We start from the raw sequence: 72,089 nt of genomic DNA on the forward strand, positions 1-72,089 counted from the left end.
TATATTTAAGCATATACAACATTTGTTTTCAAAGTTGATGGGCCACAAGACCTAGCAGGGATTGTCACGCTATTCAAAAAACACAACAACAAATCCTTTGTGTAGAAGGATGATCTCAAATTGATCAGTTCAACAGACTGTAAACAACAGATAATCCAATCAACAATCCTAAATATTCTGACATTAAGAAGACAGCCCACATTCACTAGCTCAAAGGACGTTTTGGTTTGTATCTTTTTCTCAATATTCAAATCATGACTCTTACAATTAAAGGGGCAGTTTACCCAAAAATGAAAATTCTATCATCATTTATTCACCCTAATATTGTTCCAAACCTTCAAACCACAATGTAAGCCTTAGTCACCATTCACATTCATTGTATGGTGGAGAAAAAACAAAAACAATGAAAAAAACATGATAAACAAGTTCTGATAGAATTTTCATTTTTGGATGAGCTATGCCTTTAAATGCATTTCCTGTTCCTTCCCATGTTTTCAGCTAGTGAGGAACCATTAAATAAATACAGACTTAGGTTGGTATCATGTACCTGGATGAGAGTCATAAAGAGCAAATAAACTTTGAGAAATGAATATCCTTTACACACATCCTGTTTGGGTCCAACCACACCTACAAAACAGAGTGGCCCTCGAGAGCTGTTCTCAGAGCTGTTTGGCACTTTCTCTGGTTCAGTTATAGTTTTATGCCATTTTTACGAAGTTATGCTATCTGTGTGTGATCAAATGTAAGAAAGCTTGTCACATTCTACATAGAATAGCTCAGCAGTGAAAAAACAATTGAACTTGATCAAGAGCACATAATTAACACATCTTAACCACAGACTTGTCTCATGTAACTAATAACTATAATTAATAACTAATTTGGAGCCCCACCCTCTCTGAGGACAGGTATATGTGTACATATGGGCTTGACAGATAGCAGAGAGCTGGTGATTACTTTAATCGAGGTTGGGAAACTACTTGGATTCTAATCAAATTGCCTATTTGGGGCACAACATACTGGGAAGGTAATACAAATATTGTTAAGTGTTTATAAGCTGTAAAATTACCAGAAGAGATATTTAAAGGGATAGTTCACTCAAAACTGAAAATTCTGTCATCATTTACTTATCCTTAAGTTGTTTCAAACCTGTTTGACTTTCTTTATTCTGTGGAACACAAAAGGAGATGTTACGCAGAATGTAAGTCTTAGTCACCATTCACTTTCATGGAAAATGATATAAAGGAAGTGAATGGTGACTGAAGCTAACGCTCTGCTTAACATCTTTTTTTTTTAATTTTTGGTGAACTGTCCTCTTAACATTTAATCATTAGTCTGCCATGATTGGGGTCCAACCTACAACCTTTACAGCAACAAACCTATGGGGGACTTCACCCTGCAAAAAATTGTAATGTATTGGGTTGAATCTGTAATTTAACTATTTGGTTGATTTCAACTCTTGTAATAGACTTGGGAACAATTATTTTGAGGGGTCTAAAGTACATAAAGTGTAGATGTCACTCATAGTTGTCACTTGTGATAGATTTGTTTTGTGTGTGTGTGTGTGTGTGTGTGTGTGTGTGTGTGTGTTTTGCATGAGAGGGTGATGTTTTTGAAAGTGAAAAAATAGATTTTAGGGTAAAAATCGCTGGAAGGGCCTTGATCTATTGTTCGAGTGCTGTACACTCAAAAAATATTTTATCAAATAGTTTTGCTAAAAAATGTTAGAACAAAATCCCATCAAATTCAATGTGTATATTAAAATAAAAATTAATTAATAAAACATAAATATTGATTTTCATATTTTATTTTGTTAAAGAGTACTCAATTAAATTTGAATTTGAAATCTTAAAATAGTTTTGTGTGTGTGTGTGTGTGTATACACCAAAAGAAGAGCCTTGGATTACCATTTTTCTATATTCATTGACAGTTTTTTAACATATTTCCAATTTCAATGAAGCTTTTCAGTTGCTGACCTGAAGTCAAGATGGGAAATGAGCAGTCAACTCAGAGGAAACGGCAAAAGGTGCAATTTTGAAAGATTCCAAAAAGTTATATTGTTTGAGTTACTACGTGGATGAGGAATTTTATTAGCATTGCTGGCTTGAGTCTGGTTTGATTTCTTTCTTTGCCAAAGGCAATCATGTGATAGCGTTATGTTTATGGAGACATCAAAGAAAATATTAACACATCTACCATGCCAAATTGTCTCCAATAACAATGTTAAAACATAACATGAAACTAACCAAAATCATTTACCAGGCAAATGCTGTTGAGAAAAAGGTCCAAAATGGAGAAATGAATGGACATGCAGTCCCACCTCCAGACTTACCTGAACCTGGTATGTACATGATATGCTATGCATTTACTCTATTATGTTGTTTACTTGCATACAAGTATTATTTGTTTGCATCATATTCTTAAAATAAGGAAACCACAGGGAAAACATCAGGCTAAACTCTCTTACTGGAATGCACATTGTTTGGATTAAGTGAGCAAGTAAACCCACAATCGAGAACATGACTCAAAGCTCTATATAAACTTTGGGTATTGTAGCTGGGCACATGGCGGATAAAGTGGTGTTTCATTTGTGTATACACTACCAGTCAAAACTATGGACACACTTGATTGAATACGTTTTTCATGATCTTTAAAACGTTCTGATCTAAAGGCTTATACTTATGTGCTTGGATTTAGTTGACCATAAATATGGCCAAATATTTATATATATGTATATATAATGTTTATATCTTACTTACATGTGCAGCATGAAGCACATTGTTTTTCACTTACACAGTCTAATATACTGTATGTGACATGTTTTAAATTGCTACAAAAAAAAAAAAAAAAATGTAAGTTTTCATATATGTAGCATATTTTTCAAAATGCATTCTGAGATGCTATTCTGCTCACTACAAATGTACAGAGGGGTTATCTGAGTTCCCATAGCCTTTCTGTCAGCTCGAACCATTCTGGGCCTCGTTTCCCAAAAGCATCGTGAGATCGCAGAATCCTTCTTATGATTCATCTTAGTTTTGCGGCCGTTTTCCAAAAGCATTGTAACTTAAGTTGTACTTGAAAATGCTCGTAGACTTACGAGAGCTCTGGAGTACTCGTACAGCACTAAGAGCATCGTAAGCACATAAACCTATGCAGACACCTGCAGGGCAAATGCAAAATTACACCTGATACAATTTAAATACCTATAGCTACACTTTATGCTAAAACTTTAATATCAGGCTACCTATGTTTTATTTTATTTTTATTTTAACAGACAATTCTAATAATAATAATCATAATAATAATGAAATACAGAAAATAGATATAAATGGATGAATAGATTAATTAGTAAGCAAATGAAGTTATTTGTTTGCCAGTTGGACTAGTTGGTAACAGCAAAGTTGTGGCATGATTGATGCAGACAACTGTATAAATTAAAATCAGAGAGAGAATAAAAAAGTCAATAACTGCATGAAAATCGTCAGTATATTTTGGCTAATCATCCTTGTCTCCTCTTCATATCTGACACCCAAAGGTGCTCTCGCCAGCACTACAAGTTGTGTAGCACTGCACATGCAGCGTTGCTGTCACCGTTATCAATTTTGGGAATAACAAAGCAGACATCCGCTTTATTGGTGAATGTCCCTAAAGTGTATCTTCTAAATGTCTCCTTATTTTGTGCTGCGTAATAACACAAAATATTACACATACACGCCTGGTTATGGAAGCAGATTGTGTAAAAGAAATAGATCGTTCTGCACACAATTATTGTATTTATTATTATTAATAATAATAAATTTATAATAATTAATTATTGTATTTAATTATATGTAAATATGTAGTTAATTAGGTCAAATATTTAAGAAAATATGTTTAAACAAATATTAGCAGGTAAATTACAAATGATTGTAAAGTTACGCACAAATATAATAAAGTTACAATAACGAGCAGTACTATACATTCACGTGTCAGCACTGTTGCCCAGACAGTGACTCTCTTATGTAGCACTTAAAGCGCATCCTTGCACGTTCATGTTAAGTGCAGTTTTGAGAAATGCACATAAAAAATAATGAACGTTCGTAAAATCGCTCGTAGAAAATGTTCTTAACTGCTAAGATAGATCGTTATTGGGAAACCAGGCCCTGGCCATTCTCCATTGACCTCTTTTATCAACAAGGCGTGTCTGTCTGCAGAACTGCCGCTCACTGGATGTTTTTTTTGTTTTTGGAATAATAATGCCACAGTCAAAATCACTGAGATCGCATTTTTTTCCCCATTCTGATGGTTGATGTGAACATTAACTGAAGCTGCTGGCCCATATCTGCATGATTTTATGCATAGAACTGCTGCCACACAATTGGTTGATTAGATAATCGCATGAATAAGTAGGTGTACAGTTAATTAATTGCTCGGTGAGTGTATATACAAATATGTGACATTTCTTTCAGTGATAACCATACATGAACATACATACTGTCTATGTATTTTACATGTATTTCCATAAATCATATTTCCATATGAGATCTCTTTACATAGATAATTTGTTGTATTTTCTTTTGTCCAGTGGCTAGCAAAGAAGTAGTGCAAAAAAAGTGTGAAATTCCACCAGTGACTGACATAAAAGACCCAAAACCATCACCAAGTAAAGAGGAGGTCGACAGCAATAAAGCCAGTGGACCTGCACATGTGGTAAAGACCCCTGAAAAGGAAACAGCAGCCGCAACTGGTGCACAACCCAAAAAAGAGGCACCAAAGTCCACTGAAAAAGAGGTGACCAACATCTTTGGTAAAATGTTAAAAAAGAAGAGTGAACTGGTGAAACCTGCTGCTGCACAGAGCAGTGATGCAGTTGATGGACAGGTCACAGTGGGGGATTTGAAAATTGACCTGCAGCCTGTGAGTAGAAGTTGCTAAGCTTATAAATGATTTAACAATTTTGTTACAATTCTTTCCCTTTTTACCTTTCAGAAAAAGCATCCTTCGGATTTGCTTTCAGTGCCCTCACACCATATCATAACCAGGGGTGTTGCGACAAGCGAAAAACGATCAATTATATCTCTTCCATGTTAATTTGAGACATGTCCACACTAATACGTTTTCATTTGAAAACTCAGTTTTCACTTTCCTAAGACCACGTCCACGCTACTCCTTTTTCAGTTGGCTAATGTCATTATTTTTTCTAAGTATGCGATAGTCGAGAATGGTTTCGAAATGCTTCATTTTCAGTGGAGGAAAACACCTTTCTAGTGTGAATGATAGGAGCAAACTCAGTTCATATTCAAATGAAAATGTACAGTAGATGTAGCAAAATGATGCATTCATGTCATGTCCGAGTTACCGTAATTACGAGATTCTGACTTGTCTTCAAGTTGTATTCAAGTTGTAAACTCTGAAGTCCATGAAAGCACAGACTTGACGTTATGACATCACGTATGTATCTGTTTTAGAGTATTGAATGTTGCCACAGAAAAAAATTATTTCTTAGTCCGAGGACATGAACAGTTCAAGTAAAATCTACGAGTTTTAATCTCGTAATGACAGTAATTCTGACATGATGTCAAAGCACCATAATGCCCCCATAATGCCATAATGCCATCGTTTTTCAAAGTATGCGGTAATAAAGAGGGTTTTCAAAAGTCTCAGTTTTTGGTGTTGGAAAAAGGCATTCTAGTGTGTATGAGAGGTGTAAATCTAGCCAAATCGATTCATTTTCAAACAAAAACATATTAGTGTGGACATGACCTGAGTTTGTTAATCAGTGTTGTGCTGGGTAGCCCCGCCTACTGTGAAGTCATTGGTCCAAAATCCTGATCCACATGGCTGTATATTAAATATAAAATATGTTTTGATTGGCTGTGATTTTGTATTGTTGTGCAGTCTTTTCGTTTTCAGTATAGAGAGAAAAAAAGCTTGACGTTTGAAACTTGGCATGTAACGCCTAGTTAGGAAACAGTGTCCGACTTTTTTCCCCATATTATGTTTGTAGCATACAGTATCTGGAAGCACATTCACCACAAAAACAATGCTTTAGTGTGTTAAACATTGCATGTATTAAATCGTGTTGCTATCAAATTTTGCTTTAGCTGGTTATTTTTGTCAGCCCGTTCAAATGCAAGACACCTGAAATGTTCTCCCAATCATCTTCGAGGTAACAACACATCCTTGGAATTCATATATAACCTGAGCCTACATTAATACAGTACAAGATGAGATTCTTGAGAAAGTTTTAGAGAAGTTCACATTGCAATCGACTAAATCCATCCAAGATGAATTCATATCCAAAGAGTATACAGATTCAAGCTTGTTGACCAAAAACATCTCTCTGGAGTCATGAAGCACTGATGCTGAAGCTGTAACCTGCTTTAAGGTCCTCTCAGTTGGGTACAGTAAACAGGAACCAGTAGCTTTTGCTGAAGAGCCACCGGCAATATTTGAGGAATCTGCTATTGTATCTGAAGAGCCAGTGATTGGAACTAAAGAACCTGAGATGCATGTAGAACATCAAAAGGCTGAAGAAGAGGAATCAGCAGTTGATACTAAGGTGCCCGTATCATTTGAATATGAAGAAGCCAAGGCTACCGATGCTGAACAAACCTTGATAGAAGATAAGGAACTGATCAAATGTTTTGAAATTATAATAGCAGACACAGAGGATCTACTGACAACAGAGAATCAGCTCTGAATCAGCTCCATTGATTTCAATGTGGCGGAGTCTCTTACCAGTGAAGCTTTTTCTGAACAATTTATGAAAGTAACTGATGAAATAGATTACAGTGTTACTGTACTTGTCATACTATCTTCAGATTCAGCAGTTGATATTGTAGAGGTCTTGTCTCATGTTGAAGAACCAGTCCTTGGAAATGAGGAGCCACTGCTAGTCGCTGATTAAATTGCACAGTTGATGAGGAAATCTTGCAGATTACTGAGGACCAAATTTTAGGTGTTGAAGCATCAGAAACTGGGATGGAAGAACTTGGCATGGTCACTCAAGTGCAATTAAATATTCCTGAAGAAACAATAGGGCAAATAAATGAAGCAAAGGAATCAGCACTGATTTTTGAAGAGCAAATTATTCCTGTTGCTGTCAGATCCATCTCACTTGCTAATGGAACAGCAGCTGTAGATGAAGAAAGTTGGGTGATTATCGAGGAACCAGCTCCACCACAGAACATCTCTATCCACGCTGATGTCAGGCATCCCAGGTGTATAGAAGAACCTAAGCCTTCACAGACAGAAAATGATTTAGCAGAACCTGAAAAATGACTTTCTCAGCTGACATCTGTGTGCACTACGGTTTTAGAAGATGCTTCATACAAGTGTAGATATCTGTGCTGTTGAAAGTACCATACATATCACAACTAAGGTTTGCCTGACTGATAAGAGTTCACATGTGCAAATAAGGTCAGTGACAACAGCGATGTTGTTACAGAGGAGGAGAATGATTTCACCCATAAGATGCATGCATTCAAACATGCATGCATTCGAAACGCCACTGCATGGACAAACTCATGGCATGTGTGATGTAATCTACTCAGAATTACTTAATACACTTGCTCCTTTCTTTAAAGAGTTGCATTATTGGATACTGATCATTGTTCAATAACGCAAAATTAAAAGAAAAATTCTAACTGTATTTACTCTTATTTATACTCTATACTCCTATAAATAACATATAGATTCTTTACTGTCTTTACTTTTATAGACACTCTATACTCTTTTTGACTACAAATAGATTATTAAAGGTATTTTGTCTTATAGACTTGTACTCCTATAGGCTACAAAAACATTCTTTACTCTCTACACCCTTATAGACTCTATACTCCTATAGAATACATATATATTATTTTATGTCTTTCCTCTTATAGACCCTGTACTCCTATAGACTACATATATATTATTTACTGTCTTTACTCATATAGACACTCTATCCTCCTATAGATTTTTTTTCTTTAATCTGATAGACTCTCTATACTCGTATAGACTACATGAAGATTATTTACATTCTATACTCTTTAAGACTACATATGGATTCTTTTTTGTTTACACTCTTTTAGAGACTTATTGTCTTTTCTCTATAGACTCTCAGTATAAATGTAGATATAGTCTAAATATAGATTCTTAAAGCTCTTTACTCTTATAGATACCCTGTAGTCTTATAGACTACATACATATTCTTTATTGTCTTTACTCTCATAGACACTCTATACTCTTACAGATTACACATAGATACTTTACTGTCTTTACTTTTATAGACACTATACTCTTATAAACTGCATATAGATTATTTACTGTCTTACTCTTAATTATGCTCTATAGTCATATATATATTAATTATTTACTGCTCTACAGTCCTATAGAGTACATATAAATTCTTTACTGTCTTTAGTATATGAGCACCAGACTCTTTTCAGTGACAGTGATGTTTACCAACTGTGTAATAGTTTGTGAGAAAGTGCTTAATTGTTTATGCTTGTAGAATTTCTTTGTCTATGTAACTGTCTTTCAGACAAAATAATTACTCTGTAACAGAAGTATTTGTATAGTGTGTTACCATTTGCATGAAACTAACAGCTTTTTTAAGAGCTACATACTCTATTCATATCGGTGTATATGTGAAGGAGATATTTGGCCTTGTTCACCCAAAAAGGAAAATTCTGTCATCATTGATCAAACTCATCCCTTTAATTTCTCTAAACCCTATTGCCCAAATAGAAAAAGATAGCAAAATATAACAAACAAACCACATGTGGTACATTTTACAATATAAATATAACACATTTTTTTAGCAAAAGCACGCACAGACTTTAAGTCCAGCACATTGCTGAATATCAATGAGTGAGAGGGGTACATAGGCGTTAATAAAAGAATGATTGTTGCTGCTGGTCTGAGTAGGCAGAGGCATGGATGGAATTGTGCCCGTATGTCAATGCAGCTATTGCACATCAGCTGTAGTGTTGATACACTAATTCTCTGGATTTGTCTATAGAAAACAGTGGACATTAAGACAAGCACAGAGCCTGAGCCTGAGCCTGAGCCAGAGGATAAAGCTCTCGAATCCATTCTTGTGGAAGTTGCCGAAGAAATTTTTCCATCAGAGGACGTTAAAGAAGCAGAAAAAACAGTTATGAACTTTTTCAAAACACTTGTAAGTACAATTTGCCATTATTTTAATTTGCCATTAAAAGCCTTGCATGATTTGGAGGCATAAGTGTAAACTTATTTTCTTTCAGGCAACATTTACACTTTACAGTGCTATTCATTTCATCAGTTTATGTTGAACAACATGAAATGAAAATCAAGTATGAAGAAAATAGTACTTGTAAAATTAGTGTTACAGCAACATGAAATGTAGTGTGCAGTAATTATTGAAAATAACCTAGAGAGAATAACAGGGAGTATTTTTTGTATATTTGACTAAAATATAAACAGTTAAAATTGCTGCACCAGCAAGTAATATTTGTTACACTGGTATCTGCTCAACTATCCTTGGCACACTGCTAAATCAAGTCTTTGGACATGTCAGAATGTGGCAGCCTTTTGTTTGCTGCATAATGTGAGCTTACAAGGGAGGACTGTGCATTTGGAGTTGTGATGTGCTCTGATAAAGCACGGGTAGGCCTACGCCATCTCCAGAGGACAATGACTGACTCAATACGAGAAACATGTTCAGAGCGGTCCCTACTAGGAAGCCCTTTGTGTGCCTGTGGCAAAGCGAGTCAGTCAAAACCGCATCTCATTTTGACAGACAGGCATTATCTCCATCTTGATATCTTCACCTCCATGCAGAAGAATAGGTCTAGCTCTCTAACATGGAGTACCTGAAGGAGCAATATACTCTTAAACATGCCACTCTGATGCTTTTTCACAGTCACTCTAATGTTTCCGTGTCTCCAATCTCTTTTCTGCATGTAAAGGTCACTCCGACCAAAACAAGCAAAGAAGCCAAAGCTACTCCTGATGCTTCAAAAGACCAGGTAATATCACCTAGCTCACAAAACTAACACTCATTAAACTATTCATATGATATGATACAATTTTATTATTATATTATATTATATTATATTATATTATATTATATTATATTATATTATATTTTGTTCAATCTGGCAATATACCATGAAATCTCACTTTCTGCTTAAGAGTTTTATTAATACAAAAGACTGTTATGCATACTCTTTAAAGAGATGAAAAATTTAAAATAAGACCCTAAATTATGTTAATCAGGCCCAATTTTTCATTAGGCTTCAGGTCTGCTGCATTCAATGACATACTGTATATATATATATATATATATATATATTTATCTATTTGGACATTTTGTTTACCAGTATTTATTTATTTATATTTTTTATTTATTTATTGTCCTAATCGTTTGTTTTTTATTTGGATATTTTGTTTGTCTGTATTTATTTATTTATTTGGATCACAGCTTATATTTCTGTTCTATCTGACTAAAAATCTTAACTTTTAAAGATGACATTCATCTTTCTTGTCTTGATGTTTGGGCAGAATTTAGGTTTCTTTCCATTTTATTTTTTATTTTTTATTTTTTTATTTTTTCAAGTTATGGCCCCTGGGCCCATCTGAACCTTTTATAAAAAATGCTCTGTCATCAAAGCTCTTATACTAAAGATCTCCAGGCAAAAAAGTCTGAACAGTCAATCCTGGCATTGACTGTCGTAATTATTTTTTTGTATGTTTGTTTGTTTGTTTTGTCTCTTTGATTGTGCAGTCACAGAAGGAGACACCTCCAGCACCATCAACAAATGTGAGCACTTCCTTTCATTTTAGACATTTTATTCCTCTCTTAACTCTTGGATGGACTCATGGGTCAGTTTGACCCGTTTGAATTTTTAACACTTTTAACTTCATGACATCCTCCACAGAGGTGATCTGAACCTGGCAATGTAATTTTTTATTTTTATACATTTTTATTTATAAACAAATCTGTAAAAAAAAACTACTTTACTTGATCATTAAGACCATCCAAACAGGGACATGCCCAGGGGGGTGTCTACAGTGGCCCAAGCCACTGTCCCTTTGCACTCCTGGGCTGAGGTGCCCCTCTTGAGAAAGTAATTTTATTTGCATATATTCATTTTTATTTTTTTTTCTGATGCTTTTTATCCACAGCATCAAAAGGATTTTTCTATGATGAATAGTACAACACTGTCTGTGTGATTTTTTAATTTTTTGTTAATTTTATTTGTTGGTTTATGTAAACATGCATTATATGGCCGTCTTCGGCTGAGTGACAGTGGGACTTTGTGCTTGATACTTGGGCGGGTTCAAATGCATTAAAAATGTGCACTAGTTCATAAGGTAAATAAAAGTAAATACTTTATTTTTATTGTTATTTAAACTTAAATGTAGGCTGCCCTTTTTCTAAGTTTTAGCCACTGCCCCTCCAAATGTCTGTGCACGGCCCTGCATCCAAGGGTTAATATTTAACCCGTTTTGTTCTGTTACCTTTATCCTAATCAGCTAGGGCACCATAGACTAACATTATATAATATATAATATAAGAAATATGGTTTAAATTTTGCGATGTGCAATAAAGGGCAGACGGACAGACAGATAGATAGATAGATACTGTAGGTAGATTAAAATGGATACCGTCAGCTATTTTGTGCTTGAAATTAAACATACACTGTTTTATAAGGTACAGGAAGCACCCAAGGCACCTACTCCACCTCCCCCAGCACCACCTAAGATGGAAAGCAAAGTGGTGAAGAAAGAGGAAACGCCTGCAGCAGCTTCAACAAAAGCAGCAGACAGCTCGACCAAGGCCAAACCCAAAGACAGTGCTTTCAGCAAACTCTTTCGTCCAAAGGTAAACACACACCTGCTGCCAGACTGATAGGAGTACCTGCAGGTTACTACAAACCACATAAACTGGCCCCCCAAAGTATTTGGACACTTAAGCTACACTTAAAAAGTAAAACATTTCTTTGTATTATATAACAAAATATCAAACCAAGTATTTGCCATTTATTTCTGGCATGCCTCCTTTTTAGCATTTACCAGAAAATGACATACTTTTTAATTGCCTGTAATTCTTGAACACTTGAGACTACAGACCTAATTTTGGTCTCTTTTTAAAGAAGAGACATAGGAGATTATTGTGCAAGTGAAAACAGTTATTTAAGTTAATTAAAAAAAAGTTATAGAAGTTTAAGTTTATTGCAATGAAAATGCAGTGCACTAAACTTTTATTTCCTTAATAAAAAATATACTAAAAAATATATGTGGCAACCAAAAAAATGATGGAAAACTAAAGCCATATGTCAAACCAAGTGTGTCTCATATCTGAAGTAAATAAGTTATAAAATGGCATATATATCAGATATTGACTAGGCGCAGTACCAAAAGTGGCCACAAGATGACATCAAAGCTCCATTGTTGCAAGAGTGACATACTCAAGTTAAATGCCCATAATTCCTGAATGCATGGAACTATATACATCATTTTGGACTCTTTTTAAAGAAGATACTTGGGAGATTATTGTGCAAATGAAACCATCAAAGCTCTATTGTTGCAAGAATGTACAAGAAGTTCTGAAAATGTCTGAAAACTAATTTCAGAAACACCACTCAAACCACATATGTGGACACACTATTTTACTGCAAAATATTGTATAAGATTCATTACAGATTATAGGTATTATAATTACTTTTGTAATGCATGGTTACAATGTAAGTGTTGTTTGCAGTGGAAGCCAGTAACTATTCACATTTCTAACAAACATATAATATTATTTCTGCCATAAAATTATAATAGTTTGTTTTTACCACTAAATAGAATCAGAAATGATCCAATGAGCCCATTCATTGACATGGATGAGCACCTGTGCTTGTAGATTTAGCCTATAGCTGCTCTCAGTCTCAGCACCAAATATGCGCTCCAGACGGTTTAGCATTTGTTCCTCATCCAAACGGCGTGGAACTTATTCCGAAGCACTCAGATCTATCCAAATGATAGTGTTTTTGCATAGGTCCATTGAAAGAAGCAACAAAAGGTCATATTTTGTCTCCGATCGGTCATCAGAAACAGCAGAAAGCGCAGAGCCATAATGGTGGCCTTTGGTTCTCTCTCCAAACGAACACTAAGGTGATGACACTGTTTTGGAATGAACAAGGCCAAGCCCTGTAACCACAGAAATGTCATACCAATGGCTACATGACTTGTCAATCAAATCTTGACTAGCGATCCATTGGCTGGATCCTTTCACTGAAACAGCCAATGCGCATTTTGGAGAGGCCATGGAGCTTTTGATCTGGTTGATTGACAGCTCAAGACTCGTGGGTGGGCTCAAACAACTTGGAATTTTCACCAGAACAGCAGAGAATTCGATGCTGATTGATAAAATAAGCTTTAAAATCCATATTTTATTGATAGCAGACATTATATTTTACGTGGCAAAGCAAAGGATGATCAGTCATTTTTTTCCTCAATTTTCGCTGTTTTTGATAAAATGGCAGAGTCTGTTTACAATAGTGGGCACTTACCATGGATGGTATGATGGAATTGTCTGCCATCATCCGATCAGATCAAAACCAGAAGAAATAAAAGATAAGTAATACCGATCCCATGTCACATGTTTTAAAATCCACTCTTTTAGTATTTTAATGCATCACTGTAATGACGTAATTCAGATCGCAACACAGTGGGCATATTTCTAATATATTTCGAACTTGTAACTTTCAAACAATATAAGGTTTGTCAAAACTGAAGTTGGATTTGAAGGTAATATAGTACAATAAACATAACAAAATGCATAAAAGTAGGAAACGTCCCAAATATGGGACGGTGCCAGTTAAGCGTATGTTCACCCAAAAATGAAAATTTTCTCATCATTTACTCACCCTCATGCCATCTCAGATGTGTATGACTTGCTTTCTTCTGCTGAACACAAACAATTATTCTTAAAAGAATATTACATACTAAATATTATTGTAGGTCCTCACAATGAAGGTGAATGATGAAAAAACAAAATTAAGTTCCAAAAAGTACATAAAGGCAGCATAAAAGTAATCCATAAGACTCCAGTGTTTTAATCCATACCATCACAAGTGATATGATAGGTGTGGGTGAGAATCAGATCAATATAAAAAGTTCTTTTTTTACCATAAATTCTCCTTCCTGCCCAGTAGGTTGCGATATGCATGAAGAATGCAAATTGCTAAAAACAAAAGAAGAAGAATGTGAAAGTGAAAATGGAGATTTACAGACAAAAAGGAATTAAATATTGATCCGTTTCTCACCCACACATATCATATCAGTTCTGAAGATATAGATTTTACCACTGGAGACATATAGATTACTTTTAAGCTGCCTTTATGTGCTTTTTGGAGCTGAAAAGTTTTGGTCACCATTCACTTGCATTGTATGGACCTACAGAGATGTAGAGATAAAGAAATATTCTTCTAAAAATCTTTGTTTGTGTTCTGCAGAAGAAAAAAATCATATATATCTGTGATGGCATGAGGGTGAGTAAATGATGAGAGAACTTTCATTTTTGGGTGAACTATTCCTTTAAGGCATTTATTTTAAAGAAATATAGCACTAATAATCTTTTCAAGCAAACCCCCCCCCCCAAAAAAAGAAAAAAAACAAACAAACATTTATTTGGTTTAGAATTATAAATGAACCTAAATACAGTATATTTTTGTGAAGAACTATACCTGTGGTTACTCTGCTTGGACACATGTGTGAACTTGAAGGTCACTGACTTCATACATCCCCTAAAAATCAGCATTGCCCAGTTGGTTAAATGTAATTGCAAAAATGGCTCAGAAAATTCCTGAGAAAAGGTCTAGCATCATTTGTTTGCAGGTGCCCCTTAGTGTGATATTTTGTAATCTAATGTAATTAAATTCATTCATTTTTAAGTTTCCAAAAGTGTCCAAATATTCTTTTTGGCCTTTGTAAATAAAGCTGTTTCTACTGTAATAGTTTTTCAATAACATACTTCTCAAGAACTTTGATTCTCATTATATGCGTCTGTGGCACACCATAACAGTGTAATGTGAATTTAAGGTATTGCTAGGCAAGGCTGTGTCAAAAGTTCAGGTGGCAAAAACCAGTGGAGCCAGAACTAAGACATCAAATGTGGTAAATGAAAGCAAAGGTTATTTCTAAATTAACAGAACTCATCCCATTATTGTTTCTTATAACTCAAGACATGCAAATTAATTTAATCTAAAGCTACTGTTATTTTGCCCTTAGTATTAGAGAGCTGATTGTATTGAATATTATAGTATTAAAAAAGCACACTAGAAACTGTGTTTGGGAGGTTTTTACATGCATACAATCAGCAAGAAATAATGAATAAGAACTGAATGTCTGCTATGGTGACATCATGTTTACAGCAGCCATTACCTCATATCACAACAGTCGGCCAACTAAACCATGTGCTTTGGGTTCCAGTGCTCTCCATTCAACCACTTCATAACTTACATCAGAGTTATTCAGTGACTACAGGCTTTGTGTAAGCAGTGACTCAGTACTTGTCGTTTTTAAACTGAAAGAACGAGTGCGAAGTTCCGTAGTTTATTGCAGAATTAATGCCCAATATTTGCTTACCTGCAGCCTGTTGTGATGGAAGAGAAAAAGCCTGTTGAGGTACAGCAGGTAAATACATTCAGCTGATCGACTGTCTCTTCGTGGGCTGCACGCTGGTGGGACTGTTTTCCTAAAGAACATCATGCATTTACTACTTCCATCTTGTACTTGGCACTTTCCATGTATAGGATACAAATCAGTGTTTTACATAATCTCTAATCTGTCGAATTGATTTCCAATCCATTGCCAAAACAAAATCAAATGTTATTTTTATTAATGAAAAAAAAAAATTATAATAATATTTGGTCCCAAACAAGTTAGCCCCTACTCATGGAAAGTGCCACTTCATGCACATGCACAGTTTTAAGGGCCCCTAGAACATTTGTCTCTCCATTCATAAATTAAATGTAATCTGTTTCAAGCTCTCTGCTGATTATTCTTTCACATGCTTCCTTGCTGTTCTTCCACTATCTTCTTAAAGTCTCACTCAGTTCTTTTTTATTTTCTGTTATAACAACAGCATTTTTCTTATCTTTCTCAAACACAGCAGGTAGACACATCTAAGACCAGCACCCTTGAGGCTGCTGCCAAACCCGAAGAACCTCCAGCGCCCAAACCAGAAGAGAAGAAACAAGAGAAAAAGTCGACTTTTGGAATGTTCAAACCTAAGGTAAACAGATGTCAGATTAATAACCATCATATTTTTGCTTTAGAGAACTGCATGCAATAACAGGTTTGTGTGAATTTGAGGTACTGCTAGGCCAAATGAGCACTAGGATCCAGGCAGCTGCGTCCAGCGTGGCTGCCAGAGTCTCCCTCATTGCTGCTGGATCGGTAAATGGCAATATACAATGGCCATTTTCGCATTAACCAAACTGATTGATTTTTGTTGCACTGCTGAGCCATGCATCTGACATACTTATTTGTGTTGTCAAATATCTGCTCCCTGACACTGCAGTTTTTATTGATTTTAAAAGGCTTCATATTAGTGACACAGTTCTTAATCAAGTTAATATTTGACCTACACTACCATTCAAAATTTTGGACACACATACTTATTTTTTTATTATTAGGCCTACTATTTTCCACATTTAAGAATAATAGTAAAGTCTTCAAAACAATGGAACAAATAATGTAAGAATTATGTAGTATCCAAAAAATGCTAAACAAATCAAAATGATCATATACTTGAGCTTCTTCAATTATATTAAGTCAAAAACATAATAATCAAATTTAAACATATATTATAAACAATAAAATTAAACATATAATAATCAAATTAAGTGTATTAAATTAAATATAATATATTAATTAAATATATGAATAATCAAATGTACAGTATATATATTTAAATAAAAAAATTTAGTATGTTATTTCATAAATATGAACAATTTATATATGTCTACAAAACAATTTTAAAGCATTTGAGCATAAGCCTTTAGATCAGTTTTAGAAGTTTTAAATCATGAGAAACATAAATTATTTCAAGAATGTGCAAACTTTTTACTGGTAGTGTATGTACTGTATGGCTCTTTTTTATTAACAGGAAAATAAATGTAATTCTTGCTAAATTCCTGTACTGCCATATGTTCGATTATTTTTATTTATTTTTTAATCACAATGCATTTATCCAAAGTGACTTCTAAAATATTTATGATTTCTTAAGTATATTAATAATTATATATATATATATATATATATATATATATATATATATATATATTATTATTATTATTATATTATATATATAATACAATAAATATTTTAACATGTATTATTTAGTAATTATCTAATATTTTATTATATATTTAAATATAATTATAATTATTCTGTTCTAATAAATTATATTATTTATATAGACAGATATGTCCTCTAAATATAGATATATTTTGTGAAATTTTGGTGATTTCATTAATATTTCTTAATATATACAGTATATACTGTATACACACTGTATGTGTATCATTGTATAATTAGATATTATTATATATTTAAATGTTATTTTATGATTCTGTTTTGATATATTATAATATTTAGGTATATAATAATATATAAAATATTAGGTTGTATTATTTTGATTTTATTGAAAATAAAAATACAGTTAAAAAATCACCCTTAATTTATATTAACTCAAGGCTGCAGAGCCCAAGAAGGAGACTCCAGCTGCACCCACCATGGCAGACGTTGCTCCTGCCGTGAAGACCAAAGAGGAGCCAAAAACCACCGCCCCGACACCGCCGCCAGCCACGGACAACAAATCAGTGGCAAGTACAGATAACGCCTCGCCCAGCATCCCTCCCAAACTAGAGAAGAGGAACTCCCTGCAGCTGTTCTTCAAAAACATGGTTAAGTAGAAATCCAGAGATTAGACAAGAATTCACAGAGGACAAATTTGTGAGCATTTGCAATCTATGTAGTTTGCCAGTTAGATGCTGTTATTGAAAAACTTTTTGTAATATGATATCTAACCATCCTGATTATTTTCGTATTGTTGGCTGGCTATTAATCTTAAAACATGCCTTGAATTATCTTTGAGGTCATCAAAGTAATAAATGAGGTCAAAATAATTCAAATAAAGCACAACCCTGTTTATGTCCACTAGATGGCCTCAGTTATCAAAATCTACATCTATTATATACAGACAAGAACTAATTTTGTGCTTTAATGATGTATGTTGAATGCAGTTACACCATTTAAATCAAATTAAATCAAATTGGACACAAAAATATCGCATGTAATTTATATTATTGTATGAAATTTTATATTTCATGAAGTCTTCTAATGTGAAATGTAAAAACTTCCTCATAATAAAAAATAACGTGTTATACAAATACATATACAATGGAGAACAAAACTCTGAGACCAAATGTGAAAATGCTTCTATTTTGAATTTTTCTTATTTAATACAGTTATTTTTCTTTTACAAATTATATTATCAGCAAAACAGTTTGGGTGAAACGAAGTCTGGCCTTTTGTAAAAAGGAGTTAACATGCTGAAAGTCTCCAAGAAATAGTGCAGAATCTTAAATATTGCTTATTCATATTACGTCATAATGTTTCTTTATTTTAAATGTTTCTAAATAAAAATAAATAAATCCACTATGTATATAAATATATACACTGATGAGCCACAACATTAAAACCACCTGCCTAATATCGTGTAGATCCCCCTCATGCCGCCAAAACAGCTCTGACCCGTCAAGGCATGGACTCCTTAAGACCTCTGAACGTGTCCTGTGGTATCTGGCACCAAGACGTTAGCAGCAGATCCTTTAAGTCCTGTAAGTTGCGAGGTGGGGCCTCCATGGATCGGACTTGTTGGTCCAGCACATCCCATAGATGCTCAATCAGACAGAGATCTGGGGAATTTGGAGGCCAAGTCAACACCTTGAACTCTTTGTCATGTTCCTCCAACCATTCCTGAACAATTTTTGCAGTGTGGCAGGGTGCATTATCCTGTTGAAAGAGGCCACTGCCATCAGGGAATGCCGTTGCTATGAAGGGGTGTATGTGGTCTGCAACAATCTTTAGGTAGGTGGTACGTGTCAGAGTAACATCCACATGAATGCCAGGACCCAAGGTTTCCCAGCAGAACATTGCCCAGAGCATCACACTGCCTGCCTTCTTCTCATGGTGCATCCTGCTGCCATCTCTTCCCCAGGTAAACGACGCACACGCACCCAGCCGTCCACATGATCTAAAAAAAAAAACATGATTCATCAGACCAGGCCACCTTCTTCCATTGCTCCATGGTCCAGTTCTGACGCTCATGTACCCATTGTAGGTGCTTTCGGCGGTGGACAGGGGTCAGCATGGGCACTCTGACTGGTCTCTCAAGCTGCGATGCACTGTGTGTTCTGACACCTTTCTATCATGGCCAGCATTACGTTTTTCAGCAATTTGTGCTACAGTAGCTCTTCTGTGGGATTGGACCAGACGGGCTAGCCTTCGCTCACCACGCGCATCAGCGAGCCTTGGGTGCCCATGACCCTGTTGCTGGTTCACAGGTTGTCCTTCCTTGGACCACTTTTGGTAGGCACTAACCACTGCATACTAGGGACATCCCACAAGACCTGCTGTTTTGGAGATGCTCTGACCCAGTCGTCTAGCCATCACAATTTGGCCCTTGTCAAAGTCTCTCAGATTCTTACGCTTGCCAATTTTTCCTGCTTCCAACACATGAAATTCAAGAACTGACTGTTCACTTAATGGCTAATATATCCCATGCCTTGACAGGTGCCATTGTAATGAAATAATCAATGTTATTCACTTCACCTGTCAGTGGTTTTAATGTTGTGGCTGATCGGTGTATTTGTACACAATTATGGCAACTTTAAGTGAGATGATCCTTGTATGTCATTCATATGAAACAAAGGTGTCATGAAAACTAAATAATCACAACACACAAAGACAATAAAGCACAGAAATACCATTAAGCATTCACTTTACTAAAACTGGTCTTAAATAGGACATGTTGAAGCAAGATCCATTGTTGATACTTCAGTAAATAAAGGACCAGTTGTCCGGCAGGTTGCGAAGGGTTGTGCTTCAGGCACCTTTACAAACAAGTAAAAAAATAAACACTTCCTTGCTAGTTAGGATGACTAATATTGCGTTATGCATTGGTATGTCTCGCAGGGCCAAAAACGCCATTCTGATGCCGGAGTGCAAACGGACCCTGTGGCACCCGAGAAGGCCAAATAAAACCCAGTCTTTGTTTTGATCGGTCATCTTTGCCACAAACATTGACAACCACGTGAATAGGAATACATATTTAAATGTTATACCCAGTTGAGTGGGACTATTAAAGGTGAAGTGTGTCATTTCTGCGCCTCTAGTGGCTTTAAATGGAATTGCGAAAATAATGACTGTTTTCAAACAGCTTTGCCGAAAACATCGTCAAACAGATAGTGCCACCCCAAACAGTCGCCATTGACCCTGATGCTCAAACAAACAGAGAAATGTTTTAAAGCGCCACAGAGCCATAGTATTTACACTTTAGGTGAAATCATCCTACCAACGGATTGCTTACAGTTCTCTGCATATTAAACTGGGATAGGAGCAAGTATTTTAATATCGAAAACAAATTACACCCTTCACCTTTAACTTGTGCTGACAATGTAGACCCAAGTTTAAGTAATTATCGGCCCTTGGTTTAACTTCCATTTCCAATGTGGCTATGAGGTTGACCCTAAAGTTAATACTGTAATTATAAAAAAATGATGCCATGAAACATGGCCGAATCCCCATGTATGTATTTAGTAAGAGCAGAAGTAAGTGTAAAGGTATTCACTGTTTAGCAAGTGCTACATGTGTTCTTGAGGGGAGGGAAGAAGTTGTTTTTGTTTTTTCCAAAGAAGTAAAACGTGTTGGAGTTGTATGATGAGTTATAAGATAGAAAAATGAAAGTGAACATGTAATTCTATTTACAGAGATAAACTGCATTTTCTTTATTTTCTGTGCATGTTAATACTAACACTATATATCGACATAAAATAATCATCTAATACAAACTGCATTATGGCAACCCACATGCATGGTGGATTAATACTATAGTGTACAAAGCAAACATGGTGTATTGTATTTGCATATGCAAAAAAGTTATTCATTGTACAAACAATCTGATTCTAAGGACAGAAACCTACTCAATGACCCATTGTGTGCTAAATTCAATCAACTCATTTCAGTCTCACTGGAACCTACAATAGCAATTTGAATTCCAACCTGGTTGTCTGACACAAAGTAATCACATTTTCAGCTTCCCCTCTTAGCTCAATCAAATTATTTAAAAAGGTCTAAATCGCTGTTTTAGTCTCACATATTTATTTAAGCTGGTGTAATTCTCCCAAAATGTCATCATATCTTAAACCAACATGCTTGTTTATTTATATTTGATCCAGTTTTCACAAGTCACAAATCTTTTGTTTTCATTTCCACTCTAAATATCTAACTGAACATTTATTAATTCTAACCTGCTTTAAGTCACATTTTTAATTATTATTTTATTGGCTTGGTCATCCATTTATGAACATGGAGACTGAAAAGAAATTAGAATTCATTCATCTCTGCTGTTTAAAGATTATTTCCTATTTTTCCTATTTTTTGAAAGTATCACTTGCTATTAGATTATACATAATATGTTATACAATTATGCAATATACAACGCAAATCATATGTGTTTCAAATGTTCTGCTACACATCATATGTCATATGTTTTAAGGTTTTCCCAATTTTTCCCAATTCTTGTCTTTATTTGTAAAGAGTAGAGAGACTTAATTCAGATATCAGACTTTATCAATGAATCTTTGACATTCTCTATCTCTTTTGTTGTATTTTGGTCTATTTAACCAATTTTAAAAATAAAAGAATAATTTTTCTCCTCTCAAAACAGACTCTTTCTTTAAACAGACAATGAAGGGACATGAAAGAATAAACTACATGTTTAGATTTTGTAAACAAAATGTAAGTGGGGAAAATTTACCTTCATAATAGTTGATTGTTCTGGGTTTTTGCTAGGGCATTGCTGAAGTAGATGGTTGCTAGGGTGTTCTCAGTGGTTGCTAGGTGGCTGTTTACTGGCTAAAAGCCAGGAGGAGAACTGGCTTGCCCAGCTGAGTCTGGTTTCTCCCAACTTTCGCCTTTGGCTTGCTCACTGGGGGCCTAAAGACAAAAACATTGAAGGGATAGTTCACCCCAAAATAAAAATTCTCTGATCATTTACTCACCCTCATGCCATCCCAGATATCTCTGACTTTCTTTCCTCTGCAGAGCACAAATGAAGATTTTTAGAAGAATATTTCAGCTCTGTAGGTCCATACAATGCAAGTGAATGGTGACCAGAACTTTGAATCTCCAAGAATCACATAACGGCAGCATAAAAGTAAATCTATTGGTTAAATCGATACTGTATCTTCAGAAGCGATATGATAGGTGTGGGTGAGAAACAGATCAATATTTAAGTTATTTTTTATTTTAAATCTCCACTTTCGCTTTCCCTTTCACATTCTTCTTTTTTTTTTTTTTTTTTTTTTTGGCGATTCACATTCTTCATGCATATCACCATCTACTGGTCGGGGCTGGTCAAAGGTGGAGATTTATAGTAAAAATGGACTTAATATTGCCATAACAAACACAAGTAATGATGATTTAAGTTACAACACATTTCTTAAAAGCTTACTTGGTGAAATCTGATATTTAGATGAGAGTTTTAGAGTTATGGCAGCCTGTGTCATGACCGCCTACAAGGTAACAAAAATTTGGAAAACAATTAGCATGTGACTAAAGATGTATGGCATTCTCAGTACTTATTGTAGGTCCAATGTGCAGGAGCATGCTTCTGTTGTCCCACAAGCTGTCCCAACTGTGTGTGGAATCACGGCCCAAAGGAGGGGCTATGGGGCCCTTGTCAGCACTAATGTGTGTCAAAGATGATAGGAGAGAGAGACTGTATGGATCAGATTCCTAGACCCTCAGGGGGCCAAAGACGTTCCCAGGCCACACTACTGGAGAAAGATAACGGCACCGTTAATTCTTTCCAAACTATAATTACCTTTCCGAAATCCTCTTTTTGATCAAAGTCAAAGTTGGCAACTAACCAAATGAAGTAGCAATTGCAGATTATACTAATACATTAAACACAGCTGACATAAAAGCCAGTTTAAAATAGTTTGAGGCATCATGATAAATGTATCAAAAGAACAGTAAGTTTTGCTTCATTGATCACAAATGCAGTAACCACTTTCTATTCATTTAAAGCAATCAAGTTTTCTTGTATGCTTGAGGAGTGTTTGTGAAGGTGTGGTACCTTCAAGTACTTGTATATTAAAAAGAGAGTTGGTGTGGCATGCTGACAGAGTGTTTGCTGCGGGAGAATGAACAGTGCTGACATTGTACTGCAGACTCATGACTGCACTCATAACTGTCATGAACTCCTTTACAGAGATTGAGACACTGACACAAACCTTACACAAAGGAAGTTGAGGCTGGGTGACCATTAACTTCCCATTTCATTTAACTACCTCATCTTAAAACTTAATATATATATATATATATATATATATATATATATATATATATATATATATATACTGGCGGCCAAAAGTTTGGAATAATGTACAGATTTTGCTCTTATGGAAAGAAATTGGTACTTTTATTCACCAAAGTGGCATTCAACAGATCACAATGTATAGTCAGGACATTAATAATGAGAAAAATGTTCAGAACTTCTTAAACTACTTCAAAGATTTCTCATCAAAAAATCCTCCACATGCAGCAATGACAGCTTTGCAGATCCTTGACATTCTAGCTGTCAGTTTGTCCAGATATTCACCCCACGTTTCCTGTAGCACTTGCCATAGATGTGGCTGTCCTGTCGGGCACTTCTCACACACCTTACAGTCTAGCTGATCTCACAAAATCTCAATGGGGTTAAGATCCATAACACTCTTTTCCAATTATCTGTTGTCCAATGTCTGTGTTTCTTTGCCCACTCTAACCTTTTCTTTTTGTTTTTCTGTTTCAAGTGGGGTTTTTTTCCCACTGCAATTCTTCCCATAAGGCCTGCACCCCTGAGTCTTCTCTTTACTGTTGTACATGAAACTGGTATTGAGCAGGTAGAATTTAATGAAGCTGTCAGCTGAGGACACGTGAGGTGTCTATTTCTCAAACTAGAGATTCTGATGTATTTATCCTCTTGTTTAGTTGTACATCTGGACTTCCACATCTCTTTCTGTCCTTGTTAGAGCCAGTTGTCCTTTGTCTTTGAAGACTGTAATGTACACCATTGTATGAAATCTTCAGGGTTTTTTTTTTTCTAGTACCATATTAGCAATTTAGCATGATTACTCAAGGATAAGGTGTTGGAGTGATGGCTGCTGGAAATGGGGCCTGTCTAGATTTGATCAAAAATGACTTTTTTCAAATAGTGATGGTGCTGTTTTTTACATCAGTAATTTCCTGACTATACTTTGTGATCAGTTGAATGCCACTTTGGTATTTATTATATAGTGTGAATAAAATATGTACTGTATATAATGTATGTTAAAGTTAATTAACATACTCAAGTAATGTTAATATATAATTATACATTTAGAAAATATATTTTTATTTAAAAACATTTCATATATAGAAATATAATCATGTATTACGTATATTGAAATATAAAAACATTTCAATTTTACATTTTTACATCATAACATTATAATGTTTCTTTATTATAATGTTTCAAAATAAAAGTAAATCCCCTCTATATAATAATATGTATTTGGACACTATTATAGCAACTTTAAGTGAGATGATCCTTGTATTCCATTCATTTGTAACAAAGGTGTAAGGACAACTAAATAATCACAGCATAAAAAGATAATAAAGCACACAAATATCATAAGCATTCACTTAACTAAAACTGATCTTAAATAGGACATGTTGCAGCAGATTTACAAATGAAGATTTTTAGAAGAATATTTCAGCTCTGTAGGTTCACTAAATGCAAGTGAATGCAGGCCCGAACACTGAATCTCTAAAAATCACATTTTGGCAGCATAAAAGTAACCCATAAGACTCCAGTGGTTAAATCCATTTCTTCTGAAGAAATACGATAGGTGTGGGTGAGAAACAGATCAATATTTAAGTCCTTTTACTATAAATCTCCACTTTCACTATTACATTCTTCTTCTTTGGGTTTTTGGTGATTTGCCAAAAAACAAAATAATAAATAAGGCTAAACGTACTAAACAAACTAGTTTATGCATAATGTGACCATGGTATTTTATTTTATTTATTTATTTATTTATTTATTTATTTTTTAAGAACATTAAGATTTTAGGGTACAATTTATATGACTGTAAAAGGAAAGTATATATTTTAGGCCCTGTAACTGGACACCACTGGACACCCAAGTTTTGCCTTTATTAGTCAATTTTTCATGGTCCTTCTCATGACAAATAATTTTTCTTTAAAGTGAAATATTCCCTGTAGTCTCATAATTAAAGAGATTTTTCATATTTACATGAGTCATGTTTCACAGGTAAAAGAAAGTCATACAGGTTTGGAGCAACATGAGGATTTAAATGCTAAGTAAATGATGACATTTCATAGTTTTCTTTTTTCATTTATTTATTTATTTTTTAATTTTTTTATTTATTTATTTTTTTTTGTGGGTGTGCTTTTCCTTCAATATAAGGTCATAGAAGCTGCATACATAATAATTATATAAGAATGAGGAAATTATGTTTAAAAAAGCTTTAGATGGTGTATAGCAAGTCACACTGCAGGGCATGTTAACTTTCCATTAGTGTTTTACCCCAACTCCCCTCAATCATGTTGAACACTCCTTGGTGAAGTTCTTTGCCCCACCACAAGGTGTCTCTTAACACCTTGTAAAATCCTGTGTAATTGCTTTCTAGTTCAACAGGCAGATCATTTTTGCTGGAACTTGGAAGACATACTGTATTTTTAATGTTTTAATGTCAATAAATGAGGAATTAATAGTAAAGTCTCCCACTGAGCAGACAGGAAGTTAAATACAGTACTTGCAAAGGTGTTTCCCCGACATTTAACCTGTTGATTTCGATTGAATCTTCCCTAAAGACACTTCTTAAGAAGTCAACATAGTCAGCAAGATAGGTGTTAATCTTAAGTGAGCATGTACAAAGTTAGGATGACAGCCTAATCACACTCTGTTTACCCCTGCTAGCTGTGTCACATCACGTCAAGCCAAAATGTTTCCATTTCAAAAGCTAAGTTTTTCACCCCCAATGGTGGATTTGCAGGACAAAAGATCCCTAAACTGCCCCTAACACACAGCTTTAGGTTTTAAACATTCAGCTCATTCTGTCTTGTTTATTGGTAAATTACTCAACTTTTAAAATAATTTAAGTAGAGTACAAAAGTAGAAAACTTGTAAAACTTGACTTGATGAACGGAAACGAAAGTAATGCTTGCCTTACATAAACTGATTTATAGTGAGATTAGATTGTTGGCAAATGTGGTCTGACAGCCTGGTGGCTCTTTTCATTTTTGTGGAGAACTACTGTAGCAGTGAGCTCCCAGCAACTAATAACTAACTAAGCAACCAATCAAAAAATCCACCAACCAACAAATCAAATAAATAAAAAGCTTTTTAGTTTAATTTGGGAATAGAAGTGAGCCCTTTTTTCAATAAAGTTATTACGGTCTTTAAAATCTCCCCTGTGCTGTTTGAGAATTAAGACTTAGACTAAATTATACTGAAAAGTAATTTATGTGCTATTTGCCATTTAGACACCCTTATTGTGCAGTCAAGGCAATGAAATACATTTAAACAGTTAAAAACAATAATAATAATACATCATACAGAGTATATATATATATATATATATATATATATATATATATATATATATATATATATATATAAGAAAACAGCCATGCAATTAAAAATATTTATATATATATATATATATATATATATATATATATATATATATATATATATATATATATATATAAGAAAACAGCCATGCAATTAAAAATATTAATGTAAATATAATAAATATTGGAAAAAAAATAATAATAAATAGTAATAACAAATAACATTTTCTGAATGAAAGAAAGGTGTGAGAAAGCTGAAAAAAAGGCTTGGGTGTTGAGAGTGGTTGCCAGGGCGTTGCTATGCGGTTGCTAAGGTGTTCTAAGTGGTTTTAGCACATTGCTATGTGGTTGCAGGGTGTTCAGGGTGGTTGCTTGGGCATTGCTAGGTGGTTGCTAGGGTGTTCTCAGGAATTGCTGGGTTTTCAGGGTGGTTGCTAGGACATTGCTAGGGTGTTCTGGGTGGTTGTTAAGGCATTACTAAGTGGTTGCTAGAGCAATGCTGTGTGGTTGTTAGGGTGGTTGCTATGGTATTGCTTGGTGGTTGCTAAGGTGTCCTGTGTGGTTGCTAGGGCAATGCTAGGTGTTTCCTAGTGTGTTCTTGATGTTGCTAAGGCATTACTGGGTGGTTGCTAGGGTTTTCTGGATGGTTGCTAGGACATTACAAGGTGGTTGCTACAGTCCTTTTTTTTTGTTTTTTTTGTTTTTTGCTCGTTTTATCATCTGCCAGGTGAAAATGTAAATTTAATTGCTTAGTAAAGTAATAGTACACCTCTCCACCATAAACCTCAATGTTTGAAGTATTATTCATGGCTGAACACACTGTATGCTTAGTGATTAGTGTTTGGGGTTTGTTCAAATCTCTAACCCTTAATATGAATAATAGTTAACAAGCAACACTATCAAACATCTTTTAATGGGAGTAACACATTTTTGCATACTTTACTATGACATACTGCTCAGTCCACACAGAGCAATGCATTCAGCTGCTCATGACACATCAAGACAAAACCAATCTCCAGCAAACTTCACTAGCCACTAAGAGCATTTGCAATTGCAAGTTTATAGCATTCAATTGTAACTTTATATCTTAAAATCTGGACTTTACATTTTAGGATTGCAAGTTATAAAATTGCAATTGTGAGAAATTTAGTCAGAATTGTTAGGTATAAAGTCAGAATAAAAAATAAAAAAACTATTATTCCATGGCAAGATCAAAGCGCCATAGAAAAGTAAGACCAACAGTCTGCCTAACATCTCTTTTTATGTTCCTCTTTTTTTTCTTTTTTTTTTTTTTACTATATCTTGCGTCTTTAGTGGAGTGATTTTTTTTTTACAGTGTGTATTTACTATTGTCATTCTTTTTATACATCTTTTTTTTTTCTTGTGTAGTAAGAATGGGGAGGGGAGATTATTTAAACTTACTTTTGTTGTTTATATTTTGCTTAATCAGTTTTGTGAGTAGTGTTTCATTGTCATAATGATGCCTTCTGTCCTACTTTTCTCTGCCATTATTGGCTGACCAGCCATTTGGCTTGATGTTATCCTCAGGGGAATCCACCCCCTCTCTGCAAATGTTGAGGACACTGCACTATTCAGGGCATATATTTTGGATCTCAGTTTTCTAACTAACATATTAGAAAGTGGAACCATCAGAGAATGATGGTGAACTAGTTGGACTACAAATGGCCAAGATTATTTGGTTAAAACATTGTAGATCAATAGGGTATTGTATATTTACATGAACTTTGTAAACTCAGAGTAAATAAAGACACCTCACTACGGGTGATGACTTATTGTATTTGTTTCAAAACTGTTGCAGAACTAGATTTAGGTCTAGATTTGTCACATTACAACATCTATTATTCAGACTAAATAAGATGTATGTAAATCATTAAGTTAAAATATTATATATTGACAAAGTATATATTGTGTTATACATTTAGCAAATCTACCTTCAGTCTGGGTCTACAGAGGGCCTTTTCCAGGGTTTCATCGTCCCAGACATAATGCCATTCCCTATTACTGGCTGCCCCCACAGCCTTTGTAATGTCAGAACAATAGGAAATGAGCGGGAGGCCTCTTTGTGTCACATGTGGTGCCTTTGATTAACATTCTAGACTGGTTTGTGTGACAGAGAGACTCAGGATGGAGCAAGAATAATCCAGGTGAAAGGCAATTCAGCACAGTTTGTTCAATATCTTCTCTTTACAACTGTAAATAAAGGAATACAGTGAATACATGGCTGTAAGAGGGGAGTTATCATGAAATATGTTTGGGAAAATGAAATATGAAATATGTTTGACAAGGTCCTATGGTGTAACATGCTGTACTGCATCTAAAACTTATTAAACAGTATTTTGCTTTTCTTTTATAATTATTTTATGCATGCAATTGTTATGACCTCAGTTTAATTGAGAGACTACATGGAATATGTGTACTGTTATATGCATTTATTACATGGCTTTCTGGAGCACTCGATTCTGATTGGTCAATGGCGCCATCTAGCTGTCTAATTTTTCTCAGAAACAACTGCACATCCACGAATCAGACTGCTCATCCGGATTTGCAAGCCATCTGTCCTGCTTCTCGGCTCACTGTGCGATCTCTATAAGTAAGCTAATAAAATAATTTAAACTCAAATCAATGCTTTATGTGCATTTATTTATTAATTTGGCAAGTAATCTTGTAATTAGATGCATAATAAGCAGGGTCAGGAGCATTTAAAATGAACTAGTGAATGCAAGAAGGTGATTTAAAAGAGTGGAACAACTTGTAAGAAATGGTACAATTACAGTACCTAACATATACACTTTCCCTTATAGATTTATATAAATTATAACCTAAAATCTTGACACCTTTTGTTTATGTTGTGCTGGCAGTCCTCTTGGACTTATACTGACACTAGCAGTTTGAATGCAGCATCATGTTACAGCTATCATTTTTGATTGCCGATGCCATTCAAGAAATGAGCTGTTCACAGTGAGTCCTAATTATTTTATTCCATGTGCGAAAGTGTCCAATAATTTGGGGGTCACTGAGAAAAAGTGAGCAGTTTTCAGCTGGTTATGTGATCTCAACATGGCAGCCTCCATGATGCAGCATAGCTCCATGTAAAATGAAAAAGCTTTTATTAGTATAAAACTGGATTCTTAAACTCATGTGAGTGTGAAAGTACATTATTTTAAGCATATTTTTCAAAAGTTCTACTCATTGACTACGAGGTAAAAGTTTGTTTGTTTTTAATTAGGGAAAAAATAACTTTAAAGCTGGCATATGTGAACCTAAATATATGTAATTTGAACTAAGCCTTAGCATGTCCCCTGTGGTAACATATGTTGCCAGTGAAAATTTGAAACACCCATTTTAATTCTATATTATTGCTATTTCCTACATTTTAGAAAGAGTTTAAGTTGCTACAATTTCTAATCATCAATTAAATTGATTTCAGGCATTGACACATAATCCTTTAGATCAAGGCATGATATACAAAAAAATCTGTCAGTTTGTCAAAACATTTTTACCGGTAGTGCAACAGTCTTATAATGTTCAATGATGATAAGAATAGATGAGTCAACCTCTTATTTTGGATCAAGATAGCAGAGAAGCACTGACTCATGGTTTAAAATCGTAGGCCTTTCTGGCTCGTCTGTCAATATTTGCACCTGATAAACATGTTCCAGAATTAAAGAGACATTGAAATGATGGAATACATTTTAATAAGTATCTTTAAAAAATATGATATCACACCTCATTTTCCCCTCCCTTCCAAGGTCTGACTTCACTTGTAATCAATGCACAAATTAGGTAAGGGATCACAGAGATAATGTACAGTACATTCAGCTGGTTACTATCACAAAATAAGGTGATCAGGGGCAAGACTGATGAAATGTTTTTAAGAAGAAAATTCTTCTTAACTACCATTTTCTATTTAATTTATAATTTAAGAAAAGAGTTAAAATTATTTTTCTCGAAAAAAAAAACTTGAGTTTGTTCTTAAGTAAAAACTTAAAAAGTATGCACTGCATAGTGCTCTATCGCAACTATAAATGTATCTATAAATGTATCTACCTTTTTTAAGTAGCTAGCGCATTGAAATCATTATTATGTTTTTATGGACTCTAAAGATTTGTCTTTAGAGTCCATAGAAACATAGTAATGATTGCGAGGTGTTTGCTACTTAAAAAGGTCAATAGATAGATACATTTATCATTACGACTTACCTGTGTTGAAGTATCTAATTTTTTGTATTAGACAAGGCAAACTAATGAGCAGGCTAGTATAATTAGACAATGTCAAAGCCTGTCATTTTATTTTTAAAGGAATTCACCCACAAATTAAAATTCTCTCATCATTTACTCACCCTCATGCCATCCCAGACGTGTATGACTTTCTTTCCTCTGCTGAACACAAATGAAGATTTTTAAAAGAATATCTCAGGGATGCAAGTAAATGGTGGCCAGAACATTGAAGCTCCAAAAAGCACATAAAGGCAGCCTAAAAGTAATCCATGTGACTCCAGTGGTTAAAATCCATGTTTTTCAGAAGCGATATGATGGGTGTGTCTGTGAAACAGATCAAAATTTAAGTCCTTTTTTCCTATAAATTTCCACTTTCTCCAGCCCTCCTATTTGTGTTCACAAGAGGACTTAGTTCTTCTGTTTTTTAGCGATTTGCATTCTTTGTGCATATCGCCACCTACTGGGCAGAGAGGAGGAAGAAAAAAAGCAGTGATAAAGCGTAGTAAAAGAATAAAGAAATCATATTTGCACAACAGTGGCAATATGCACGAAGAATGCAAATTGGCAAAAACCAGTAGAAGAAGAACTCTCACAAACGTGCATAGGAGGGCTGTTTGAAAGTAGATTTATAGTTTTAAAAAATTCTTAAATAATGATCTGTTTCTCACCCACACCCATCGCTTCTGAATACATTAATTTAACCACTGTAGTTATATAGATTACTTTTATGATGCCTTTATATGCTTTTTGGACCTTCATAGTTTTGGTTACCATTCACTTGCATTGAATGGACCAACAGAGCTGAGATATTATTCTTCGATATTAATCTTTGTGTTTGGCAGAAGAAAAAAAGTCATACACATCTTGGATGGCATAAGGGTGAGTAAATAATTCATTTCATTTTTGGGCATAATATTTCTTTAAGAAAAAAAGACGTTCTTAAATATTTGAGAACTTCAAGAATTGCACTTAGGAACATTCTTATGAACTTCTTGTATAATTTACAATGAAAGTGAATGAAGACTGAGGCTAACATTCTACCTATAACATCTCCCTTTGTGTTCCACAGAAGAATGAAAGTCATACAGGTTTGGAACAGCATGAGGGTGATTAAAGGATGACTGAATTTTAATTTTTGGAAGAACTAACCCTTTAACTATTTGGTTCGACTTGCAATGACATCACTTAGTGTATATTAAACATTTAATTGAAAGGAGCTTCTTGAGAGGTTTGGACAGTTACTGCCCCAAACAGGGGCTGATGTGGACTTGTTAACTGTGTCACCCTGCTGACAGCTGTGGGCAGCAACTGAGAGCCCCTCTAACAGAGATGATTGCAATAGAGCATTGGTCTGTAAGCCAGCATTCAAAGCAGTGATGAATGGGAACTATACAACACAGCACTGCCTGGACACTCTTCAATGAAATTACTGTAGCTACAAAAGAATGGGAGGTTTGAAATTGGAAACAAGAAAATATTAGCTCCTGCCAAAGAAATCCTTTTTGACAGTATAAAGGTTTGTAGCAATAATCAATGAGTGATTATAATGAGCCAAACCATATATATATATATATATATATATATATATATATATATATATATATATATATATATATATACTATAGATAGATAGATAGATAGATAGATAGATAGATAGATAGATAGATAGATAGATGTATGCATGACAATGCTAGAATAGTGATGTTTGTCTAAACTGATACGGGTATATTTTAGTTCTCTGAGTAAAAATTAAAAAAATAGCATGGCATTTAAATCAACAACAATGCCAAAGCAAAAGGCCTTAGGGAAATTTTCAAGGGTTGCATCTTCCTTTCCAGGAGGGCTGGGTGTGGAAACGGGGGATGGGGATGTTGAAGCTTCATTCACATGCATGCATAATATCACATTTAAAAAGAAGACGAGTTTGACTGCTGCAGAAGAACATCCACTATTAAATGTGCTGAATATATATAAGACTTGTATTATTATGACTTGTATTATGCTCTTTTAATGCTTCTGTTTCTTAAGTCCACATTTGTGAACCAAACATTTAAAAACAAACCAATGCTATTACAAATGCATTGAAATGACGAACAGATCTTTATATCTGGGACTTAAACACAGATTTTTGATACATGCACATGCACAATGTAGAGCCATAACGATACAATCCATGCATACAGGTCTTATTTGACTGATTTCAATAACAATGTTTTCTCAACTGAAAGTTTGCGCAACTTAACAGTTCTGTGTCCTTTGCCTTGGGAAACTTCTCAGTTCTGATGAAGTACTACTTCCAGCATTTGCTCCTGTTCCCGTTACAATTTCAAATATTACATATGCCTTTTGACTTAGTAAGCATAGCAGTCATAATCCTGCATGTTTACAGCACAGATATAAAAAAGTGAACTATGAGAAAGATAATAAATTAGATTAATTATTCTGCAAAAATCTAATGCACAACTTAATGTCAAAGTTCTTATTTTTCACTATTATTTACTAGTTTGAACCAAGATCATAGCAATACTGTGCTTTTCTTCCATATATTCAGTACTTCCTGTGATGAATCGAAGAGATCTTTGCTTCCAAATATATCATGCTGACTTTTAACCAATCATGTAATAGGAACAAAACCTGATCTATAGCATTTACATTCGTGTGTTTTCTTGTGTGTGTGTGTGTGTGCGTGTGTCCTCTACCCCTCCCCCCACCCCACATGGTGAGTGTTTGTGTGTGAGTTCAGGGAAGCAGTGCAGAGGACATGATAGGTAGCTGCTCTTTCAAATAACAGCCAAATTTCCTGCTGTTGCAGAATAGTGATGATTCATAGTTTATTGCCGTTTGCCAAAATAGTAAAATACGAATAGAAATCTTGAGGAAGTTATATCCACCTCTGTATTTTGTACAGTAATTATTACATGCAGTCAAAATAGCATGTTACATCTTTAAATGTTGTTTTCGTCATTTGTCATGATGCCACCATGAGGTGGGGCTACATGTTGGAGCTAGTGCATGTCATAGTTTTAAAGTTCAAATAGATGGGTTATTGACAAATAATTGGCATTGACAAATTGAAAAAGTTTGTCCGTGGTAATCAAACTAAGAAATCTTTTAAAAATCTATAGTTTAAAACACATGTATAAAGATAGTAGAAATTCAATATTTGTGTCCATGTTGGTAAAAAAACAAAAAACATTTACAGCATTTGTCACAAAAAATAAATTAAAATAAATATAAATGGTGTAAAAGTATAAATTAAATATAATTTGTATTAAATGTATTATATCCATATACATTTTACATATACTGAATATATATATATATATATATATATATATATATATATATATATATATATATATATATATATACATATATATTGCATCTGATAAATATCTGACGAAAAAAATATAATACCAGTCATGCAGGTGAAATGCATTTTTTTTTTTTTTTGTCACATGACAACAGATGGCTCCCTGCATGTTACACCACCTGACTTTGATTTGGTGGACAAAAGTTTTTCAAATCTTAATAATACTTCAAAAATGTATGTTTTTAAAAATTATAATAATAACAAAATATTATTCCAAAATACTTAAGCCCACATTTCTTGTTTTTTTCATCAAGAATCATATTTATTTATATATATATATATATATATATATATATATATATATATATATATATATATATATATATATAGTATACGTTTTTATTATTTGTATTATTCATATATAATGTACTTATATAAGAATCATATTTTATTATATATATATATATATATATATATATATATATATATATATATATATATATATATATTAGTATACTTTTTTATTATTTGTATTATTATTTTTTTTATTTTTTTTACTGTTTCTGGATGGTTACACCACTTTAGACATTTGTGACTTTAAACCCGTGAAAAACAAACTCTAAATGATTTAATACTCAAAGGTTGACAACAAATTCATCATAGAGGTGCATTTAAGTAATTGTGTGTAAACTGCATTTTTATTGTATTTTTCACAACATGAGTGTCACGTCATTGACATATACATAAGTATGCGAGCTGCACCTCGTGGCTTGTGCCAGCAAACCTTATGAAGGACGATTTGTTTACAATGCAGTTTGAAATTAATTACACTTAAACTTTTATCTTCCGTATCAACACACTGCTAACGAAAGGCATCCACGAGCATGAGGATCCGTGCACAACAATAACAGCGAAGCACAATTCTTTTCTAACAACCAGGATAAACTAGATGAAGAATGATTGAGTGGTCACGTGATCAGAGGTGCGCGCGTCGCTACTTTCCATACAACGCTGCTGTGTGAGTGTTGCGTGAACGCGCCAGCCTGTCCCACGGGAGCGCGCTTCTCTCTCTCCCTGAACGCAACAGCTGCATAGTGAGTGATTTGCAAACATTGAAACAAGGCATTTCGTCCGGCAAACAATTGGCTAACTCAACTCGTCAGATTTCCAGAAAGAAAGGATATTATTTCCAAGACATTAATAGTTCCTATAGCGATCGTTTCAGCACAGAATAACAGTACCTGACGAAGTCTGAACACAATGGTAGGTATGGAGGGTGAGTTCCTTATTTTCTGTATTACTCATCGCTAGCGTTTCGTTAGCCAGATTTCTATTATCTACACGAGCATATGTTGATCCAACCTCACCAAAGTTAACAAACTGGGCCGTTTCCAATACTTGGTTTAGAAATCGATATTCGATAATCGAAATCGAAATTGAATGATAGAAGTTGGTGTCTCTGTTTTTGTAATGCAGGAACTGCTTTAAGTTCTTTTGATGTTCCTCCTCAACTCTAATGGGGAAAGAACAGAAAACAACTTAGCCATCCTCCACGAAACAAAGTTGTAAAGTCGTATTTCGCAATTCTCCCAGATATGATGGACTAATAAGGCTTTATGTTAGGCGAATAAGGTTTATGATGCACCCATAGCAAAACAAGTTATTCCAATAGCAACAAAGAAGAATTAACTTGTATGTCTGGACGTTCTTGGGTGTTTTGTGTTATATCAACATTTTGTTATATTTATTTTTGGATTATCTATTCTAGCATGTGTCTTGTATCCATGTTCTTTCCATCAGACTACTTATTAGATAAGTAATAAATAACTTATCTAAGTTATTTATTACTAAAGACCATATAGTGATATCAGCTTCCAATTGTCACAACAGCTTATTCGAATAAACTGTAGTCAGGGAGCATTATTGCATCACATTCCAAAAAGGGGAGAAAAAGAAACCAGGTATGTTGGAGAGGTGTGTAGAAGAATAAAGAGCCGTCTCTGGTGTTGCTGATCGAGTTAGATATGATCACGTGTCAGGAAATTACGGCCACATTAAAGACACGCTTCCACACATGAGTTATTATTAATTCTGTAAGCCGTTATTGTATATACACACCGCTTTATTTTGAACGGTTATGTTGTTTCACGTGTTCTTCTTTTGAAAAAAAATTGGTCACTCAGTGACGTCAATAACCGTAATTTTAAACACCATCCATCGTCGCGTCTCTAGTGAGCCTCGCACATTTGTGCTCGAACGTTTGAAAAGTTTGAATACCTCATACATATATATATCGACGATTAAATGACAGTTACATATTTTTAATGACAACATTTCTGTCAGAGATCATTAAAGTGTGTTTACGCTATAAATGACAGTCACGTACTTTTAACGACATTATTTCTGTCAGGGAGAATTACTAGGCAACGGCTGAACAATCAAAGAGGACGACTCGAATGATCTTAGGATTCATATCCTGTTTTTCATGTATTTGCGTGGGCCCGTCGTACCAGTTATTGTTCTAAATACGTGCAACTGGCACTTCGTCTTTTTAAGAACTTACGATAAACTTTTAGTTTAAAAAAAAAAGGATGATTTTAAGGGCTAGCACGACGTTCACGCGAACAGGTTGCATGGCAGAGTCCAAACAAAAGAGTGGGACAAACACCAGCTGGCCTCTTCAGCACGTCAATTAACCGCGGTTTTGGCCAGTGATAATGATATAAGTAGAGGTGGAGCTATTACTTTTTAATTGTGCGGTATTTTGGTAATGCAGAAGTAACTGCTTGCGTTTTTGCATTGGAGTTAAAGGTAAATAACGTGTGTAATTTAAATACAAATTACGTGGCCTGTTTCTATGTAAACAATTTTGGCAAGTAAACGGTGATTGCTTAAATCAGCATGCCAAGGCTTGCCATTAGCACATTTCAGCACAGTAAGATGATGGTGTAATTTACAGTGTCAAAGAATCCCTCACAGATTGATGTTTGCATTTCCTTTTTTAACGTTATTTGGTAGAAAGCTGAAATGTTGAAGCTTCCTTTTCAGTCTCCGTTTCTCTTTTTCACCACCCAACATTAGCAGAGCCTATCTCTTTGTTGGTTTCCCCTAAAAGTGATTTGAACTAGTAGTTTGTTTATTTGGATTAGTATGAGATCCTAAATTAGAATGTTGACCATAGTTATTGTTCCATTATGAAAGTGACTGATACAGGGCATGCTCCCGCCATTCTTTTTAGGTAACGTAGTTAAAGTTTATGCTTTATGACTGAATACTTTTCAGGACAGTTGGCAAGATGACAAACTTTCTATTTAGGCTAGAATAAGTGTTGTACATTGATCTTTGGTTTAACAGAAAGATAAATGTGGTTCCACTTATCTATTGGTTTTCTTTTTTGTGTGTGTGTTTTTTTTTTAGCAATAGTTGCAGAACAATGCTGTGGTTCAATCCTTGGGCCTCATGAGTTCCTGTTGTTTCAAGAGTTATACATCTGAAGAACGGCATTTCGTCAGTTTTGTCCCTCAAAAACTTTCAGAAAGATTTGAAATTTACCTAAAATGTGTTTTCCCCTTATACAAAAATACAGAATGTAGTTGAGGCCAGTTATATAAAAAAAAAAAAATTGTACATTTATTTTTTATTTTTTTACATAACTCTTCTTTGTTTTTGCCAGTATTGCATTAGGCAAATCTCTAGTTGCTGGTTCACTCCCAATTGAGGTACTTTGGGTTCATCCCACAACCTCTGGATGGCAGCCCATACCTTTAATCACTAGTTTGCCTCTGAAGTTTACTCTTTATATGTTGCCTTCTTTTGTCTTAAACAATTCGCCTAGATTATCATTTGCACTGCATTCTATACACTTTAAGTCACTTTTGATAAGAGTTGCGTTTGCTCTGACACATTGCAATTTACTTAAGACAACATTTTTCTGTTCTTCAGTTTGGTGTGCATTGGAAAATTCAGGTAAAAATCCAACTTGAAGCATTATGTGGTTGCTATTTTTTTATTTATTTTTTTAAACTATCCACGTGACACTTGTTTCACCTGAAGTAACAATACAATGGCGTTGAGCATTTGTTTTCCTCGTAATTTAATCATTTGTATTTGTTAGTGTTGATTTGAGCTGATTGCATTCCACAGAGGTGGCCACACCTGACTTTCTCTCTCTTTTTTTCATTTCAGGTTTTGCCTGTCAGGAAAATTAGTTTGTGTGAATCACAAGAAAGCAACTCATAGAGTTTTCATCCCAGCACCTGGCAGTGACTGGCAAGCCCTAACTGCTTCTATGGTACAGAATGGATCATAGGGGCTTACTTAAACTTTATGCAAATACACTTATCTGAAGCTCAAGAAAACCATTTGGAGAGTTCCATGGAAGGGTTCAGAGTATTTGGGATTTTTTAATCTCTTGAATATGTCCTTCATGAGTGACTCTAAGTCTCCTAACAACGTATTGTTAACATAAGTTAACCCTTATAAGTTAACGTAAGTGTCCAACAACTGAAACAAAATTAGAAAAATATATCTAAATAAATTTCAAGCACTGTTGACATGCCTACCCACACACTGATCCCGTATGTGGAAAGTCCTGATGGACTAGGCCATGACATCCTTAACCATAGTAGTGCAAGTATGCCTGGTACTGGATCTAGCATGACACCTCACACCAGCTCAGTGGAAAAACAGGACTCTCTTACAGAAAGTAGCCTACCTCTAGACTGCATGTTTTGTGAGGAGACTTTCCTACATCATGAAGACCTGGGACCACACCTTCTCTCCCAGCATCCCACAACATTCCATGCTCCCGCAGTGTTGCGTGTTGAAGCGGAGTTCTTGACTCCTAGTGAGAGGGCGCGTTCTAAGATCTGCCAAGTTGTGGAAAAGAATGAGGAGCTCGGTTGCGTTGTGTGTGGTCAGGCCATTGCAGATGCAACAGAGTTGGAACCCCATATGCGAAAGCACAAAGACTCTTTCACTTATAGCTGTAGCCTGTGTGGACGGCGTTTCAAAGAGCCTTGGTTCCTCAAGAACCACATGAGAACCCATGGTGGAAAGGCAGGTTCTAAAAACAAAAACCAGGACCTGGAGACCCCAGCCACCATCAATGACATTGTCCAAGACCAGCCCCCATCACCTGTTATCACACCTTACAAAATGTGCATGGTTTGTGGCTTCTTCTTCCTCAACAAAGAAGTACTGGCTGAGCACAGCAAAGTTCACAATCGTGAACCAGAAGTGGCTGAGAACACCTCTGTCGACTGCCAACTTGCTGAGGAGGATCCTGTATCTCAGAAGGCTTTTTTGCAGACCCTAAGGTTGCATGCTTCTGTAGACAAAGCCGAACAGAACCACCTATCAGGACGCTGGATATCTCAGCTTGACCCTTTCAACACCTACCAGGCTTGGCAGTTGGCCACCAGGGGCAAGATAGCGGCAGGTCCAAACTTGGCCAAGGAGCTCAATGCAGACTCCAACTCTGACAACGAGGACTCGGGTTCTGACAAAGAAGAACTGGGTGCCATCTGGGCTTCAAATGGTGGTGATAAACCAAAGCGAGGCCTGAGGAGTGAAATCAAGCCAACAACCGAGACCCCTTCCCCATCACCTGAGCAAAAGGTGCTGCTTCGTAAAGACAAGCCAACAAGCTGTGAAGATTGCGGAAAGATCTTCAGGACGTACCATCAGCTGGTACTCCACTCTAGAATCCACAAGAAGGACAGGGGGGGAGCAGAGAGCCCCACCACATCTGTAGAGGGGAGGGCCCAAAGTGTGGGCTCATGTAGCAATTCATCTCTAGACCGAGCAGAGGAGTATTCCGAGGATGGCTCTGAAGAGGGAGTGCCAGTCGACTCCTTTAATCAAGGTATTATGTGTGTATTTGGTATTGTATTTTTGTTCATTTTTAATTGCTTCATAAAAACAATGACATTCCTTCGTCTGTCAACAGTTGGTCCTAAAGGCCAAAGTATACTTTAGTTTTCCATGTGCCGTTACGGGTCTTCTGGACAGTCCACTTCTTGGTGCTTCATCTGCACATGCACCTAGTGTTGAGTATACTAAAGAGTATCACATTGTAAAGCAGTTGTAAGTGCTCTCAACTGACCAGAGCAGAACGTAACGGCAGGCACAAAAACAAAGTCTACCTACCGTAGCCTTAAAGGTGCACTCAGTAATTCTTTCCTCATTAAAAAAGTTTAACTTCTAAAGACATGAATTGTAATGTTGCAATTTATGTAGGAAATCATGACCTCTCACATTAAAATGAAGACTCCAGTCATATCAGTAACCTTATAAAAGCTGTTTTATTCTACATGGAGAGGGTCCACACATGGGGGCTGCCATGTTAGAATCACATGACCAGCCGAATACTGCTTGTGTAATCTCAGTAACCGTCCTGTTATTTGACACTTTCACTCATTGATTAAAGTAATAATGGCTGTCTGTGAATACAAAATTTCTACAGTGGCATCTGAAACTGAAAACTATTTTAAAAGATGCTGCATCCAAGCTGCTAGGTGTCAGTGTAAGTCCAAGATGACAAAAGTTACTGAGTGCACCTTTAAGGGAGCTCACAGTAATCATTACTGGTTATAAGAGTTTTTAGCTGGTGAAATTATGTACCTTAGAATTAGTTATTGTTTCATACAAAGATAAAGCTAATTTACCTCTTTATCACAGAAAAAAGCTATTTCTGTCTTAGTTGTTAAGTTCAACTGCATCTTCTCACAGACATTTTTGTCTGTGCAGATAGTAGATCTTAGAGCTCCCTCTGCTGATCAGTTAAAACATTACTCTTGCATAGTACAGTTGAGAAGTTCCCATCGGGTTCTTTCATGAAACACAATCAGAAAAAAATTCTGTAAAACCTTTATGTAAATCGTTGCATTCAGTTAAATTCAGAAATTTACGTAAGAATGGTTTTACTAGTGATTTTAAATATTTGTTTTTCTATTCCTATAATGAGGTTCATTGGGCTTTATTTATGAAATATGAGCAGAACAAATGTTTGTGGTAAATTGTACATAAAACCATTATTTTGTAAATTGTCACATTCAATGTGAAAATTGACGAATTGGCAATAATTGATTTATAAACGATTTACACAGATTTGTTCTGTTCGTGCTCTACGAATAAGGCTCATTGTGTGTAAGTTCAGCCTACAATTTTTATTTTCTGTTGTACGTTTTAAGCAGTATATGAGCCCATATGTTATGTCTATGCCAAACATGTCTCTTTTTTTTCCTACAGATAAAAGTGAGGATGGTTTGGGTAAAATGAAGCTCAAAATTCTTGCGCCAAGAAAATGCAGTTACTGTGGGAAGACTTTCCGCTCAAACTATTACCTCAATATTCATCTCAGGACACATACTGGTTCGTAAAATATTTCTAACTTTTTATTTTTCCGTCTTATGTTTCAGCCTTTTGCTTGTTACATCTCCCTTTGCACGTATTCCAAGTTGCAAGTAGTTTTTCTTACAAGAAAAGTTGCTTACTTTGTATTGTTTATCTAATTATCTCAAAATTTCTCACAGGTGAAAAACCATATAAATGTGAATATTGTGACTATGCTGCAGCACAGAAAACGTCTTTGAGATACCATCTAGACAGACGTCACAAGGACAAGCCTTTCACTGAGATCCCAAATATTCCTGCAAGAAACAATATCAAGGCCATTGAATTCCCCAAGAATGTAGATGACAAACAGGCCTTTAAACCTGCCAAGCAATGGCTTGTTCCTAAACCTATCCCTGCTATTGTTAAACACGAACCTGGCTTGAACCAGCCAAACATTAACAGCACCAGTCCTTCTGTTAAAGTTAAGCAAGAGTATATAAGTTCTCCTGTGATTGCTCCACATACCCCTGCTAGTGAGGTCAACAAAAAGTGCCCCTTACCAGTAAACCTAACGATGGAGGAGAAAGAGGCTTCCGAGGCACCATTGAATTTGTCTCTCAGAGTGTCTCTCTCTGTATCTGCTACCTCTGTGCCGAGGAATTTGTTACTGACCAACACATGTACCTCTTGCTCTTATGAAACCCTCTACCCTGAAGTTCTTCTGATGCATAAGAAGCTCATCCACAAGGAGAAGTTTGACGTTAAGAAGAATGGATACAGGGGACCTCAAAAGCAAAAACGATACACTGGTTGCCCCCCAGCTCTCGAGGGCAAAGACGTCACTTCTTTGCCCCAAATCAACAGGAAGCATCCTCGCCGGACCAAATCCCCACCATGCCAGCCTGAAAAACCTGGGGAGAAACATCCCAAACATCCTCAAATATCTAAGATTTCTCCCGCCAAAGAGCGCTGGAGAGATCAGCACCAAGAGATTCATAGAGGCAGGGAATCGGGTGTACCTACCAGCTCGCTATCCAGAATCCCAGAACGTGCTGCGGAATCGAGCAGTAAATCAAATGCACCAATGGTAATCGATCGAGGGATGTCCAAGCAGAGACCTGGCATGGATCATCAGAAGGCAAGCATGGGCAAAAACGGAATGGTTTGGCCCACAGATCCAGGCCAACTTTGCCTATCAGACCGTTTCAGAAATCAGACGCAAATGGACATCGGTGAACCCTCTAGTAAAAGACCGAAGTCCTTCGAGCCTCTACATGCTGTATCTGGTCGGCACGGAGAGGACTTCAGCAGGCCAGTGCCTTCTGGCAGAAGTATGAAAATATCACTGCAGACAAATTCCCCCCTGGCTCCTGTTAAGGTGACTCCAGCAGCGTCTAACAGCAGCATACAGGCCGACTGGAACGTCATCGACTTGCTTCGCACCTACACGCCCAATAGCTTGACCTCGCTTTACCATTCCACCAATGCAAGTTCCAGCCATGGTGTCATGGCATCACCTGTGACAGGTAAATGCGTATAGAGTGTTTATCAGTGAATACTCATCAGATAATACATACATCAGGTTACACTTGAAGATGATTTGCAAGTCTCACTGTTGACATAAATATGAAACAGCCTTACAAAGATATAAGGTAAGCATCAAGGTGTTTCATACATCACTTCCCTACTTATTTATTTATTGATCTTATTTACCAATTTGTTAAGTGGCCTAAATAAATGTCATAAATCTGTCAGTTTACACCTGGTATTAAGATGCGTCTTGGGTGATCCAATCACAAATGATCGGGCATATTTAAGATTTATGCATTTCAGTGTCATTACAAAATTCCATCAAATTGATTTAATAATTGAAATTGTTAATATAAAGAAAACTAAATATTTTAAGTTTTATTAGCTTAATTTAGTTAAACTTTCACAATTTGATGAATTTTATTTTTAAATCAAAATGCGTAAGTCTTAAAAATAGGTTTAAATACTGTATGTTTTTAAATGCTTCGATTACTCCTGGTCGCTCAAATGCGTCTCTTGTGACCATTTGTGTTTGGATATTGAGGGGAGGGTCTCTCATGACGAAAATACATCAATCACTACTAAATATTTCAATCACTACATCAGTGCATTACTGGATTATAATAAAGCGCAAAAAAAACGGCAAAACACAAAGTACAAAAAGTACAAGGGTGACATTTTAAGCAGTTTTCTCTGTTATTTTGAAGTACCTGCATGCTTCTCATCTGTGTCTCTGCATGTTGATATCAGGCACACTGAAGAAGTTCTGTGAAGTTCTTGTGCATACATATGTATGCGCTTTTCAAAAATTTCCGATTGGGCGTTTATTTCCTTTTAAAGCCGCACATAACCGGCACACTTTAAAACTCTTGTTTAGGCGCAGTTGATTGACAGGCGAGTGGGTGATGCTTTGCTGCTGACGGATTAGCGTTTACACCTCAAATGCAATGTGGTCACATGCCTTTTTGACTAGCTCTATATGTGTTTTTTGTGATCCAATCACAAAATGTTTTCACACCATTTACACCTGTATTTGGCGCCGCCAACTTGTGATATGATAATCTGAAACGCATCTTAATACCAATCTCATGGGGAAAAATAGTTCAGGTCATATTTCTACCCCAATTACCCAAAAAAATTATAAATTGTATTTTGCATGAAGAAACTGCTTATTTTTGGACCCTTAAGCTTTTCTTTAAGCGAACTAAGCATTTTCATCCCACCGATTCTCGTCACCTCGCTTTACTTTTAATCTGTAAATTCAGATCTCCGTGTGCCGCTATGTCTCACGCACAGTGCGCGTACAGCCTAGTTTCTCTAGAAATGGACAGTCTGCATCATTGCATGTCATCAGGGCATGCATCTGCAGTTGACTATGCTAAAAGAGTACGTATGGACTCGCGGTCAAAAGAGTATACTTTGAAAGGCTCGACCGTATGCAAGACGGAACGGCACACGAAAAAAATAAGTATACCTTAGCCAAGTTAGTCAGGATATGGCCTGGTATCATAACCCAACACTACCACATATGCTCCTCTCTTTAGGGAGTAGGTCCATGATCTTCCCTCATTACTCCACTAACATGAGAATCCAAACCAGCCCTCTGAGTAACAAATGCTGTGGACCTTCAGATAAGAGCTCTTAGAAATTTCCAGGGTAAAATGTCTTTTGTGGACCTTGCTCTCATTTAAAAGATTTTGTGTTTTGATTGATGTCACTAATCATTTAAATCCCATCTCCTCCACAGCTTTGAAATACATGGAGAAAACGTTGATGCCCTCACCAATGTTGGGGACCTCAGGAGGGAGGAAAGTTTAAATGACTTGATGTCGCTCTGGGTGTTCTTCTGACATTACCGCTACAGGGTTTGGAGTGTTGGAAAGATGTACTGTGAGATATGGGGCCTTGGACGGACTGCGGCCTTGAACAGTGTTGTTTTGATTCAATTTGCATTCCATTATGACAATAGTTTTATCTGCAGTGCACTTAACACAACGGCGAATGTCAGACGCACTCCTGTTTACCGTGCTTAATGGTTGACTTGTGAATCTGTGTTGGGTCGGTGGTTTTTGATTGCCTAAATACTAATGAAACCACAAACCCAAGCAAGTGCCTCCATTTACATTTATTAAAAGCCTGAGCGCTTTATACAAGTGGACGGCACTGACCAAATAAACGGAGGAGTGATGTTTTTGATTGTTTGTATTGTTAATGTTTAACTTCTCTTCTTACTCTTTACAGGTCTACTTTATGCTATGCAGACCATGGAAATTTTTGTTAATTTCCCAAGTTAGAAACTTTCTCGTTTGTACAAATTTAGCTGCTGTGTTACCGTCTCGGATTTGAGACTTGTGAAGCAATGGTGACGTACTGTGTACTGTGCTGTAGGTACATTTAAAAATAAAAGAAATGCAGGGACTGTGTGGAACCTTTTTCACTGTGACATACATTCCGGATTGACAAAATACATAGCTGTGATCTCGCCACTGCCGAGCAGTTCTGTCAAATGTGTGGTGAGCGGTTTTTTTTTTTTTTTTTTTTTTTTTTTTTTTTGTCCATTGTTACTGTTTCATACACCCGAATGTTTTTGTTCTTGTGTGGTTTTTTTACTTCATAATCAAGGATGTGTATTTATTTTCAGGTAAACATGTTGCTTCATTAGATTATCATTGCGTATATGTGTGGATATGTTGTTCAATTTTGTCTCAACCCATGGTGGCTAAAGCATGTCATGGCGGCTAAAGCATTTCATGGCTTCTGTTACGGCCCATGTACTAACCAATGTTTAGCCACCAGAGAGGTAACTTATTTTGTCATATTTAAGGGGCTTTCATGAGCTGAAGCAAATACTTTGTATTCTTTTGATAATGAACTTGAAACATTTTTTTTCTTCTTTTGCTTCACTTTATTACTGGAAAACAGTGAGAAAATGCCCCTTTTTTGTTCTGTTTGCAAGACTAGTTAGGCTGAGTGAACTGATGGCTGTCACGTGTGTTCTGATAATGGTATTCTTTCCAGCTCAAGTTAAAAACTAATGCTGCTTTATGCTGGGTCTCATGAACAACTTATCAAATGCAAGTGTTTTCTTTTTTTTTTCTTTCTTGTCCCCTCTCAGTATTTCGTGAAATTTTTTTAAACACTGAATTGGGTTGGTGTTGGAGGTTTGGTTTACAATAAGTGACAGCCATGTGTAAATATTTGTTTGTAGTTGTGCAAAAAAAAAAAAAAAAAAAAAAAAACAAATTCTAGAGCGTATTTGTTCCCTTTTTTTTTTAATTATTTTCTTTCGCACTTTCACTAATTCTATGTCATTCTTTTTCAATGTAGGGTTCTGTCTTTCACAGGCATGCAAAAATAATGAAGCCAAGATGCTTTATCCCCCTGTTGTCCATGTTTGATCAAATATGCTGTTATTTTGGTCTTCAACGGAATGTGTTATTTGAATTTCCAACCTTGTAACCACCTTGTTATTGAGCCAGGTGTATTGCAGGGCCCTAGCCCTTTCTAGTGGCTGAATAAAGCAGTTGTGTAAATTGAAACAAAAAAAAAAAAAAAGTCAATTGTCTGTTTTCATTTTCATCTGATGTCCTTAGATCCTGTGGATTGGACATGCCAGTAAAAGGTAATTAATTTATTCTTTGTAGTGGATGTTGTCCATTGTGTTGAAGTATAAAAGTTGGAGCCATGTTTTGACACTACTTTTTAGGAAGCTGAGTCATCAACCGACAAAGGGCCATTGAAATTATAGTCGGTAGTCTTTTTAGAAAGTTCTGCTTAAGATTGAGAAAAAATCTTCTAATGTTCAGCCAGCTATACTTGGTCTTTCATGATGTTTAGATGCTCTTTGACAGCCCAACGGGACCTTTAAAAGGTAAAGTGCATTTGCTTGCTTGTATAATTATTGTAATTCTGTTTAACTGCTAATAAATTATCCTAAATAATTTTGAAAAGTTAAATTATTTGCTCTTGCAGCACAGATTTATTTTCATTCAATTTGAAATCATTTTCACTTATTTTTTTAGTGATAGACCAGTTTAACACCCAGGCCCATTGGCTAGTATTTGGTCATTTTGAGATCATTTTGGAGTCTTTGGCATGAGCCGATAACTTTGCCAAAATGGCTGATTAACAGAAGTGGCTATTCTGCCTAGTGTCTTTATTATCGTGACCTGTATACTGGTAGCGCTGTCAATTGATAGAACACATTTTATTTCTTCAAATACCTTTTTAGTATGATTTAGTATTGAATAACCATTGTGTAAAATAAGTGTTTTAAATGTTTAATAATTAAAAAAAAGTGTGCATCCTATTTGCTATATCATATGCAATACCAAAAGCTTAGATACACTTGTCTGAAATGTGATTTTATAATAGTCTGTGGATTATTTTAGTTTGAATGTAAAAAATAAAACATTAAGTTTTACTGAAAATGACATTCCAATTACATTTTTCTCTCTAAATATTACAAATACATTTCAATTCATGTTTTTGGTAACTTTACAAAAGGTTTTATTTATTAACATGAATAACAATGTACAGTTCTTTAACGGCATTTGTTAATCTAATTCATGTTCATTTGAACGTATAAAAAAATAAAAAAAAATTAAAGGTTATAAATGTTATATTAAATGGATGGTTCACCCAAGAATTAAAATTATCTCATGATTTACTCACCCTCCTGGTATCCCAGATGTGTTTGACTTTGTCTTCTGCTGAACACTAATGAAGATATTTAGATTATTTCAGCTCTGTAGGTCCATACAATGCAAGTGAATGGGTGCCAACATTTTGAAGCTCCAAAATCCACATAAAGGGAGCATAAAACTAATCCATATGACTCTAGTGGTTAAATCTATATCTTCAGAAGCGATATGATAGATGTGGGTGAGAAAAGATAAATATTTAAGTAATTCTTTTTATTTATTTATTTTTTTATCATAAATTCTCCTCCTGCCCAGTAGAGGGTGATATGCATGAAGAATGAGAATCACCCAAAAAACAAAAACAAGAATGTGAATGACTGAGAAGGGAGGAGAATTGATAGTAAAAAAGGACGTAAATATTTATGTTTCTCACCCAGTTTTTTTTTTTTGTTTTCACTGCATAATTCCCATATTTCCATTTGTGCTTTTTCATAGTTGTAATTGACAATCCAATTGTTCTAAGAAATGAAAAATAATAGTAATAACAACGAATTGGCAGGTGTGTCTTCACATTTAACTGGTAGTATATATTGGCATTATATAAGCCATTGGCTACCCTGTTCTCTAGATGTACTGGCCATTAAACCATCTATATCAGTCAACCACTATTTTAAAGATATGATTGTGTGGGGCAAAGAGGAAAAATGTGTAACTACACTCATAGCACACTAGAGGGTAGTATTTACAAAGAACTAGGTTGGGAGTCAAACAATGTGCTCATTTCCATGACTTGACAACAGACCCCTCCCCACACTATGAACTATCTCCACACAAATAGTTACTGGGTTTTGCAGAGTTAATCATAAGTCAATGTCATTAATGTAAAATGAGTGCAATGCATTAAATTAATCCTATGCACATTCCATTTTAAAGGAATGAGTACTTAAATAGAACTTTAGTGCATTGGTAATCGATAATTTGCTTGATTTGTGCATTTGCCTTTACCCACTGTATTACACACTAACAAGAATGAATGACATTGTTTTGAACCTTGTGTAAAGCATAGCCATGCTAAAGTCTACAATGACAAATTCTAAAGGACAGTCTACAGCACATTAAACAGTCTTTCTCTCTCCCCCCTCCTTTTCTTTTTGACTATAGCACATCTGTTTGCTGTCTGCTCCCCAGGGCCAGTGCTGTGTAATCTATTGCATTAGCTCACATTAGTGCATATCGCCCATGGGTCTCAATAATCACAAATGCAAAATGAGCATTTCACTTAGTATCATCCTCACACAGCCCTCAAATGGAGGCCAAAATGAGCATTTGGATAGCAGAGGGAAGGAAACGCAACCTCAGTTCATGACACGCTTCCTGTTCTGCCAGATCCCTCATGTCCAATATTATGATCCTGCACAGTTTTACACTTCTTGAGTACTGCTTAAAGGAATAGTTCACCCCAAAATTTAAATTCTCTCCTTTACTCACCCACATGCCATAGATGAACAGTATATGACTTTCTTTCTTCTGCTGAACACAGTCAGAATTTTAGAAGAATATCCCAGCTCTATAGGTCCATACAATGTAAGTGAACGGTAACTGAAATGTTAAAGATCCAAAAAGTACATAAAGGCAGTATAAAGTAATCCATATGACTTCAGTGGTTAAATCCATGTCTTTAGAAGCGATATGATGGGTGTGGATGAGAAACTGATCAATATTTAAGTCCTTTTTTTTTATTTTTTTTTTTACAATAAATCTACACCTTTGTTCAGCCCTGACCAGCAGGTGGCGATATGCAAGAAGAATGTAAGTAGCCAAAAAAAAAAAGAAAAAAAAAAGAGAAGAATGTGAAAGTAAAAGTGGAGATTTAAAGTAAAAAAATACTGAAATATTTATTGTTTCTCGCCCACAACTATTATATCATTTCTGAAGACATGGATTTAACCACTGGGGTCTTATGGATTACTTTTATACAGCCTTTATATGCTTTTTGGAGCTTCAAAGTTCTGGCCACCATTTACTTTAATTGTGTGGACCTACAGAGCTGAGATATTCTTCTAAAAACCTTCTTTTGTGTTCTACAGAAGAAAGAAAGTCATATACATCTGGGATGCCCTGTGGGTCAGTAAAGAATTTTCATTTTTGGGTGAACAATTCCTTTAAAGGTTTAATATCAAGACTCTAGGGGTGCCATCATTTATAATATGGGATCTTATTAAACATCAATACGGGACGCAATTTGTCCCTTATGTTCATACACATCGTTAAATACACTAGGTCAGCACACTTTAACTCGCAGCCCACAACCATTTCTCGCCCGCAAAACTCAGTGGTTAATTTAACAGGGTGACACCCTTGATTTATTTGTGACAAACCCGAGTGTCCAGGAAGGTTAGCGAGATAAAGTAAAAAGTATTTGGCTGGTCATGTTATCTCATAATTCCTGCTACCACATGGACCACCACCCTTTGATAAAATAAATCCATTTTTTTTCTAGGCCTCAGATATGAATGAAATCTTCATTTCATTTTACACACATTTAATATTAAGTAATATTACACAAGCAATATTCATTTCTTTTAGTGTAAAATTATGCTTAGTGCACAGTTAAACATTCTCTTTACTAGCATTGTATAATGCATGCATGCAATGCAGAGCAACTCTTACAGCTACTGCCATCATCCCCTGCTGTTACAGCAAAATAGTTAATTCCTGTTTTCATCCTGCTTTGTTTTCTGTGAAGGTGTGGGCCCTTGTGTGCCTGGGGTCACACCCTGCTGAAGAGAGTTTTATTTCCACTGGACTCTGCTTTCCTCACCACAGGAGGTTTTGGTTTTGCTGACATAGGGATCTGGCATGCAGCAAGCCGGGCCCCACACAATGCTGTTTGCAGCAGGTAATGCACAGAAACAACACTAAGATGTTCATTAGAGTTATGTGCAACAAGGGACTGCAGTGTCGCATGCAGTTACCCCTATTGCCTCCCACAGTATTTGTGAGACCATTTGTGGCAAAAGCAACGCAGGCAATATTCCCTGTAGACTGGGCTACTAAGTCAGCTGTAGGCCTATACATATTTTATTAGGGCTGTTCCCCTCCACCCCCCCATCAGGCGAATTATTTGTCCAATCTAAAAATGTTTGACTGTCTGCTTTATGTATCATTTAAAATTTATGCTTTGGTTAATTAATCACTATCACTTTAATTGTGGCCATTTTTTTGCAGGTTGTTCGATATCTTTGGCATAATGTTGGCAGCATTTGTGTCCCTTGTTTATTAAAAAAGGGGGTTGCTGTCAGTTTATATTTAAAAATACACATAGTTTCAAAAGTATAGCAACAAGATATAAACATCATACATGTTTACATGATTTTAGTGTGATAAAATCGCTTACAAACCTTATCTGTGTAAAGTTATCTTAAATTGTACAACTTTGTTGTCATGACAACAACAATGCCACATGCTACAAAGCATGTAATCTTGTAAATGCTGTAATACTGGTAAATCCCTTACTTTATTGCATTAAAATCATGTGAGATATTATATTTACATTTTATAGCTATACTTTTGAAACAGTGTGTATTTTAACATTTATGTACTGGCCCCATTCAGTTATATTGTATGTGCCTTAGTGAAATGGCGATTTTTGCATATATATATATATATATATATATATATATATATATATATATATATATATACATATTTTTTATTTTTATTTTTTTTAATAAATAATAATACAAAAACGAGGGATGACTTGAAATAATTTTTTTGTGGTAATCAGACATATGGCACAAATGCTGTCAATTGAGCCAAACTTGTATTGAACCTGGAACATTACATATACAACATATTTACATTGGAAATATACTGGATCTCCTTATAATTCTCTGAATTTCCCATGCTCCTTTGTCGCAACATCTGTCTCTCCTAGTCCTTACTGCAGACAAAAAGGCATACACATAAAAACTTTGATGAACTTCAGTTTTGTGGCCTCTTCATTGGCAGTTGCCGCTTACAGATTGTGTTAGCAATTAGTTAACTAGCAACTGGGCCAGCAGAGTGCAGTCAGAATGAAGGAATCCATTTGTTTTTGGGACATAAAAAGTCAGCATTCATTGTGATTTGCTCGTCATCTTGGTGGATCCCTCAGAGAAAGATGGGAGATATAATGGCTCATGGAAAAACAGCCGCTGGCCTCAGGAAAGGGATTTGGGTGTCTGGAGACAAGCAGGGCCATATGGAGCGGGCTAAGATAGCAAGGCACACATTCAGAATAATGGATGATGTGTCATGTTTCATGTTGCTAAGAAGCCATCAAGAGACCTGGTTGGGGGAAATCAAAAGACGTTCATACAGTAAAAGTGACTGTTGTGCCGTTTAAAGATTTCGCTGCTTCCATCAGCCCATGTTGCTCAAGGTTTGGCTGAGCCCATTAATGGGATGAGGATTTTCAAGAAGTTACATTGTCGTCATGGTTCAGTGAAAATGGGGCAAAAACAAACTACTTGACTTCACAGACTTCTACAAAAAGTGAGCCCATCTGTTGAATAGCCCACTCGGTGAAGCACTGGCAGTCTTAAAAGGAATATTTCATCAGAAAAATGAAAATATTGTCATTTAATCAACCTCATGTAAATTCCGTAGCTCTTAAAAAATAACCTAAACACACCATAAAAGTAGTCCATATGACTTGTGAGCTATATTCCAAGTCTTCTGAACTCATTCGGTAGCTTTGTGTGAGGAACAGACAGTCATTATTCACTGGTAATCTTCCCCTCTGACAAAGTTTTGAAATCTCATTCTCAACCGAGTTTAGAATCAGATGATAAAAACACACCAGAATGACGTTGTTAATACAAAAACACAATTGGTTTTATTGTGTTTGTTAATGAACGTAACGTGTCATTTCAAAATCACAAAGAATATTTGAGAGCTGCAGCACAGGGGAAGATTTTCAGCTAATAAATACATAATAAATTAATAAAAATGTATATATTATAATACAAATAAAATATATAAAAATATATAATAAATATATAATTTATTATATATTTGAGAGCTGCAGCACAGGGAAAATTTTCAGCTACTAATTACATAATAAATTAATAAAAATGTATATATTATATAATACAAATAAAATAGATAAAAATATATAATAAATATATAATTTTCTGTCTGTTCATCACTGTAAGGCAGGAGACAAAGACGACGATGTGAACCTAAGTGCAGTTTCATATACAAAGTAAATTAAAAACCATGAAAATAGCAACCAAATAGCAAAATAAAACATAAACCTGAACTACTATGATTATGAACAAGAAACCATGACAAAGGCAAACCATGAAACAACATTACATTATCATTATCAGAACCTGACAAAGGCATACAAGAGGGCTTGAATACAAAAACAAGGGAAACCGGAGTACGGTGACGCCATGCGAAGGGCAGACGTGTGAGAGACAGCTCTGTGCACTTTGCTAATTATTTTAATTATTTTCATGATATAATCCGGTGAAATTCGATACACCCAGTTACACATTTACTGTTTGAGGTAAACATGGCAAAGAAGTCAAAATCTTTGGGCTCTGGAGACATTAAAAGACACTTATGGGTTCAAGATGAAAGCCCAGACAGGCCTGTGGACCGGGGACTCGATTTGGATGGTGCGGTGGGAGAAGGAATCCGGCGTCAACTGTCCAACATGTCGGTGATGTTGACGAAGGTACTTGAGGTCTTGAAGGATTTAGCTGTAATATGTCGATCGATTATGGTGATGGAAAAAAATTCTCTGAGCTAGTCACAAGAGTGGCAGATGTTGAAAAACGAATAGATTATTTGGAGTCATCAGAGAGGGATTTAGCCGGTAATCCGCCTGCGACTTTGCGAACTCAACAAGAGAGAAACGCGATCGGTTTAAGGAATGCAAGAAACTCAAGGAAGATCCCTTTTGCTTTGATGTTTCCAGCCAGACTGATAAAAAACACCAAGGACGGCAGCAAAGTATTTACATGTCCCAATCAGGCAATGTCTTTTATTGAAACAATGGGTGAGTAACCATTGGGTGGTTTTCTTGTGAGTGGATTGACTCACTGTACTCTTGCGTTCGGAGGAAGCTGGGTGCCATTTTTGTTTCATTTTGCGTTGGCTCCGCCGAGTGGTTGGAGTTTTTGTTTTGTGGATTAACACTTTTCCTTAAAGAAACTTTTGCATTGACGGAAAATCACTTTTACAATGAAGTTCCCGGGCAGATTGAGAATAGACACTACGGATGACTGCAAATATCTACATGCCCACACAAAGGATGTCTTTTATAAAGCTGGCGGACTGTGTAAATCATGGGATATACTTTTATGCGGCCTCCGAGTGAACTGACTCTTGACCATCCAAGGAACCGGGATGCGTGTTTCGTTTCCTTTTGTGCTGGTTCCGCCTAGCGGTTAGAGCTTATTTTGTTAAATAACATTACTTCGGGACAGTTATGGATGAATCTGTCAGTTCCTTGTGCTTATGACTCCTGTTGGCTGGAGTATGATTTGTGGAGTATTTTCATGGGACATTGGAATGATTATGTCATCTGCTGCACTCATCAGCTGGCTCACTGAAGATTTGTTTGTCTGACCGAGGAAACTGAACGGCTTTATATCAGCTGGAATTTGTTTTGTGAAGGAACACACCTTTGAGACAGTTCTGTGAATGAGTCTACACTTTCTTTGTGTTTATTCTGCCTATTGGCTTGGGTTTGTTTTACAAAATATTTGATGTTATGTAATTTTGCCTTACAAATTTGTGAGGCAAAATTGAGCAAAATCCGATGGCAAAGTTGTCGCGGGGGCTCTCGTAGGCGTACATGGACTCTTTGAGTTTTAAGGGATTGATGCTGGTTGGCGCGTGGGGTTAATGCGCATGTATTTCTTTTTTCTGTTTGATTTGTTTGGGGAAAAGTTTGGGGTTTAATTGTTGCATTGATGTTGAAATGTGGTCTTCATAATTTTGTTTTTGGCACACAATTTATTTTTTCTGTTATATCAAAATGTAAAATGTTGGTATGAGTGTACTATCTCTCTCCACATGGAATGTGAATGGGTTGGGGCACCCCATAAAAAGAAGGAAGGTTATTTATTTTCTTAAACGTAAGAAATATGATATAGTGTTTCTTCAAGAAACACATCTTTCCCCACAGGAAGCTGAAAAATTTGGGAAGATATGGGGTGGAAATGTTTTCTTTAGTGCTGGCTCAAGTAAGAGCAAGGGAGTCATTATATTGGTAAATAAACATTTACAATTCAAATGTCTCAAACAGATTAAAGATAAATTAGGAAGAGTCATTATTGTTTTAGCAGAAATTCAGGGGCAAAGTCTGATTTTGGCTAATATTTACACACCTAATGCTGATGATCAGGGCTTTTTTATAGATCTTGAAGGGATGTTGCAAACCGCTGGCACCCCTCATGATATAATTTTGGGAGGAGACTTTAATCTTTTTATGGACTCAGTCCTTGATCATAGTGAAGCAAAAGTGTGCAAGCCTCCTAGAGCAACATTGACGCTTCACAGGATGTGTAAAAATCTTGGTCTTACAGATATTTGGAGACTTTTGAACCCATCTGGTAGAGACTATAAATGTTTTTCTTCAGTCCATAAGATTTATTCTAGAATAGATATTTTTAATATCCAAATCCCTCATTTCATCTGTTGTTGATTGCTCAATTGGAAATATATTAGTCTCAGATCATGCCCTGGTGAGTTTAGAGGTGTTGCCACATATAGAGAAAAAGAAATCATATAGTTGGCGCCTTAATGTGTCCCTTTCGCAAAATCCTGATTTTCAACAAATTTTAAAGACTGAAATCAGTGTTTATGTGGAGACCAACTGGTCCTCGGTATCCTCTGTGGGCATGGCTTGGGAGGCACTTAAGGCGGTTCTTAGGGGTCAGATCATACAGTATGCCTCATTCAACAATAAATCCAAAGCACGAGAACTCGTGGAGTTGGAAGGAAATATTAAAAGTGCAGAGGCAGAGCTGATGTGCCGTATGTCATCTGATGGCCTCAGAGAATTGACCTGATTGAAATACAGATATAATACTATTTTGTCGCAGAAAGTGGAGTTTTGGTTATTCAGGGCAAGACAGTCATACTTCGAGTCGGGGGACAAAGCAGGGAAGCTTTTGGATAGATATATAAAGCAGAGAGATTCTTTCACTACCATTCCCTCAGTGAAATCTGCTGGTGGTGAAATTTTTACCTCAGCCATTGATGTTAATAATGCCTGTAAAGAATTCTATCTTGATCTTTATAGTTCCACGTCTTCGTCTACTGATGAAGATATTAGAAACTTTGTGGAACCATTAGATCTTCCTAAACTGAAGACTAAGCAAAAAATCACTCTTGATTCTGAGATAACCTTGGAGGAGCTTGACGAGGTAATTAAGTCCCTACCTACTGGCAAGGCTCCGGGGGCCAGATGGTTTTGCTGCAGAATTTTTTAGATCCTATGCTACAGAACTGGCTCCACTTTTGTTAGAAGTTTATACTGAATCATTAAAGAATGGAAAGCTTCCTCCAACTATGACACAAGCCCGGATCAGTCTGATTCTTAAAAAGGACAAAGATCCAAGTGAGTGTAAAAGTTACCGTCCAATCTCCCTGATCCAACTAGATGTAAAAATTTTGGCTAACCGATTAAGGTTATGACATCTCTTATACATATAGATCAGGTGGGGTTTATTCGGGGCTGCAGCTCTTCTGATAACATCAAGCATTTCATCAATATCATGTGGTCAGTAGGGAATGATCAGTCTCCGGTCGCTGCCATCTCACTTGACGCCGAAAATGCGTTTGATATGGTAGAATGGGATTATCTTTTTAAGATTTTGGAAATGTATGTGTTCGGGAGTACATTTATTGGTTGGATTAAGTGACTTTATAAACACCCTGTAGCAGCGGTACAAACAAATGGATTAATTTCAGATTATTTTACTCTGGATAGGGGCACTCGGCAGGGTTGCCCTCTTTCCCCATTATTGTTCTGTCTTGCCCTGGAACCATTAGCAGCCACGATAAGAAAGGAGGATGATTTTCCAGGGGTGACGGCGGGAGGTGTGGTGCATAAGCTTCTGCTTTATGCAGATGATATTTTATTATTTGTCTCCGACCCCACTAGATCTATGCCTTGCCTCCACAGAATTATTAATTTCTTTTACAAGTTCTCAGGATACAAAATCAATTAGTCTAAATCCGAAGCTTTGGCTTTGACAGCGTACTGTCCAGTAATGGCCTTCCAGCCGAGCGCCTTCCAGTGGCCCAAACAGGGCATTAAGTATTTGGGAATTTTATTCCCAGCAAATTTGTCTGATTTAGTCAGAGTTCATTTTAATCCCTTAATAAAAAGGTTTTCGAATGATGTGGACAGGTGGGCTTCATTAAACTTATCGATGATTGGGAAGGTTAATGTAATTAAAATGAATTGTATTCCAAAATTCAACTATCTGTTACAATCTCTCCCTATAGATGTCCCCCTCTCTTATTTCAAGCAATCTGATAGCATAGCGAAGTCCTTCATTTGGAATGGTAAGCGTGCCAGGTTAAATTTCAATAAGTTACATAGGCCGATTGACAAAGGTGGGTTAGGCCTACCCAAGATTTTGTTTTATTATTATGCATTCAGTCTCAGACATTTGGCTCATTGGTCGCTTCCACCTGAGAGAGCCCCTCCCTGTTTTTGTATCGAAAAGGAAGCTCTTGCCCCTGTCTCGCCTCTGCATAGCCTTTCGATCAAATTAATTGGAGAAGTTAAGTCACACCCCGTTATTTTGCATTTACACTCGATATGGACAAAAGTGTCCAGAGTGTTTAATTTGGATATTTATTTAAACGTAGCCTCGAGCATTTGGCAGAACCCTAAACTATGCATTAATAAGTCCCCTTTCTGTTGGTCAGATTGGATTGTGAGGGGGGTTAATACACTCGGTGACCTATATGAGAGTGGAGTATTGAGACCTTTTGAAAATTTGGTTCAAAATTTTGGGATTCCCAGATCTCAATTTTATAAGTATTAACAGCTGCGGCACCTACTCTGCACTGTTTTTGGGAGTGGCACGCACCCCCCTAGTGTGGCAGATACTCTGGGAGTGGTGATTACTGCTTTTGGAAAAGGTCATGAGGCATCAGTGTATTACTCCCTGCTAATTCAGAGTCTGGGGGACGGAGCTTTAAATTCCCTCAAAAGATTATGGAAGGAAGATTTAAATTTGTTTTTGGAGGAAGGAGTGTGGGCTAGGATTCTTAAAAATGTCAAGTCTGCATCTAGAGATGCAAGGGTGCGACTTATGTAATTTAAGCTTCTACATAGATTTTACTGGACCCCTTCTAAATTGTATAGACTTGGTCTTAAGGACACACCAACCTGCTGGCGATGACATTTAGAAGATGGAGACACCACCCATGTTTTTTGGGGGTGTCTTAAGATACAGGAGTTCTGGTTGAGGGTCCAGAATTTTTTGGACGACATATTGGGTACTCAGATCTCCTTTTGCCCCAGGCTCTGTATTTTGGGTGATGGGGCGGTCATTGATGTAGGAGATAAGTACATGAAGAATTGGATCCTGGCCGGTGTTATGGTGGGCAAACAGGTTATCCTTAGAGGATGGAAGTCAGCTGGAGCCCCCTCTTTTCGTGAGTGGTGCAAGGAGATGGGCAGGGTGGCAGCTTGGGAAGAGTTGTCATATAGAAGGCTAGGCAACATGGATATGTTCATCAGGAGGAGGGGCAGCTATTTGGCCTTTTTGGAGTGCTCTCGGGGAGGGACAGTGGAGGGAGACGTGTTGTTTTAAATGTGTATGTTGTAGCCTTTTTGTTTTTGAACATATACTTTTTTAAATGTATTTCTAAATATTTTCTTCTGTTTTATTGTTTGTTTGTGTGTCTTTGTCAATTGTATTTGACCACTGGGGTATCTGTTTGTGTTGGGGCGTGGGGTGGGGTGGTTAATGTTCGGGAGGAAGGGTTGTAAATAATATAATGTGATTCCAAATATTCTGTTATTTTATATATATATATATATATATATATATATATATATATATATATATATATATATATATATATATATATATTATATGTTATATGGAATCAATAAAAACTTTTAATAAAAAAAAAATAAAAAAAATAAGAAACCAGATAACAAAACGAGAACCAATCAAAAGACAAAACTAATAAACATGAAAACAAGATAATGAACCAAAACCAACCAAAAGACAAGACTAATAAACACATAATGGAACATGAGGGTCACATGACAGGACAAGGAGAATCACATGACAAGAGAGAAACTAGAACTAAACTTCAAAATAAAAGACAAGAAATGAGGAGAAAAAAACCCCCATATAAACACATGACACTCACATAAAGCTATTGTATGGCTTCAGTAGACTTGTAATTAGGTGCACCAGTCATATGGACTACTTTTATTGCACTTTTATGTTGCTTTTCTTTCTTTTTTTGTTTTTTTGGAGCTTTTGGCCCTGGTCACTATATGCTTTCCTTGTATGGAAAAGAGCAACTTAGACAGTCTGCAAAATATCTCCTTTGGTGTTCAATGAAAAAAATAAATAAACAAAAAATAAAAGCTTATAAGGAATTTTTCGAGTTTAATACAAGTTAAGATCAGTCAACAGAAATATTAGCATAATGTTGATTACCAAAAAAATGATTTCAACTCGTCCCTTGCTTCAAAGAAAAAGAAGAAGCAAAAATTGGGGTTACAGTAATGCACTTTCAATTGAAGTGAATGGGTCCAGTTCATAAGCATTAAAATACATTCTGTTTCAAAACTATAGCCACAAGACGTAAGTATTATACATGTTAACATTCATTTAGTGTGAAAAAAATCAGGGATTTACCAGCTTGGCTTTAACTTTACATAGATAAGGATAGTAAGCATTTTTTTGTAGGTCTAAAATCGTGTTAACACTTACTGTATAATGTTTACGCTTCTTCTTCTTTTTTTTTTTTTTTTAAAGAAATAAGGGACGCGTTCATTATTTTTTGTGGTTATCAGAATTATGCCAAAAATGCTATTGATTGAGCTAAACTTGTATTGAAGCATTGCTTTGAGGTTTGGAATGACATAAGAGTGAGTAAATAATGACAGAATTTTCCTTTAAGATGAGCACAAAAGAGGCTTAAATAACATATTTGTAAATGGCCTTTTGTGATTGGTCCCAAAACTGATTATTGCTGTGGAAAACAGTTGTTTTATCACTTAAACAAAAACTGGAAGCTGTCTTCCACAGATGTTGCATTCGCATATCTGCAGCCAAACCACAGAGGGAGATACAGGACTGAGGTCATGACCCTGTGACTATTTACATCTAACATCCGCCTGTCCGAGCCCGCTGCGCTTTCTGTCATCAAGCCATAAATATTACAATGGTCTTAACATCACAATCTCACATGCTCTCAAAACACCAGTCTGAATTGATAGATGGGAATGTGAATGATGGATGGAAGACAGCTTTGTCTTCCCTACTTTCTCTTTTTCTGCCTCCTGCTCTCTACCTGCATGCGAAATGCTTCTGCATACCCCTAACCTCGCTTTTTCCTGTGGTGTCAGAGGCACCCTTAAGTGCTGTTGCCGATACCCATGAGTAAGCCCCATAAAAGCCGCGCCATCGCCACAGCCGTTATTGTTTCTCGCGGATGATTGATTGATGGATGAGGGCTGACACTTCAATGAAGCCATTTCCACTGGCATCTCTATCCGATGATGTGCAGCGTATATTTTCTATCTACGCCTCATTGCCTGCCTGTGTCATTCCTGGAAGTTCATTTACACTATGTTCCCTGAAGGACCTTTTTTTTGCCCATCTCCTTTTTTTCTCTCTCTCTTTTCCCTTTTGTTTTCACTCTCTCTCTCTGCTGGTGTCATAAAATAATGCTATTTCTTGTCGGCTCTGTGGGGGCCAGGATAATTTGCACAGAGTGACAAAACACAAGGCACGGAGAGGTTACTTACAAGAGGAGTATGCCTAACAGTACCAGTATGTATGCTTAGAATTAAATGTATTGTTTAAATAAAGCAGGGTATTTCCTGCTAAGCAATATATTAGATAAAACAATAAACTACTTTTGTGTTACACTGAAAAATAACCGTATGCAGGTTTGGAGGGTTAAAAATGACAATTTTGATTTGTAGGGTGAACTATTCATTTAAAAATTGAACTTTTTTTTTCTTTCATCAAAAATAAGTAAACAAAGGTGATTTATTTTTAACATAACTACTTTTAACATTCACTACTTTAATTGAAACCAATCTTGCCATTTATGCCATGTTTTTGGGTGATATGACTTCTGAAATATAATATATAAAACATGCATTTTATTAAGAAATATTTAAGGGGGTTCTTCTTTTTCCTGTTTCTCTAATAATAATAATAATAATAATAATAATTATTATTATTATTATAATTATTATTATTAATATTTATTTATTTATTTATTTTTCAAATTAATTTGTTTGTCTTGGCAATATTGTTTTACTTGCAATATCACATTTCATAATTTTTTTAAATGAATGTTCTGGGTTCAACACAAGTTAAGCTCAATTACCTGGTCTGGGTAGCTCAACAAGTAAAGATGCTGACTACCACACCTGGAGTCACAATTTCGAATCAAGTCAGGGTTCCTAAGCAACCAGTTGGCCAGGTGGGTAGAGTCTCGTTGGGTTAACCTCCTCGTGGTCGCTGTAATGTGGTTCTCGCTCTCGGTGGGGTGCGTGGTGAGCGGTGCGTGGATGCCGCGGAGAATAGCGTGAGCCTCCACATGCGCTATGTCTCCGCGGTAGCACACTCAACAAGCCACGTGATTGGATGCACGGATCGACTGTCTCAGATGCGGAGGCAACTGAAATTCGTCCTCTGCCACCCGGATAGAGGCGAGTCACTACACCACCATGAGGACCTAGAGCGCATTGGAAATTGGGCATACCAAAAAGGGGAGAACATTTATTTAGTTTCCACTTGTCCCTCCATTAAAAAAAAAAAAAAAAAGCAGAAATCTGGTTTAGAGTAAGGCACTTTCAGTGAAAGTACAGTAAATGGGGCCAATTGGTCCTTCATTTTATTTTATTTTTAAGAAAAAGAAGGACGAATCTTACGTTTTTGTGGAAACAACATTATGCCACAAATGTTGTCAACTGAGCTTAACGTGTGTTGAACGCAATATATTCCTTTACCTAACAAAAGCCATCTCTCCAACTACGTCATCATCCTCCAGGAAGTGACATAATTTTGGAGGGAAAACAACAGCACAAGCATCAGTAAGTATTAGCAATGGATTTTATGAATTCCGTCATGTTTTGAGATATTAGATGATTTGTCTCATTGTGAAACACTCCATCCTGTTTATAAAAGTACAGAAAACTGTATGATTTTATCAAAAGTTTGTTAAAAAAAAAAATCAAAATTAACTTAATGTTTACACCCTCATGTAAGATAACTCTCAATCCCTCAAGCTAGCTGCTAAACAACAACCAACTTTAGCATTTTATTTCCATGATGTGTTCCATACTGTTCATTTTCTTGCCATTGTATAAATAATAAAGTTATAATTAGTAAAGTTCAAGTGACTGAGCTTGACCAGAGCATATTTTCGGAGGTCTGGTTGTAATTTAAGGAACTGTACACCAGACTGGTGTGCATTAATCAGTTGATTAATTTTTAAAAGTAACTGAAAAGGTACTTCATAACTAGCATTCTGGCTGATTAGCTGCTATGTTGGTCAACTACAGTAGCTAATGGTGTGGCTTCCTTTGTTTTTGCTTTCAGAATATTGCCATGGATTTTTCAGTGAGTTGAAGAAGCAAAAAAGATGACTTTTCGAAGACAATTCCTCATTTTGATCTCATATGGAGAGCAGATGGCAGGCCCGCATCAGTGCAGGAGGCTTTCTGGGATGACAGCCATGAGATTCCCCCTCAGGTGCCATTGGAGCCCTCATGTGCCACGAGTATGATGGTTGGGACATGGCACCTCCTCGGGAAAGAATGGCTCTCTTTTCGCCTCCCTTTCTCACTTGGTAATGGTGCTTGCTAACAACCTAATATTTCAAATGCATGTGTGCAGCAATAGAGGCTCAAACAGTATGGACTCTCATATGCCATCAGCCTATTTCTTTGGGAGTGTGTATAAAAACAAGTCCTTTGTGTTGAGGAGTTAGTTTCTAGATCTAAGAACAGTATAATGTTCTTTAAATTATATTCTGGGTTATTTACAACAGTCGATTACCACAGACAATAATTTAGACTGGTCCCTCAGTGTGAATAAACAAATGGGAAATGCGTTCACACTAATGGTCTTACAATGGAACCCCATGGGGCAAGTGTACTGAAGGGGTTTTATAGCAGAAATGTGAAGCTTATATTTTTGTTTAAGCACTGACATGAATAGTCAGGAAAAAAATGGTTGTTGCTTGAGCTGTGAAGTTGCCTAAATCATTCTTTTGTGGTGGGACTACTTTTCTAGGTGGAGAAACCTTTCTTTTTTATTTTTTTTATGCTTTACCTACAGTATGTGTTACCAATGTAATTCCTGTGGGTGGAGTTTGCAGAACTTAGCTCCATTAAAACAGTGAATAACTGATAGTTATGTCACACCCTTTCCATGTCCCTTTCTGGATCCTTGTGCAGATATTAACTGAAAGTAACCGGGTTTACTTTTTTAGCTGGTCATGGCTTGATTCAAACAATTGGATAGAAGCTTGCACATACAGGGTTGGAAAGTGATTCTATCACACCAGTATTGTGCTAACACTTGTAATGTTTAAGTGTTTGGTTAAACTTTCAAAACAGTGTGATAGTTGAATATTTGAAATATTTCATTATCCATTGTAAGTTTGCTAATGTAAATGCATTGTCCATTCTTTTTTACAAATTGAGGTAAATCGAGATTTTTTTTTTTTCTATAGTAATCAACAGCATGCCACAAATGCTATCCATAGACATTACATTTTATATAACCTTGAATATTCCATTTTTATTGCATAGTTGGGTAAAAACACATTTTTATTCAAGGTATTCAAAAATACAGTACATTAAAAATGCAATTCACACAAAACAACTTAAATTACACCTCTTCTATGATGAATATGTTTTTAATGACTGAGTTTAAAGTCTTTTTTTTTTTTTTCTGGGGCTAAAATAAAAAATGCCATATGGTGTAACCGTCTCAGTTAAAATGAGTAGTGCAGAATAATATTTTAATATAAAAAAATAAGCAGTTATACTATTATAAGTAATATTTGAAAAACCTTTGTAAACCAAAACAAAGTCAAGTGGGTGTAACCAGCATGTAGGTTGTAATTTTGTTGTCATGTGACAAAAAAAACAAAAAAAAAACAAAAAAAAAAACAACAACATACACACTCAGAGGACACATTCATACCATTTTATTTATTTATTTTTTTTTATTATTTATTTTTTTACCATCAAATGTATGTTTGAAAACTGTTTTGAAATGAATGATTAAGTTGTGTACACTTTCATGTATTCAAGGTGTAAGAAAAGTAAAATACCTTTTACTTGACATGACATCTTTAAAGTCATTAAATCCATTTCCTTGAAGAGGATGTTATAAAAGTTAAAAAAAATCTATATACATATATATATATATATATATATATATATATATATATATATATATATATATATATATATATATATATATATATATATATATATATATATATGTATATATATATATATATATATATATTATAACAACATGGATGCAAAGATTACATTTCTACGAACCTGATGTGTGTTTCCTGTTATCACCTCAGGCAACCTTATTTGTCAATGACCCAGATGTCTGGAATACTTTTTTCTGACTATTTAATTGTGGCATTTTGAGGTAACCATGTAAAAAGAGTAATAATGTTCAGTCAGCTGATCATGATCACAATCAACCCTGACAGGAAAGCTACAGAACAATGGACATTGACTTGACAAAGACAGTCTTTGACTATGTATAGAATAATATGCTGTTTTTTTGCACTTATTTTTTGTGACATCGACCTTTTACACTTGTGCTGTATAAAGACATAATCAGAATAGAATGTGTTAAACTTGTAAGGGTCCCCCTGGACCATTTCTTATATGTGGCTTTTACGGTCTTTGTGTCACAGGCCATTTCACTGACAGAGAGTATCTTACAGAAAAAATACAATATGTTTGAAAATCCTCAACGCAGTATTACAGAGAACGTGAGAAGACTCTTCGAAAAGCCTCCTGCATTTTTGATGACTCGACCTTCTGTCCTCTTTCTAAGATGAAGTGCCTCATAAGGAGAGGTGTGTTCTTTCTGCCTGTATTTATACATTACACATATAGGCCTCCCCAATGAGAGAGATGTAGAGAGGCGATTGGACTCTAGCGGATATTTCCCCCATGTCTTGGTCCAGCATGTCATTCTTTACCAGTAATCACCTTAGAGGGCAGCGTGGCACTCGTTTGTGAGACGCTGACATCCCTTACACTGAGGCAGTAGACAGTGAGGCCATCCATAATGCCACGATGCATTACCAGCGGTAATGTGTGGCGTAGTCACCCCTTTCTGGCACTCTTGCAAGACCTGGGGAAAAAACACCTCTTGGGAGCCATCAAACTCACAACATTTTTGGTGTTGTTTGTACAACACCAATTCATTAACCTGCAGAAATAGTGACGAATGAAAGATGCTAAGCTAGGCTAATATAAATTGTGTCTGCCTATCATGTTGAAAAGGCCAACTTAGACATGGATTTCCATTTTAGTCCAGAATGGTTTGTGCTAGTTTCATGCTGGTTTTGCTTATGGTCCAGCATAGCCTAGTTTCAGTCTTACAACCTGTCTACACCGGACGTGAGCGATGTCGTGCTGCAATGGCTTGAGGCTATCTGCACTGGACGTGGAAAAACAAATGTTCTAAACAGTTTATTAAACCGACTTAAGCATCCAGTGTAGATAGCATCATTGATTATAATGGGAGTGATTTGCTTTTGTCATTCTTTGAGCAATACTCAAGAGTTATGCTTGAGACATTTGGGCCACAATCACGCTAACCTGTTTTTGTTTTAAAATGCATTGATTCTGCTTCGTTTACACCTATTATCCACACTGGAACAGCGCTTTCCTTCACAAAAGTGGAGACTTCCAAAAGCGCTCTCCATAACAGCATACTTTGGAAACTAATGGCGATAGGAAATTGAAAACTTGAGTTTTCAAACTGAAACGGATTAGTGTGGGCGTGGCCTTAAACTAGTTATTAGATATTCTTGAGTATACATAACGCTATGTGTTTTGAAATGTATGTGAAATCAGTGCTTTATTACTTTTAAACAGACTGATGATGATTTTTGACAAAGACTAAAGCTTTCCTGCTATTTCTATCAGTGTATTCTGTACAGCAAATTGTGGACCGCAAATGCTTTGTAATTTTCTCAAAATGATGTTTTTCTATGCCGGTTTATTCTTTTGGTATCAACTATTTCAGATAACCCTGCCCCTAAATGGCATATCAAAACAAAATAGTTTTTTTTTTAAATACATTTGGTACATGTTGGCCAGACATGTCTTGATGTGTGGCTCTTGGCCAGAATACACAACAATGTGTGGCATAAAATCTTGTCCACATTGCAGTCTTGTTATGTGAGACTGAAGGCTAAGGTATACTTCGCTTTTCTGTGTGTCGCTCTGTCTCACCCATGGTTGATAGCTCAGCCTTTCAAAATATACTCTTGACCGCAAGCCCATATGGATGTTTTTGACGCATGGACACTTCAACTGATTTATGTTACTATTTTGGTACCACGTCTAAAAAATTTAGGAGGTCTGCATTAGATTTCCCGATTAGATTTCTTGCGGCATGGGATTAAATTATCAAATTGAAAGCAGGAGCGGACGGTACTTCCATGAGATGTGGATGGGAGCGGGCGGTCAGAGAATAGCCTGAAAAATCCGATGTGGCTCTCTTTTTTATTTGATTAATTAATTAATGCAAATTATATATATATATATATATATATATTATTTATAACCTAAATTAAATGTGCACACAGCTTGTGCATTGAGTTATCCAATATTTAGAGCAGATAGGTTGTCAGTGGGTCTTTAGAAGAATGGCAGAGCAAAGCGCACACTGTGTCATCAAAGGATGTGAAACTCTGACTAGAAAATGGTCAATTTAGTGTTAAGAAACCTACATCAGGCAAGTCAAATTGTTGTTATTTTTTACACTTCATCTGATAATAGCAATAACAGAAACATAAACCGTTCTTTGTGTACACTTGTTGTCTATTTGTATGGCTTTTGCTCTGTGGAAAACAAATGTGGGATTGCGGGAATGGGAGCAGTCGGGAAGGAGATCAGCGTGGGCAGAGAGCAGGTGAACATAGTGTAAAATTCAGCTGTGCAGACCTCTACTGCCTCCTGTCCTGATGATGAAATTTGCGTCACATTCACTATGCGTGAGACATACTACCACATGGAAATCTGAAGTATACTTTGGCCTTAAGCTGGTGACTAGCATGGTCTTTCTGGAGATGTTGGTTGACCGAGGAAGCCTTGCAGTGAACAGATAGAGCCAAGAGGTGTCGTTTACTCAAGCTCAGGTGGCGAGTCTTGCTTCTGGACACATCTCATGCACTCAAGTGCCCGTATGTCTCAATCTTAAAGAAGATCCAGCCACACCCATCCGGCAAAGCAATACACTCGATCCGCTAATGCGCTGATACTGAATACTACACCCACTGAAATGAGGAGCCACAAATTGGGTTATTTATCTTCACCTGGCAGTAATCTAGTTGATAAGCACTATGCACGTAGATCACAGGGGGTAGAGAGAATGTGATTACTGAGAGCAGAGCCCGTGATGCTTGAGTCGCAGTAAAAGGGCCTCTAGTGCACAGAGGAATGGGCTTCTAACAAACACATTTTGAAGAAGACAAAGAAAACAAGTAGCTTTCAATTCTCGCCCATGTAATGCCTTGTAGCGCTGTTAGCTGTTTGCATTAGTAGATGGAAGAATAAGATAAATAAATTAGCTTGTTTTACTGACTAAGGGGTCTTTCACACCATTTTTCAATAGTTTTATCTATGTAAACTTGAGCTAGATGACGTCTTTGTCTCGCGTAGGAGTGCCATGTTTTTTAGATGCCGTGTCAAGTTAAAAAGAACATCAACATTTAGAAATGCATCTCGAGACACCTGTGTTCTGTTACATTCATAGCTTTTTTAACGCAAGAACACGTTTGGTCTGAACAGCCCCTTGCAAGGGAAAGGTAATGCGAAAGGTCCTGGATGTTGTTTGAGTGAGACATTTTCTATTTCTGCTTCAGAAAGACTTGGTCTTTATTTTTTCCTCTTGTCGTACCTCGATTGTTTTTCCCAGAGAATAGTGTGCATTCACCTGTGAAATCGGGCCAGCTTGAAGTGCAGACTGACTGTTGTAAATAAAGAACAAAGGATAAAGAGATTCAGCTGTCCATCAGTCGCGGCAGGATACAACATTATCTCACGGCAGACCGGCTGGAAGTTAGAGCTGATGTCCAAGGAATGCTTCTTTTCTGTTTGATTCTTTATTCAATCATGGGAAAACACAGATACACATATCTGAAGCCATAGCTTGGGTCCAGTAGCTTAAATGTAGCTTAAACTGGTAAAGTATGGCACTAGCAACACCAAGGTCGTGGGTTTGATTCTGAGACTATAGAGTATAAAGCTTGAAATCACTGTAAGTTGCTTTGGATAAAGACATCTGTAAAATTATAAAATAGATTTTATAATAAAAAATATTTGAATTTGTTTGCCTGGCAACAGGTTACACTTAATTGTATAACTTGGCACATTTTTGTTGTTGTAGATAGTAATATTTATTTATTTATTAAACATTGATGTCTTATTGCTGTTGCTGCCATTCTATAAAACTTGAGGCCAAGTGTTACAGCAGTCATGTTTCCATCCAAGTTACAATTTTAGGTTCTGCACAATTGAGCTTAACTTGCATTGAATCTGGAAAACGCCTATTCATTTAAGAAAACATTATCGTCACTTATGGGGAAATTGGTACTGAATAGGAACAGAAAAGGAAGTTGAAGCCAACGTGGCTCTTTTATTAAATGTAATGAATTATTTTGGGTTTACAGCAAACAGACAAAATGCTCTGATGAATTTATCTTTGCTAGCGGTTAGCGGCAGAAACAGTACCTTCTATCTGGGAGCGGAAGCGTGTAGACAATTCTGAGAGATAATAGTAGCCAATCATTTTGATGACTTTGGCTCTGGCATTTCAGAATTACCAGAGCAACAGTTCAGATGCTGTTTAATTATATAGATGATATTCTCTGAATTTTTTGATGTGCATCTATATTCCTATATAAATTCTATAGGAATATATTCTGTAAATGTGTTTTAACTAGATTTTGTCCACCTCAAACAAGCTTATAAATTATTTTTATGCACATTTTGTAGATATTTTATACACAACTTGTGTTTACAGTCAGCATTTTATATGCGATATTCCAAAATTTGCACACTAAAGAAAAAATTATGCAGATGGAAACCCAGCTAGTAATTTGGACGTAGTAGATGGACAGTCTTTCTCCATTAGTAGATGGACGTCTTTGACCGTTACGTCACACCTCAATGTTTTTACAGCATCTTGCTAAGATGATGTATCAAGTTGAAAAGAACTTAAACTTTTAAAAATCCTCTTGATACCTGCATTCTGCTCTATTTTTTGCATTGATTCTAGCTTTTTTAGTGCAACAACGCATTTGCCTGAATGGCGTCTAATGCAATGCCTGAAAATTTTAATTTATCAAAACATGCTCAGATGCTTCAACTGCACCATTGTGCTTTGGAAATGTTTACAGTATGTTAAATCATTGAGATGTCAGTACTTTGAATTATATTACCAATGTAAACACAGCACGGTTGAAGTGAGTCCACCTTATGCGGGTTTCGAAAAAAGCTGGGGACTTTGTTGCTTTCTCTAAGAGGTGAATTATTTTCGCTCCTTCAGGAGTCTGGTTTGACCAAGACGTAGCATCATCTCATGACTTATGCATGTCATAGACCTCCTAATGGCCAGATAGCTCAAGAGGCTGGGAGTTGTTGTTGTATTTGCCGACATGCTGCATAGATCCCCAGCGGCCGTGTAAAACCGGCCATACCAGGTGCAACACTAATATCCCAGCCGTATCCAAACATTTCCTTTCAAAGTAACCAGCACACAGGGGCCCATAAATTAGAGCCAAGATGTCGAGCTTCCAATAAGACCCTACCCTGAGCAATAAACTTTGACATTGGTGTGTGAAAAACGGTGGCCCTTTTTCATTGTCAAGTGTTACAAATTGATGAAATGAGTTCATCGATGTTCCCTGGTCATTATCCCTCTAGTGGCACTTTGTTTTACAGACAGCAGAGAAAGGGGACGAAGCAGATTAGGGGCCCCAGACACAGTTTATCAAACCAAATCTAATATCATCCATAAGAGGGGAATCTGGAAATCAATACTTCATTACTAAATTGTTACTGGGGATGAAGAGTGATTGTGAGGGTTCAGAGATGTGTCTCGGCGGCCAGGGCACGGGAAGTTCAATGTCACCAGTGAAGTGATAAGTAAAGGCTTTGATGGGAAGAAACATTTCAGTAATGGGGGGCACTGTTGAAGGGGGGCCGGAGGGGTGTTGGTAAGAACAGATAATAGAAAGTGAGTTTGCCTTTGATTGGGCCTCGCAATGAGAGAGAGGTTGGGTTGGAGGGGAGAAGAATAGGGAATCTCTCTTTGTTGACTCCACCAATATCTCTACAACATCTTGGTATGTGGCCCATTACGGTGGACATACCAGGTCATCTGCAAGCAATATCTCATTACAAAAAGATCGATTTACACAATAATAAACCCTTTATTGCCCTTAATATAGATCTTTGTTTATTTGCACACATTGTTCTGTTCACAGAGCTGGCGTATTGAATGTAGGATAGTATAAACTTTGTTGTTACTAGTCTTGAAGAGCCAGACTTTTGACCATAGAGCGCAACAGTGTGGTTCCGTCCGGAAATAACAATCTTAATTTTTTCCATGTGGGGAATTGATTAATAATGATAACTTATAAACCTTTAAAAGCAGACTTACCGTGTTTTGTATAAATACAGGCAGAAAGTACACTCTAAAGGTTGTTAATTGATGGTATATGCTTCTGTTGAAGCCATCAGTCCACGTTATTTTAACTTAAAAAAAATCATGTTTAAAAGTGGAATTCTTGGGCAAGAACTACACTACCCATGGTCCTAAATGGAAACAATCCATCAAACTATGGCAAAAAAGCTCTGCAGTGATTGCCCACTCCCAAGCAACAAGATCACACAGGAAGTCAGCATGTTTTTTTAGAGAGTTCCCTAGAATCGGCCAGCTGATGGCGACTCCACGACAAGTGCCATCTCCTATCAGACATTTTTCATGAGCTCAAGTGTGTTTACCTTTCCCTGTGGCGCGACCAGAAATACATTGCATCAGCAGCGTGGAAGACCCACGTTCGTATACCGCATTGAAACCAGGAAGAAATTCGCAAGTTCCATTTTTCCTTCTATCATTGCATCTTTACTCCTCTGAGGGTTAGATTTAGGTTTGGGGTTTGGCGGTACAGTTTGTAAAACATGCATTCCTCTTCAATGTATTACAGCCTGTACAGCTGAAAGCAACTAACTTTTGGCGCCTCTCTGTAGACATTGCACCTGGAAAATGGAACTCACAAGTGCTCATACAACCAACAACAGACTGCTTTGGCCACCGGGGGCAGTGTTTTGCTATTTGGCTTGCAAAGGCCGATTTTATTTAAAGAAAAGTCAACCTACTGTTTCCGATTTCACTTTGAGGTCAGGCTTTACCATGACGCACTGTGAATGACACAATCAAGCTGGTCTCCCTACACTCTCAAACTTTTGCTTAATGGTATATATTTTTGTATACCTGCAAATTTTGCAACAACTTTTTAATATATTGTTTTATATATCTCCATTGTTTTACGTCGCTCGCAATGCTTTATGGGATTATGGTTTCCTCATTAAAGATGGTA

General features: G+C 36.1%; 2 protein-coding genes and 1 long non-coding RNA gene across 11 annotated transcripts; all 3 read left to right on the forward strand.

The window, feature by feature from the left end:
- The first annotated feature begins 976 nt into the window (after nt 1-976).
- Nucleotides 977-4,645, forward strand: LOC127418864 (uncharacterized). The gene is made up of 4 exons (XR_007893556.1): nt 977-1,024; nt 1,958-2,023; nt 2,260-2,338; nt 4,562-4,645. It is a non-coding gene; the product is annotated as an uncharacterized LOC127418864 (long non-coding RNA).
- A 127-nt stretch (nt 4,646-4,772) lies between these two features.
- LOC127418807 (proteoglycan 4-like) lies at nt 4,773-21,940 on the forward strand. 6 transcript variants are annotated; one of them, XM_051659639.1, is made up of 10 exons: nt 4,773-4,893; nt 8,984-9,142; nt 9,912-9,971; nt 10,730-10,765; nt 11,660-11,830; nt 15,589-15,630; nt 16,109-16,231; nt 16,312-16,395; nt 17,697-17,906; nt 20,200-21,940. In XM_051659639.1, the coding sequence occupies exons 1-10, from the start codon at nt 4,789-4,791 to the stop codon at nt 20,263-20,265; spliced, it is 1,056 nt and encodes a 351-aa protein (XP_051515599.1). In that variant the 5' UTR covers nt 4,773-4,788; the 3' UTR covers nt 20,266-21,940. The 6 variants fall into 6 exon arrangements, with proteins under 6 accessions (XP_051515599.1, XP_051515603.1, XP_051515600.1 ...); XM_051659643.1 differs by having other exon boundaries at nt 17,697-17,825; XM_051659640.1 differs by having other exon boundaries at nt 11,666-11,830.
- Nucleotides 21,941-35,498: 13,558 nt separating this feature from the next.
- On the forward strand, nt 35,499-46,572 carry LOC127418751 (zinc finger protein 217-like). 4 transcript variants are annotated; one of them, XM_051659525.1, is made up of 7 exons: nt 35,499-35,724; nt 37,879-38,427; nt 38,647-40,327; nt 41,713-41,835; nt 41,997-43,325; nt 44,874-44,985; nt 45,077-46,572. In XM_051659525.1, the coding sequence occupies exons 3-6, from the start codon at nt 39,016-39,018 to the stop codon at nt 44,972-44,974; spliced, it is 2,865 nt and encodes a 954-aa protein (XP_051515485.1). In that variant the 5' UTR covers nt 35,499-35,724; nt 37,879-38,427; nt 38,647-39,015; the 3' UTR covers nt 44,975-44,985; nt 45,077-46,572. The 4 variants fall into 4 exon arrangements, with proteins under 4 accessions (XP_051515485.1, XP_051515486.1, XP_051515484.1 ...); XM_051659526.1 differs by lacking the exon at nt 37,879-38,427 and having other exon boundaries at nt 35,499-35,737; XM_051659524.1 differs by lacking the exon at nt 37,879-38,427.
- The last annotated feature ends 25,517 nt before the right edge of the window (nt 46,573-72,089 follow it).

Source organism: Myxocyprinus asiaticus, chromosome 28 (assembly GCF_019703515.2).
Source record: "Myxocyprinus asiaticus isolate MX2 ecotype Aquarium Trade chromosome 28, UBuf_Myxa_2, whole genome shotgun sequence".
Taxonomy (NCBI): domain Eukaryota; kingdom Metazoa; phylum Chordata; class Actinopteri; order Cypriniformes; family Catostomidae; genus Myxocyprinus; species Myxocyprinus asiaticus.

Excerpts from the sequence above, each read along its gene's own strand:
- LOC127418751 (XM_051659526.1), top strand. The coding sequence starts at position 39,016 with ATGCCTACCCACACACTGATCCCGTATGTGGAAAGTCCTGATGGACTA. Across the intron at positions 40,328-41,712 it reads AGTCGACTCCTTTAATCAAG|ATAAAAGTGAGGATGGTTTG; the intron begins GTATTATGTGTG and ends TTTTTCCTACAG. Across the intron at positions 43,326-44,873 it reads CATGGCATCACCTGTGACAG|GGAGTAGGTCCATGATCTTC; the intron begins GTAAATGCGTAT and ends TCCTCTCTTTAG.
- LOC127418807 (XM_051659639.1), top strand. The coding sequence starts at position 4,789 with ATGTTAAAAAAGAAGAGTGAACTGGTGAAACCTGCTGCTGCACAGAGC. Across the intron at positions 4,894-8,983 it reads TGAAAATTGACCTGCAGCCT|AAAACAGTGGACATTAAGAC; the intron begins GTGAGTAGAAGT and ends ATTTGTCTATAG. Across the intron at positions 17,907-20,199 it reads AGCTGTTCTTCAAAAACATG|GGCCAAAAACGCCATTCTGA; the intron begins GTTAAGTAGAAA and ends TATGTCTCGCAG.